The 72089-nt window shown below is 40.1% G+C and overlaps 3 protein-coding genes across 3 annotated transcripts; 1 reads left to right on the forward strand and 2 right to left on the reverse strand.

Annotated features, from left to right (window-relative positions):
* Positions 1–3125: 3125 nt before the first annotated feature.
* Positions 3126–7241, reverse strand: tlr1 (toll-like receptor 1). The gene is made up of 2 exons (XM_007889182.2): positions 7101–7241; positions 3126–6306 (listed from the first exon to the last, which is right to left on the reverse strand). Exons 1-2 carry the CDS (start codon positions 7161–7163, stop codon positions 3814–3816), a joined length of 2556 nt encoding a protein of 851 aa, XP_007887373.1. The 5' UTR covers positions 7164–7241; the 3' UTR covers positions 3126–3813.
* Positions 7242–9740: 2499 nt separating this feature from the next.
* On the forward strand, positions 9741–34417 carry LOC103175852 (protein NOXP20). The gene is made up of 14 exons (XM_042341390.1): positions 9741–9775; positions 12638–13006; positions 16836–16920; positions 18100–18216; positions 18847–18947; positions 19501–19635; positions 20834–20974; positions 24379–24505; positions 25980–26089; positions 28779–28922; positions 29532–29671; positions 30738–30810; positions 31361–31414; positions 32403–34417. Exons 2-14 carry the CDS (start codon positions 12650–12652, stop codon positions 32502–32504), a joined length of 1686 nt encoding a protein of 561 aa, XP_042197324.1. The 5' UTR covers positions 9741–9775; positions 12638–12649; the 3' UTR covers positions 32505–34417.
* Positions 34418–48249: 13832 nt separating this feature from the next.
* LOC103175892 lies at positions 48250–54791 on the reverse strand. Its single transcript, XM_042340163.1, has 7 exons — positions 54749–54791; positions 54300–54374; positions 53622–53708; positions 51962–52126; positions 51351–51422; positions 48951–49076; positions 48250–48443 (listed from the first exon to the last, which is right to left on the reverse strand). Exons 1-7 carry the CDS (start codon positions 54789–54791, stop codon positions 48250–48252), a joined length of 762 nt encoding a protein of 253 aa, XP_042196097.1.
* Positions 54792–72089: the final 17298 nt, after the last annotated feature.

Here is a 72089-nt window from a genome sequence, read left to right on the forward strand (position 1 = left end):
GTTTGGGCACCCTACCTTAGAAAAAGCACAAATGCTTTAACTAAGGTTTACAGTATAATTTGAGTAATTAAGATCTAACCTGTGAAGAGAAACTCACAGAAGTGAGCTTGCTTTAAAAGGAAGAAATTGATTAGGAGAGACATGATCATAGGCCTTAAAATGCTAAATAAAAGTGAGACGATGGAAATGTAATCTGTGATCGTAGAACTCAAAGATAAAAGTTTAAAAAAACAGCCTCAAGAGGGGACCCAGTGGAGTCAAAACTAACCAGCTGGGCTTGTGGGGAAATATCCGGTACCCAGAACAGGATTTGGCCATTTATCCTGAAAGGTTATAGGTTTGAACCTCTGGACTGTTTTTGTGTTAGCTGATCTCAAGCACGCCACCATCATGGGGGCTTCTATTGGGCTCAGCGCTTCGGTTTGGGAAGGTGTCATTTTCCTACTCATGTTTCCTATCCAGAGATTCCTCCCAGAAAGTATGTGGTGTCAGGGAGAGGACAGGTTGGAGCTCAGTTGTGGTTCCCCCAGTGGCTTCCCAACACCGATTTTCAAGACTAACATGTGAAGAATACAATACAATATAAATATACATTTACATGGAGCCTTTCATGTTGGGAAGACAGGGAACAGTCTATTTGAGGGAGTGTTTTTCAATCATAGAACCCGTCCACAGTAAGAGGAAAAGGAAGTCAAAATATATTTGGGAATTGGTGGTGTGGGGAGAGGGGCAGAGAAAATTGATTGTGGTGGAGAGTTATGAAAGAATATAGTGTAAACATAATGAATTCCCATCAAATGTAGTTCATTCTATTCGGGTTAAGAGCTGCTTGAGCACCTAGGTGTGAATTGGACTGAAAGCATGATGGGCCAGTTGGCAAAGCCCTTGTTTAAAGTGAAACTATAATAATAATAATCCTTGCATTTGATATAGCGCTTTTCACATCTTCTAGACATCTCAAAGCACTTCACAGAATATGCTGTAAAGTGAATTGACCATATATTTGTGGGCGAAACGTGGCAGCCAATTGTGCACAGCAGTGTCCCACAAACAGTCGTGGATTGAAATGACCAATTTATTATTGGTTTTTTTGGGGGGATTATTATTAGGCGTGTGGAGTAAGGAAACTTGCCCAAGGTTTCGCTCTGCCTGGAATTGAACCCAGGTGTCTCGCTTGCAAGCCGAGTGCTCTAACCACTGAGGTTAGGACTGAGGTTCACTTTCTGAGCTGTGTTAGTTGATCTCAGTCAATGTCATATTAAGGAAATATAATTGTCTTCAGCACCGTGAACTAGGCAGGAAAAAAGATTACGGGCTCCCACACCCAACATTGTCCAGTGACTCTACTGAAAGGTGATGTGACAATTTTACCTTGGTTACATTGGTCTAGTGTAGTTAGATCACCCTCTAGTGGCTTGTAACAAGTATAATGGATTGAAGTGTTTAAAATACTGTACAGTGCATCTATGAATACTGAAAAAAGTATTTTTGACAATGGCGTTGTATTTCCGATCAGATATATGAAGCCTTAAAATTTCTCATGGTCTTAGCCTTGAATTTAAGATGGTGCAGAATTTTGAAAACTTCTTCAATGTAGTCTTCATTTTTATCTAGTTTTACCACCCACCAGTTCTCTGGAAGTTCGATTTAAATACACAATACAATACCATTTCCATTTATATAGTAAACATATAGTTGATTAATTGAAATAAAAATCTCATGATTGCAGGATGTCTCAAAGCGCTTGACAATGCTGGATGAGCACCTGTGTTGGGATGTGGGAGCCTAGGGTGGTGAAGAGGTGAAAAATGGCCAAAAGTGCAGTCGCAGAGGTACAATTTGAGATATGCCCTGAATGAGGGGAGGGTGGGAGTGAGTTGGAGAGACTGTGTGATGCAGTTCCAGAGAGCAGGGGAGAATAAGTAACAGACAGCTCGTGTTATACAACATGAAACACAAATGGATTGACTATTAACAGTATGAAGACTCTTTGAATAATCGTACAAAAGTCTAAAACTTGATCTCAGGGTCCAGATTTTTTTAAAAAACATTATAATAGAGTATCTCTCTTGTTTCAAAATATCCCAACCTATCTCAGATCGTAAAGTTAGATCAAAGCTTAAACTTTAAGTTTCTTCAAGAAAGTGAAATCCCAAGCTCCTGAGAAATAGGTGTGCTTTTATGAATGATGAAAAAAATTTTGTCTGCAAAAAAAAAGCACGCTGTGTCCATGGACTGCTTTTGGAATGGTCCATTTCACACCAAGCACTGGTTTAGGACATCAAATGAAAATGATGCACACTCAACGTATAATGTCATCAAAGAAAAACAGAACCCAAACTGGCAAATTGCTTGTCCATAAAACCAAGAACTTAAACTTGTATCAGAAGGCCATTGAGACATGAATTTTATGCATGATTCAAGAGACAACAGTTTCTGTAGAAAGCTGCAAATTTCAGGAAAGTTGAGGTTAACACCTAAAAAAGACAGATTTATTGAACTGCATGGTTGCTTTCTGTTCTCCAAAGCTATAATAATATTCCTTACATTTGATACAGCGTCTTATCACGTTGTCCAGATCTCTCAAAGCGCTTCACAGATTGCAAAGCGTAGTGATTGTACATTTACTTTCATGTCGGGAGAACATCCCAAGGATTTGTAAGCAAATCCAGCAGACAATTTTCAAACAACGTCCGCACACAGCCATGAAGTAAATGACCAATTTTATCTGGAGGATTTTAGCCCAGATTGTTGGAACACCAAGAGAAACTGGCTTCTCTTTTTGGACAGTGTAATGGATTTTTAACATCCACCTCTGAACAGAGGGGACCTCAGTTTTGCATGTCATCCAAAGGACGATACGTTCAACGATGCAGGGATCCCCCAGCACTGTAGCGGAACGTCAGCTTAGGACTATGAGTTCAAAGAACCAATGTGGAGTTTGAACCCACAACTTTCTGACTCGGAGGCAAGAAAGTCACTAACTGAGCTAAAACTTACTGTAAAGTGTAGTGGACCATACATTTTTAAGCAACCGCATCAACCAATTTGCACATAGCAATCAATATTCCACAAATAGCCAGTAAGTGAATGAATAATTTAATTGATATACATTGATTGTCACAGCACAGAAATAAGCCATTCGGCCTAACAGACAGAGGAGACCGCAGTTTTGCATCTCATCCAAAGGACGATATCTCGAGCAATGCAGTGCTAACAAAGGTAATGTTCATGCTGGTGTTTATACTCCACACCAGCCTCTGCCCCTAATTTTGTTCCCTGTACTCCTCTATACCCTTACAGTTTCAAACCTGCACATATCAAAAAGATGCAAACAGTAAAGAAATTAAAAGTTTTTGTACAGAATGATGTTACTTGAAATTACATAGAATGTTACAGCACACATTTATTTGACCAACTAATCCATGCCAGTATTTATACTCCACATGAGCCTTTACTCCTCCTAATCCCTTTTCGCATAACCCTCGATTGACTTCTCCCGCATACATGCATCAAGTTTCTTCTCAAATACATTGATGCCTCTTGCTTCAATCACAGCTTCAAACAGTGAATTCCACATTTTCACCACCTTCTGCGTAAAGAAGTTCCCTCTAATACTCCTTTTAAATCTGCTACAGGCTATTTCTTATTTATGTCCCGCATTTAAGACTGATCAATAAGTGGAACATCTTAGTGACACCCACCTTATCAAATGCTTATTACAATTTTAAACACAATTTAGTAAATAAGTGTTAAAAAAATGGATAAATCCAAAGAGTGTATATTTGACATTTCTGGGACAATCTCTGCTTGTTATACCATTGTTGTTTCCTCAGATGATAATTCCAAGTTTATTTTTAATGTTGCTCGTAGATTAGCCCAGAATAGTCCATGTTTGTTTCTGTCTTTTGGCCATTCAATGTATGTTTTTCTTCCCATAAGTGATTTCAGTTTATGATATTTTGATGGAATTAGATACTGAGGGATTGGTTCCAACAGAATTAATATCAACTTGTCAGACTTTTCACTTAATACTTGATGCTGTGCAAAGTACAGCTCATAATGACACCACTCACTCTGAATGAAATGGGGGGATACAACAAATATAGATTTGTAACTCTTCTCTATGCATCTGATTATGTTTTCAATAATACTCCTGCCTGGAATGAAATGCCTTTCATGAAGACAGATGCGCAATGGACATCCTCCTTCTTCCAGGTTGGGAATCAACTCCTCCTTCACCCAGCAGGAATCATGTTGACTGTAGGAAACAAATGCATGAAAGACCAATCCTTCAGTTGGCTGACGGCCATCCTTCTTCATGGCTCTCTGTTTGGTCTGTGTCCATTGCCAGACCATCCTCAAATACCAAGGGAGGTCCAGGAAGTGACACATCACTCCAGTTACAACTGTTAGCACAGTTACGCTGCACAGCACAATTACCAATAACAGAGCTGTATTACAGTTTACCTCAGATAAATGGAAATTCTTTAATAAAGTTCCTTTAAGATTTACTGGGGAGGCACATTGATAGGACTCTGGCCACCCGATCAACTGGAGAGTGGTGAGCTCCTGCTGAATCCTGCTGAACTCTCGCAGACCACAAGTGCATGTAAATGGATTGTGGGCAACATTTAGCACGTTCAGCTTTGAACAGCTTTTAACCAAACTGCTGGAAACTTCATGAAGTAAATTTACATCAACAAACAGAATCTCCAGATTTACAAAGCTGCTACACTCAGGCAGAGTTACCAATTTGTTGCCTCCAAGGTACAATTCCTTCAAAGCTTCAAGTTTATTCAGATTGTTGGGAACACTAGATATCCGGTTATTATTCATATCGAGGATTTCTATACTACTGGGTAAGCAGCTGAAGACTGAATTTGTAAGTTTGTTTAAGGATAGGTTAAGTTTTACCAAACTCTCGGTCCATTGGCAGTTTGGATTCTCACCCAATGTAAGTTGGTTTTGACTAACATCCAGGTACTTAAGTATTGTCATAGTAACAGTCATGCTACTAATTTTCAGGAAGCTATCCAATTTACATTCACTTAAAATAAGAGTTTCCAGGAAATTCCAGTCTTGACAGTCTTGGAAAAAGAAATCTCGAGAAAATACGTTTCCAGAAAGGTCCATAAATTTATATTTGTTTCCGCTATTTGGGCAAGTCATGAATATGAGGTTTGCTTGAGAAATTGTTATGTTTTCAACAGTTAGGCTAGCAAAAACATCATACAGATCATTTTGATCGAAATAATGGTCCATGATTATTACATGTTTTAGAGAAAATGCTTGTAAAAATGATTCACAATAAGTGTTCACCTTGATCGGATTAACTTCCAATATAGTCAAATAAAATATACTGATATCTTTCATTGTAGAACACCAAATGATATTTACTATTTCTATTAAACTTTTCCAATTTAGTTTCATTTCTTGAAAGACCAATTTACTCACTTTTGAAGTAATAATAGCCTCAGTAAAAGCATTTAAATAATGGCTGCAATCTTTTTCACATGCAATGTTTGATAGCTTTAAAGTCTCAGGGAAACTGAATGCATCGGTCAGCATACTTTTCAGCAAATTTGTATCATTGGTTGTCGGTAAACTAATGTCAAGTTTTGTTGTTTTCAAAAGTTGTAAGGTACCACGTTCATACTTTGACAACCTTTCCAATCCTATGGAAACATTGTACAACTGTTTGTTGGAGATTTCTTTCAGATCAGTTTTCCACAACTTGATTTCTTTATTACTGCCCAAAAGTAAATATTTCAGAGAGTTCAGAGAGCCAAATGCTTTCCCAAGTGTCAAGGTAAGAAAACTATTAGAAGAAATATCTAAATATTTGAGCGACCCAAGTCCTTGTAAAAAGTAACCTGAGGTGTTGGAGAGTTCATTCCTGGAAAGATCTAAACACTCCAATTCTTTATTGATGCTGAAAACATCCTCCATCAAATCCTTGATCAGATTGGACGACAAATTCAAACTCTTTAGCAAGGGAAGAGAGGCAAAGTCTGTGATCTGAATCTCAGTGATCTTGTTTTGTGATAAATCCAGCAGCTTTACATGACTTGCTAAACGTTCTGGGACAGTGGTCAAAGACCTGAAGGAATTGTTTATAATAGTACCTTTTTCAGCAGTAAAACACAAACTGCAGCAGGTTTTACAAGTTACAATCCAGATGACAAAGAAGAGAATATTAGCCATGGCAGTTTGTTTTCTTGTAGTTATTGTCTCCTGCCCTTCTCCAGCTGACGTATATTTCACTTGTTTCCTCAGGCTATTTTGTTCAAATAATTGAAAAAACTGAAACAAAAGAAAAATATAAATCATTATTATTGTATCTTTAGAACAATATACAGATTATCCTAATTATTTAATATATTTCATGAAATAACGTTTGTGAAAACTCACAATGACAACAATAGAATGAAAGATGTAGTGTAAAAGTAGACATTGATTGTCTAAATTTATTATTCAAAACTTAAATGACAAGTTGATTAAATGTTGAAATTGCTGAAAGTGAATATTTTTTAAAAAGTCACTACAAATCCTACAATAGTTCACTTATTAATCAACACTTACTGTCCCAACATTTTCCTGTTCAGGAGGTCCTATGCCACTATTTGAAAAGACAAGGGAGTTTCTCCTGGTGTCCTGGCCAACACTCTCCCAAATAAAAAAAAAGCTCATTCAGGTTTTAAGCTGTTTATCGGACATTGCTCGGCGCAAATTGACTGTTGCGTTCACCTATAAAATGCATAGTCCCCACACCTTACAATGAATCCTGTGAAATCCTTTGAGATGTTCTCCCAACTTGAAAGGTGATATATAAAATTGAAGGATTATTATTATTAATAAATCACTGTGCACTATTCAGGGCTACTGTGCGGAGCTATTGGTAATCTGGTGATGCAATAAGCAATATAAAGTCATCATAGCCTTTTAGAATTGCCCAGATTCTAATTTAATGTATGTTCCTTGGGGCAGCAATTACACTGTACTCCAGCATTGAGTAGCTCCATCCCCTTGCATGCTCACAAAATGCCACAAGCTTGTTGATAAGAGTAGCTAGGCTGTGAAAGGGACCCTTTCATTACCAGCCTTGGATCTGCTCCACTTCTCCTGACTTGCTGGCATTTCCTATTGTAGGTTATTGCCATCCTCCACCCCCTTTGATATAAAGAGACAGTAACTTCATATTAGAATTTATAATGTTCATTCAGTATTGGAAACAAAACATTTCTGAGGTATTGTATATTGAAGTGTAGAGTATTTACATGTTTTTAAATCAGATCTGATTGGTTCTTTAATATCAGACCAAACATTTTTAATACAACTTTTTCAATAAACGCATGATTATACTGTATATTTTTTCAATGTAATAGTGATTATCTAGCAGCTGTAAATATAAACATAATCAGATTTTTTTCACGCACAGCTCTCCGGACTAGGCTCCATGATCCTATCACCCTGTCCTCACTCGGCTCCATTGGCTCCTGATCCCCCAACCCATCGAGTTCAAGATCCTCACCCTCACCTTTAAAACCCTTCTCACTCAACCTTACCTCTGCAACCTCCTTCAACCCTACCAGACCCAGCCACTTCCTCTGCTAGCACTAGCCTGTTTCATATCCCCTCAACCCTATCCTCCGCTACATCATCGGAGCGGGCTTTTGGTTTTCTACCCCTGCTCTCTGGAACTCCAACCGGGAGTTCCTCCGACTCTCTCCCTCCCACTCTCTTGCCAACCTGCGCCTAATACTTTCCAGAATTAGGTAAGCAGGATGTGTCCCTCCAGGGAGAGAGTGCGCATTCCATTCCAACAACCTATCTCTGGGATTTCCATGTGTAGGTGGGATGCATGGAAATCTCAGTTTGGTTTCGATACTCTTAAGCACGGTGACGGGTTTCTGCAAGTGTCAGACACCCGGCTGGCCCGTAAAAGATCTGAAGGACAGCACCTCAGACAATGCAGCGGTTCCACAGCACTGCATCGGAATGTCAGGCAAGGAGATTATGAGCTGAATGTCTTGGGGCTTAAACCTACAAAAACAATAATACAACAACTTGCATTTATACAGCGGCCTTCACACAGGGTAGCTTCTCAGAGTGCTACAGCCTTTTAATAGCCTTCTAACTCATAAGTGAAAGTGCCACCAACTGAGACAAACGGAAAAGAAAATCGATCAAGTCTTTGAACTGACACTAAATACTGAAAAAAATGTTTTAAGGGATTTGCTTCACCATTCTAAAACCATTACATTTTGTTTAAACGGGAATAAGTTTTATTAGAAATAATGATGCAATACTTTACCAGAAAAGTTGTATATTCAGGAACAGCTTGGCAGGAATTCAGAATTTACCAGTATATCCTTCCAAAGAAATAGCATGAGGTACACCAAATTTGCTCAGATAGTTTACAGATATCTTATAGATTACAAACTCATTCACGAACACTTTCCATTTTGCTTCACACACTAAAGGAAGAGGTGCAAACAATGGCGACTGTAAAAGAACTATAAATACTTACTTCCCCTTTTTGTCATCTGCAGCTTGAACATAGAATTGACATCGACTCTATCATACTTCCTCTCTTCAAGCCCGGAAAAGGGAAACGGGTATAAAACAGCAAAGTATTTGTCCACCTCAGATTGCCAGACCTATTAGGGCTTTTGACCAAGCAGTTAATCACATATCTACACATCCAACTCTGCCCCATCTGAGAGACAGTTTAGTCCTGGGAATACCTTGCTTCCTTACCGCACAAGATTTCTTCGACACGGTTCTCATAATTTGTATATATCCAGGGCTGATTGACTAATAAACCAACTCACCCATATTTTACAATGCACAGTACAAACAACCCTCAAAAGAGATTGAGTTTAGGGACCCCGGATCCCTTAACTTGGCCCTGGGTACATCAACCACATTAGGTCACATCAAGGCTCAACTACAGGAACTCCCTCTTCATCGGCCTTCCCAACTCGTCCCTTCACAAGCTGCAGATCATCCACAACTCTGCAGCTCGTGTACTCTTGCGCACCAGGCTCCACGGCCCCCATCACTCCCACCCTCGCCCGACTCCACTGGCTCCATTCAGCGGCCTCCAGTCTGCTCCATGTCTCCCGCCCGATCATCGGTGGCCGGGCTTTCAACCTCTCTGCCCCCACACTCTGGAACTCCATCCCACGGTCCCTTCGCCTCGCTTCCTCCCTCGCCTCCTTTGGTCTCCCTCCCACCTCTCCGCCTTCCCCCAACCCTCCCCCACGCTCGAGTCCTGACCCCTGACCGTCCAGCGCTTTGGGACGTCCTCCCGACCTGAAAGGCGCTCTGTAAAAATGTCACTTTATAACCCTTGCATTTGAAAGAGCGCTTTTCACGTCGGGAGGACGTCCCAAAGCGCTTCGCAGAACACACTGTGAAGTGACTGTATATTTGTGGGCGAACGCGCGGCCAACAGCAACTTTGTGTTGTTGTTGCTGTTGGAGGTGAAAGAGATGAAGTTGAGACATCGCGCCCTCTGTTCAAATCTCCCGCCCCGTCCGCGGGGCGCGGCGCTGATTGGTGGACGTCGCGGAGGAGGCGGAGGGAGGAGGGGGAGGAGTCCGCCTATTTCCGGTGGGGCAGCGCTTGTCCCTGTGCGCGCGCGCGCGCGCGTGGGGTGGGTGGGGGGGATGGGTCTGGTCTGTCGACGTGGCGGAGTGGAAGTGCGGGGGGCGGGGCCTGGGGGGGAGCGCGAGGACAGCACAGCACAGCACAGTGGGGCTGACAGGTGAGTCTCGAGAGTCGGGTTTAAAACCTAACGGCCTTGGCCTGGGCTCGAGCTCACAGCCCCCCCCCCCCCCCCGCGGCCACAGCCACAGCCCCCCCCCCCCCCCCCGCGGCCACAGCCACAGCCCCCCCCCCCCCCCCCCCCCCGGCCACAGCCCGCCCCCCAGCCCTGCCCCTGCCCTGCCCTGCCCCCCCCCCAGCCCTGCCCTGCCTCCCCTGCCCCGCCCTGTCCTGCCCCCCCCAGCCCTGCCCTGCCCCCCCGCCCTGCCTCCCCTGCCCTGTCCTGTCCCCCCTGCCCTGTCCTGTCCTGCCCCCCCTGTCCTGCCCCCCTGTCCTGCCCCCCCTGCCCTGTCCTGCCCCCCTGCCCTGTCCTGCCCTGCCCTGTCCTGCCCCCCCTGCCCTGTCCTGCCCCCCTGCCCTGTCCTGCCCCCCTGCCCTGTCCTGCCTGCCCTGTCCTGCCCCCCTGCCCTGTCCTGCCCCCCCTGCCCTGTCCTGCCCCCCCTGCCCTGTCCTGCCCCCCTGCCCTGTCCTGCCCCCCCTGCCCTGTCCTGCCCCCCCTGCCCTGTCCTGCCCCCCCTGCCCTGTCCTGCCCCCCGCCCCCCCCCCTGCCCTGTCCTGCCCCCCCTGCCCTGTCCTGCCCGTCCTGCCCTGTCCTGCCCCCCCTGCCCTGTCCTGCCTGCCCTGTCCTGCCCCCCTGCCCTGTCCTGCCCTGTCCTGCCCCCCTGTCCTGCCCCCCCTGTCCTTTCCTGCCCCCCTGCCCTGCCCTGTCCTGCCCCCCCTGCCCTGTCCTGCCCCCCCTGCCCTGTCCTGCCCCCCTGCCCTGTCCTGCCCCCCCGCCCTGTCCTGCCTGCCCTGCCCTGCCCTGTCCTGCCACCCCCTGCCCTGCCCCCCCTGCCCTGTCCTGCCCTGTCCTGCCCCCCCTGCCCTGTCCTGCCTGCCCTGTCCTGCCCCCCTGCCCTGCCCTGTCCTGCCCCCCTGCCCTGTCCTGCCTGCCCTGTCCTGCCCCCCTGCCCTGCCCTGCCCCCCTGCCCTGTCCTGCCCCCCCTGCCCTGCTCCGGCACCAGCTTCTCGCCGACTTCGCGTGATTTATTCGAAGGTTTTTGCGGCTGTTTTGTGGCTCTCACCCCCCACCCCCCTTCCCCCCCAAAAAATATAACCCCTCACCAATTGCTCTCTTGTTTCGTCCTTCCCGTCAAAAGTTTCACGACTGCCGTTATATTATTATTACGAGTTCACAGCCGAGGTCGCTGCCCCGAGCGAGTGTCTGGACCCCGATGATGGTGATAAGGACAACAACAATGGCGACAACAATAATAATAATAATAAGAATAATAATCCTTGTATTCGGTACAGAGCCTCATCACCGGGTCCAGACGTCTCAAAAGCGCTTCGCGGGTTAGTTACGTTGTAAAGTGCAGTGACCTCCGTGTGTTTTGCGGGTGAAATCTATTCCGAGCCTCAGCCTCCGTTTATATAGCGGCTTTATATCGGCCTTTCTTTCAAGAGAGGGCGTCTCAAGGGACTTCCGCGGGGATTGATTCACCCCTTATTATTACTTTATCGCTTGATCTTTGAGGCTTTTGAAATAATAATAATAATTAATGATAATAATAATCCTCGCCTTTGATATTGCGCTTTTTCACGTCCTCTCGACGTCTCAAAGCGCTTCACGGAATAGACTGTAAAGTGAATTGGCCGTATATTTTCTGGGCGAGTACTGTCGTTCAAGATACCACGGAGAATGATCAGTGCTCTCGGCCGCTATCCTGCGTGGAGGGGTTTGGCTGTATTGAGTGTTGGGATCATTCAGCGGCAACTGAAGAATTGGCACACGGCCGAGAAGATACTATCAAATCAAATCCTGTGCACGCATCAAATGCACAGAACCGTTAAACCAGTGGATAGTGAGGTGGGAACCGATTGATGGGGACAGATCTGGAAATGAGTGCTAATGTTTAAATGGACTGATACTGGTCAGTTGCCTGAGAACTGAACAGAGGTAGAAATACACAAAAACAGCCCATACATTTCCAACCAACTTGTGCCTGTGTTTGTACTCCACACGAGCCTCCCTCCCTCTCTGTACTGCTCAATTCGCTTTGCTCTCGTAATTCCAATCCTCTAACCCCTCCGTTCCCTTTTTTGGGCAAAGTACCAGCGGGCAGGCAGCTTGTGTCATCTAAATGTACCACAGTTTGAGAAAATAATTCAATACACCTTCAAGGACAGACCAGACGGGGAGGGAAAAAATTGATTGGTGAAAAGGTCATTTTTAAAGCATCACAATGGCATCCAAAAATTGCTCCACCACTGCAAAGGCAGAAGTATCCGTGACATAAATGTTCTTTCTCCAGAGAATATCCTGTACATCAAGCAGGGTTGCAAGAACTCAGACCTGAGATCTTGCCAGAGCCAACCAAATAGCATACACGAGATTCGCGGAGATGATGTTTATATCTCTGGAGTTTTTATCAGTTGCCACGTAGGGGTTATAACATTCAGCCTTTTTTTAACCACTACTGCGGTTAGCACTTGGCAATGTTTTGACATGACGCGGTGCTGTACCAACTACAAATTATTGTACATTATTGTGATTTCCTTTGCCAAATGGTTAATCAAAAGCTAGTTTGCATATGTGAGCATGATAAATGGAGGACTTTGATGCACTCTATTTTTTAAATGTACATTTATATTTAAGAAATGTCAAATGCCACGACTTGAACAGACTTGAAGAGCTGAATGGCCTCCTCTGGTTTTCCTCTAATTGTTCAGACCAAAAGCAAGATAAAATAAAGATGCGTTTTGATTAAAAATAATGGGTATAAGTTATGAAGCATTCTGTGACTAAACATTTGTTTGATAGGTATGATTGGCAATGTCTGGGGCAGAGGATGACACAAGTGGAGTTTCAGTTGGACTCGAGAGTTTAACTGTAGAAGGTGCGTCTGAAGTTGGGGCCAAAGCTCTGCCACGTGAAAACTCTTCTCAAACAAGTGAGCCTTCAGAGTACAGTCCCAATCAAGTACCATCTGATAATTTGAATAGAATCCATCAGGACAATATACACCAGGCTGGAGCTCTGAATGAACGAGATGAGGCTGCAATAAAAGTTCTTCTGCCCACACAAGACTCAACGGAAAACATATCTGATGAGACATTACATCTCGAATCAGAACCAGAGAGAGATCCAGGATTGGATGGACAGACATCAGCTGAGGAGAACGTTGATGAGGTTTGTGATGTAGTTTTAATGTGAAAATCTTAAATATCAATTAAGAGATAATTGGAATAAAGTCAGTTCTATTGCTACAATCTGTATGGGTTACCGCACATTTGCAGTGGATTGTACTGTAACTGGTTCTTGCTCCATTTCTTTGAGTACACAGTTATTTGACAGAGAGAATTGAAAAAAAAATTGCCAACTGCATATTTATGTATACTGTGGCTATACTAAGTGATTTTTTTTAGCAGTTTTCTAGTATTAACTTCTACAAATTATATTTTAAAAAATATTTTTTAATGTATTTAAGTATTACTAACAGTAGAATTAAAATATATTTCATAACCACTTAATACATGCTTTGCATCCACATTTATACTGTTTGCTCCTTTCCCCCCACACTGATCTAGCAATAATTTATTTGTTAGTTTGGGTAGCAAAGGGAAATAGTTACTGGCAAAATGACTTTTGCCTTCTGTACTGTTAATCTTGATTGTACCCAGGAGTTAATTACTGTTAATTTAGATTGAAGCGTACAACTTCACACAAAAAACATTTCTCATATGGTTTTGTGAAATCTTTTTGATTCTGGAATATTTCTACATTTGCTTAAGCTGGAGTTAAAAATTGGGCTGCATATTGCGTCTGTTTAGTTTTCTTATGTTTTCTTTTCTTACAAATCAAAGTTACTTCACTTAAGAAATGTACTCTTATTGCATTAAATCCCTCTTTTGGAGGAGGTATGTTAATCTAATCCTACTTTATTTCCTCCTACATCCCTGTGGGATTTGAACTTTATGCTTCAATCACTTATATACTGCTATCAATTTATTGCATTTTGTGAGTAAAAGTTTGCTTATATGATAAACTGCGATCCTGTTAGAGTTGGTCCGAAGTTTGAATTGATAGTTGTAAACTCCAATTGTTAAGAGTAATTAATTGTACCTCAATTTTGCATGAAAACAAGCAGTGTACTTCCAGGTTATCATCTAATGTATGTTCTATGTTTCAGGCAAATTCTTCCTTCTAGCTAGTTTCTTATGATGTGAATATGCTATTATGGTTACAAAATGTAATTGTGTTCTAATAAAATCAAGGTCTGTAGTCTCATAGAGAATAGGTACATAGTTTGGTTGAATATATATTATATATTATCTCAAAGTATTCACTCTCTACGCTCAGCGGGCTCCGGCCTACTTCATGTCCCCGCCTCGCTCGCCGCCACTCTGCCCCACCCTCTGGAACTCCATCCTGCAGTCCCTCCAATTCACCCCCTCCCTCGCCACCTCCAAGACCCATCTCAAGACCCTCCTCTTCAACCTTGCTTTCGATCTCCCTGCTTCCCCCACTGCCCTCCACCCTCCCCACCCCGACCCCCAGCTCGGGTCCATAACTCTGTCTGTCCAGCGCCTTGGGACATGAAAGGCGCTTTACAAATGTAATTTTGTTGTTGTGGAAACTCTTTCAACGAAAGCCACTATTGTTGTCTTACTTGAAGAATATTGTCACAAATCCTCCAAAACACTAATGCAGACGATTTCCAGCACTGTTCTCCTGATCTGAACTGTGCTACTGTGGAACGTCACGGAGTGGAGATAATGGATGGGGAAGAAGGAAGGCTAATAGAGGTGGTCAGAGACACGCACTTGCACTTCCTTATGGCCAACTATGTAGGATCATTGTTAGAGGCTTAGGAGCAGGTTTCTAACCCATCAGTTTAGAATGAGAAGATGGTATAAGAAAACCGAAAAGGAAAGTACTTTCTTTGGGAAGGAAGTGAATTTGGCTCATCGTAGTTGGCAGAATTGAGTGGCAGAATTGAGTAACTGAAGACCCTCTAATAAAGGTGCCCAATTCTATTCCGATGAGATCCACTCACTTCATTCAGTGATACTACTACGGTTCAGCTCGTATAGGGCTGGTACAACATTTGTTGTTTGCTTCCATTCCATTGTGTAGTCTATCAATTATTCAGCTCAACTTTATTGATTTGCTGCACAATTGCACTCACCAATTTGTTTATTCACTCTTTCACTGCAACCTTTTGTCACTGTTGTTCTACATTTCCCAATCCAACTTGCTGAACCCTCTTTTTCTCCCCCTTGTGCACACCCTATACTCGCTTGTTTTTTGTTTTTCCCCCAGATCACTCTTGCCCTTGTTTTTACTTTAGCTAATCTAATACCCTTCACCTATTTTGCTAGTCAATCTTGTCCTATCTCCATTTTACTTATTCACAACCTCTCTAGCCTTTATCTGGTTCATTCTCCTCCCTTCCTTGGATATGGCTCTTATTGCTGCTACAGCCTCTGCTCTGTGGCTTATTGTTGCATATACTGGAAGCCTTTTTTTTCTTGGTAGCCTACTCTTCTAATCGTATCTTCTCCCTGGACAGCAGCCTGCCCACCATCACAATGTGTGTAACCCACACTGTACCCTTCAATGCATCGGGAGTGGAGCAAATGAGCGTGAATTTATCAAACTCGTTGTCAAACACTATTGGTTCCCTGTCACAGAGGGGATTGATTTCAAGATCCTCACTCTTGTGTTTAAATCCCTAGATGCCTGGCAATCCCCTATCTCTCTAACCTGTTCTCTCCCGACACGACTACCCCCTGCCTCCGCTTGACTGGCTCTGTCCTCCTCCTTGTCCCCTGGACTCTAACCCCCACCATCGGCGGCTGTGCTTTCAGTCACCACACCTCGAAACTGTGGAACTCTCTCCCTCAATCCCTTTGCCTTCTCCCCTCTTTCCCCATTTTCAGGTTGCGCTTGAAAACCGTCCTCTTTGACCATGCCTATGGTCACCTTCCCCCTCCCCCTGGCTCAGCATCGGGCACCGCCATTGTGAAGCCCTCTGAGACACCGTCCAGTGTGAAGGGTGCTATATAAATACAAGTTGTTGTTGTTGAATTTAATTGCCATCTCACCCCAAGAGTGAAAATTACATGGGAAGAATGAATTGAAACTACAAGCCCTCTGTGTTCTGCCTTAAGGGGCTCACATATCCAGAGAGCTTTCTGCCTCTAGGGAACTTCTGTCCTATAGTCCTAATAGAGCCCATTCACTTATACTGTGGCTACAGTTAATAGACTTCCTTTGCTTTTAGAGAGAAGGTGAAAGATTCCTGCTGAATTCTGATCCCAGCAACATTTCACAGGCAGGCTAATTGTGAATGGAGGCAAACACATGTTTGATGCAGTATTATGGTTGAAGATCACATCAAAGGCTCTTCCATTGGGTTTCTGGTTGCATTCTAAATTATGTAAAGAAAATCACCGCAGACGGCATAGGCAGAGCTGTGAACACACTTTGAACACATCTCACAGTTTTGACAGTTACTTGACAACCAAGCACGATGAGTGGTTTGACAAGTTTGTTTTGACTCCAGGGAATTCAAAGATGAAAAACGTATTGTTGACTATATTGGGTCAAATTCCTCTAGCATGTAGAGAATGCTGAGTAAGAAAGAAAGATTTGCCACATCAAAATATCTACTTTGTTCTTTAAAGAACAAATACAGCAAATACCAAGGGCCATCCTTTCTTGGATTTTGTGCGTTTTGTTTAGGGATGTAGTATGGTGCTGCATTGTTGCACTACCAAGTCTCTAAAAGGGATCATTATACATTTGTATTCTCAGTGGCAACCTCCTTTGTTTAGGTAGACTCTACAAGGTTGATAATCTTACTGTTTAAGTATGTGAACATTGTGTTAGTTACTTAAATTGCCTATTACAGTATATTTTATGAAAGTAGATTTATTTTTAAATCAAGGATTTCAAAGGACTAATTGTATAAAAGTTAACTTTTTTTCCTAAAATTTGAGCGTCTATTTTACAGCATTTGGCTTCTGATAAAACTAGAGCTTGGGGATCCTGGGGAACTTGGGGAAAGTCACTGTTGTCCTCAGCAACAGCAACTGTTGGTGAGTCTTATAGCTGAATTATAGTACTGCCTTTGAGTAAAACAATTCTCCATTAACTTCCTGATGGACAGGTCCTACAAACAGACTGCAGTAAAACTCGCATAAGTCTTATCTTTATAAATTGTATAATTGGTTAACTCATACATGCGCCTGAGTCCCATTTAGTTTCCTATCAAAACCATTTAGATTTCTTTGCATTAGTCGAATTATCATCTCCTAACTCGTAACACTGCCCCTCTGTCCTCCATTACTCCACAATTACCAGCTGCATTGAATCGCGGGCAATAACGTCCCACCCGTCACCACATGCGCCCTAACTGGCTGCATTGAATTACACATGTGCAGTGTAGATTATTGATAAAATCGGATTTTGTACGACTTATATTAGTCTGCCTGCATCTCGGACTTCGTGTATGTCATATTAAATGTTATGACTTAAGTGAGTATCACGTATGTCGTATTAAATGTTACGACTGATACGACTTATGTGAGTGTTTATTGTATTTCTTTTGCTCCCTTTTTTATCCTGATTGATTCAAACTGTTTTTACTCTTGTCTGCCTTGGCAGAATTCTGTGATGGGAAAGTTGACATTTGCTTGTTGTAATTTTATTATTAGATCTGTATGTCTTCTTGCTCAGCCAGCAGAGAAGTCAAGGACAGTTCAGGTTTTCAGACTGAGACAACTGCAGCTTTTATTTTAAAAAGAACTGCAGTGAGAAACAATTATAGGCAGAATACTGTAGAGCATATTATTTACACTTGAATAGAAAACGATCTACCTTCTCTTAAGGGTTTATTTTGTGCTTTAGTAGATCAGATACTTTCACTCAAAGTACTGTCCAATTGAGTTTTAAAAAGTCCACTCGTGCAAGCTTTGCATTTTGTACCTCCTCCTCAGACTCTGATGATTTTACCAATTCTCGTTAAAAAAAATGCTACTTTGCAAAAAACACCTCACAACCATTTGGAAGCATGTTACAAATGGGATGCAGATTTTTCATAGGATATATTATATTTAAAAGAAACCTTTAGGATAGATAAGGTTGTAAAATTTTAGGTTTTATATATAGGAACACTAAATACCATTTATATAATTGTACATATATTCCTTTATGTGGAAAGTGTCTGAAAGCAGTGTATATTTCTTGAAAGATTTAATATTCATTCTGAATTGCAGGTCATGGACTAAGCACAGTAATGGAAAAAGCAGAAGCCTCCCTCAAAGTACACAGTAGTGCGCCAGTATCTGAAGAGAAGAAATCAACCAAGTATGAAGAAAATCCTTTTGCAGCAGGTAGCTTAAAAGATGATAATATTGAAGGAAACTACTAATTTCACTAAAACCAGTTTGGCTCAGTCAGTATATTGAACTTGCTGTGCAGTTACACTGTCCTTTCCAGTTCTTATAATTCCAGTTCTGTTCCGTTGGTATTTCCGTTTATGCCATTTTATCCAGATTTGTCGTTATCTTCAAATGAAGCACACCACTAGAAAAAAGTCCCATTAAATCGTGAAACATTACAGTGTTTTAGGCGTTTGCCATTTGATATTTAAGATCCTGAAATTTACTGGTAAATTTCAGGATCTTAATTTTTTTTTATCCTGATCAGGTTTTGTGATTTTGGGAGTCTGGCAAGATTTAGCCTTTTTTCAGAAGCACAAAGAGGATGTTGTGTGTAGTTTGCAGTGTTTTTTTTCTCATCTCTCCAAAATACAAATAGAAAATATTGTGAAGATTCCCCAGGTTGTTCATTTACTAAGTGCCTCAGCAACAACTTGCACTTATATCACATCTTACACATAGAATGAATATTTTGAAGATAATGACAAGATTATACACGTTTATAATAGTTGTCATGCATGTTACTTTTGTGTCCTTCGACAAGCGAGGAAACTGAAGTATTATTCTTTAATGGAAAAACAGATAATCCAGAGGAATCGTTTCCTGGAGATGTTCCACCCGCCTCCCCCACTGCTTCATCTCGTGGTATGCTGTCAACCTTATCTAATGTTGTTCAAAACACGGTACGTCAACTGAAACATTTGAATGATATTGGAGGTTTTGACTTTTTAAAATTGGATCCTTTGATAAAAATTCCTGTACGTTCCATTATTTGTTTCCTTCTCCTCCCACCCCCGCTTTACCAGGGCTACAGTGCTCTACATCATCCTCTGTTAAACAGGGCAGCATGGTGTGGGTTGTGGACATGTTTGTGGCAGCCATCAATGCCATTCTAAGACTAATTGGCAGATGGTGCGATTCCTCTCAGTGCACAGTTATGTCACCTCTCCACTGAGTGGAAATTACTTGCTTTCACTTAGCATGATATGAACACAACTGAGTATGAGCGATGAAATACCCCGGATGTGAACTAGAAATCTGGTTATGTAGAGCATACTTCAGCTCTTCGGCTACCCAATCATTCCATTATAAATCGGTTTTGTTTTGGGATAGATTTGTGTATTGACATTAGCCTAATACATTTGTTTGAGATGGGCAGACCAAGACCAGGTACTTATTTATCAGTGTTTCATGAACTTGGGATGTTGTGTGTTATTCGCTATGTTTTTCGTGCAGGGTAAATCTGTTCTCAGCGGTGGCTTGGATGCTTTAGAATTCATTGGTAGGAAGACAATGAATGTCCTTGCGGAAAATGACCCTGGATTCAAGAAGACAAAGATACTACTGCATAAAACTGCCACGTTGTCCCAGGTGTAGACTCCAAGAATATTTTTCTAATAATAGGGACAAAGTCATATTTTTAAAAATCCTTTTTTTAAATAAATAAAATAGGACACTGATACCTGTGTTAAAAAGAATCCTTGCTCTATTACCTCTGAATGGTCAAATTGCTTGTGTGTGTCAAATTGCTAAAGGAAACTGAGAGGGTAAGCTAGTACTTCTGCCATCCATCAGAGGCAGAAGCATACAATGCAACCTAAAATGAAGACACAAATTATGCATTTCTAATGTTAAAATCTTTTGTAGTATTTTATTTTATGTCCGTTTTTCTTTTTTGCTTGGGACATTTCAGTAAACATGATATTTTGGAGTTTGACAAAATCTACACTTTGTGGTTACTTTGAAGTGGTGGATTTAAAGTTAGCTTCCATCCTTCATCTAATCTAGCCTTCTTTGGTATTCATTCTGTTGATGCAGTCAATGGATGTCGGTAGCCATCAAAATTGATAATTATTCAATCAATCAATCACTGTTCTCCAGTGAAACTATAATCAATTTCAGGAGCATGGGCATTGTACAAAATCTCCACTATCATTGAAGGCACATCGCTTCAAGAAACAAACTGTTGCAAGTTTTGCTTTCAAATTCATACAAATTTGAATTTTATCAGAATATACAAAGCAGATTTAAAATAAAAAGGTTTAGAGATAAAATGCTACAAGATGATTTAGAAATGTTGGTTAGTAACTTTACAATAGGTTAGAAACCTTTACCTACTTCACTGTTTCACTGCAGCATGTCGCACTGGTATGATATCAACAACAACAACAGAATTACATTTATAGAGCGCCTTTCACGTCAGAAGGACGTCCCAAGGCGCTGATCATAGGGAATTTTTATATATTTTTTAAAAATGTGTTACTTCCAAGGAAATGTGCCTGGCAAAAGCCAGGTGAGTCCACAGTACAAAAAGGCACTGTTAATGGATAGTCAGCCTTGTCTTGGCTTGGACAGAGACTTAGAGATGTGGTTGATGGAAAAAAAAATCAAAATATTTAAAAGAGAATATCCAAGGAAGAACAGAATAGTGTAGCTGAAGGGATTGAAGACTGCTGGGGCTCGTGTAGAGTACGGACACTAGCACAGACTAGCTGGGCAGAATCACTGAATACTGGACTCAACATTTTAGCCATGATCTAATTTCATTTCATTACATCTTCCCAAATAGATGTTGAGAGAAGCAAAAGAAAAAGAAAAACGACAGGTCACTGTGGAGAAGGCTGCTCACTATGGAATGCTTTTTGACGAGTTTCAGGGTCTTTCTCATTTAGAAGCTTTGGAAATTCTATCCAATGAAAGTGAAATAAAGGTGAGTTATCAAGGTTTAAAAAGAATGAGCAGAAGCATGAAATAAATTTGAAACAGATGGGGAATGGCAAGCTTAGATTTTAAAAGCTTTGACTTATTAAAGGCAAACTAGAGATTTAGTTTCAATAGTAGGGAAAAGGAAGAATTTATAAGACAATATTTGGAGTTTGCAACAAACCATTTCAGAAAAGCATTGGGGATATATGACAATGATATGCAGTCAGACTTCAATAAATGTCAAAGGCGTATGAGAATTTTTATATTTGATTTAACTTATGAGTGTCGCCTTTGTGAAATTTAATTTTATAATTAAGAATGAATGAAGTAAGATGATCCTAAATAAGGGTGCTGTATTAAGTTTTATTAAAAAAGTAAATTTTATTGAATAATACATAGTAACTTCCTCAATTAGGATCTAGTTTTGAAAGGAAGAATCAGTTGTTTAAAATGTTTATGATAACCTGCTTCTGAAGAGCTGCCGAAAATGAACGTCCATTTTTAGTAAGGTGTAGCAAATTTAATACAGTTGGTTATTACTACTGTAAATGATCTGACATGCCCCACCAATGCCTTCAATCACATAATTATCTTGCAGTATTATGAGAGAATAGTAAAATGTTCAAGAAAACAAATGTTCCATGTTATTCTTGAAATGTTGGACTTATCAAAAAGAATGTCAGTGCTGGAACATGATATAAAAACCATAGAGATTTATGGCACAGAAGATGATTTTTCAGCGTATTGCTCTCCCAGCTCCCTCAAGAGCAATCTGTTCAGTCCCGTTTACCTGCCCTTCCTCCTCTGTAGTTGACTCTTTTTAAGTTATTTAACTAGTTCCCTCCTGAAGGCCAATACGGATTCTGTTTCAATCATTCCCAGCAGAGCATTCCATACCCCACCTACTCTGTGTGTGAACACACTTCTAACCTCCCCATTTGCTCATTTACTAATTGACATTCTGTGCTTTAACTGACTGTATGGTTTTCCTCTGTCCTTGAAAGAACAAGTGTTCATCCAACTGCTTTTTAAAATAATCAGCATAGCCAAGTTTATTACTGTAGCTATTTTCTGACCCATTAAGGTTGAAGAGAATATATATGTTGGATTCTAATAATAAAGTGTACTTAAAATGCATAAATATAATTGTTCAAAATTGCATTTAATGAAATTGAAAATGAAATGTAAACAAAAGTCCTCAAAACGCTGGACAGTTTAATACAACAAAAGAGATTGAAGAGTACATACAGTATGAACAGTGGAGTAATGTGAAATGACCTTAATAAGCTTCAGTGTACATGACTTTTTTGTGGGTATTCTTTATACCTTGCCTATACCTATAAATTATAGAGATGGCAAAGAACAAAGTAGACTGTTTGTTGCTTCACCTCTCTGGAGGCTTTGTGGGATTTTATTTCTTCATTTCCTATATGGAGTCCTGTAGCTCAGTGGTTAGAGCACTCTCCCACAAGCGAGAGACCTGGGTTTGATTCCCGGGAGGGTGAAATGTTGGGCAAGTTTCCTTACTCCACACGCCACTGTTTACCTAGCAGCAAGTGGGAACCCGGTTGTTAGTCGATTGGCTAATCGCTTCTCCAGGGGTAATAATTCCTTCAAAAAAAAATAATTATTTGGTCACTAAATCCACAACTGTTTGTGGGACATTGCTGTGAGCAATTGGCTGCTGCATTTCGCCAACAAATGATACAGTCAATTCACTTTACAGTATATACTGGGATGCACTTTGAGACGTCTCGAAGACATGATAAAGCGCTATATCAAATGCAAGGATATTATTATGTATAGTTATCCTTTATTTCATAAATTATTTCTTTCATTTAATTTGTTCATAAATTTTTCTTTCCTCTTTTTCCTTTTGTTTCTTTCATTTATTTGTTTTCCTCCAATTGATATCTTGCTACAACTCTTGCTATGATTTTTTTTCTTCTTTCCTATTCTTCACTTCTACCTGTGCTTCACACTGAGGGCAGCTTGTCAGATGGATTTGACCCAGACCAGTCTATGCAGAAAAATTGAGACCACTGAAGAGGGGAGGTAGGTGGAAGGTAGATAATATAAATGATAGTGCCTGTTTATTGCAGAAATCTCTTGAGATTCTCGGACCAGCAATTTCGTAGTTATAATGACAACAAGCTGGTGGCTTTAGGCAGGAGGAATGATGAAGATGAAACTCATTATGAAATTAACCTGAAGAGTCCCTGTTATTTTTCATATGTTTGCCAGATGAAATTGCAATAGAAGTTATATGGAACAGCTCTTTGTGATAACAATGTCGTTGTTATTTAATCAGTTTGCTCCAAACATCGACTGCATCCTAATAGCACTGCCTCTAACATTTTACTCAGTAACCAGATCATTGGGATTCCAACCTTTATGTTCCTGACACATTGTCTCCCCACCTCCCCCCCACCCCCAACACCAGTATCTCCTTAACCCTCGTGCTCTCACAAGGTCAGATACAGGTTTGCATTTCAATAACACTCTTGCTTCCGAGTTAAAAGGTTATGGATTCAAGCTGCACCTTGGGACTTGTATTCACATAGTCTAAGCTGACACTCTGATGCAGTGCTGGGGGGTGTTGCATTGTCGGAAGTGCCATCCTTCGATTGAGATGTTAAATCGAGGTCCCGTCTGCCTATTCAGGTTGACGTTAAAGATTCCATCTACTCAAAAGAGAAGGGGAGTTTCTCCTGGTGTCCTGGCCAATCACTCCCCCAAATAAAATTGCTCCTTTAGTTCATGGTTGTTTGTGGGACATTGCTGTGCACAATTGGGTTTCCCTGTTTGCCTACACGTACACAGTTACGGATAATCCAATGAAGCACTTTGGGATGTCCTCCTGATATGAAAGGCGCTATACCAAATGCGAGGAAAGATCGTGCAACAGATAAAGTGTCCATACTTGTAGTGCCTCAACATATGTCACAGTACTATGGCTGGTTATATTTAACTGTCACTGTCAGGATGTATAATATGGTGTCCCAAATGCATAACATAATCCTGCATGTATAGTATTGTGGAGTCCTGTAGCTCAGTGGTTAGAGCACTCGCTTTGCAAGTGAGAGACCTGAGTTCAATTCCAGGCAGGGCGAAACCTTGGGCAAGTTTCCTTACTCCACACAGAGCCTAATAATAATCCCTCCAAAAAACCCAAAACAATAATTAAATTGGTCATTTTCAATCTACGACTGTTTGTGGGACATTGCTGTGCGCAATTGGCTGCCGCGTTCGCCCACAAATATACAGTCAATTCACTTTACAGTGTGTACTGTGAAGCGCTTTGGGACGTCCTCCCGACGTGAAAAGCGCTATATCAAATGCAAGGATTATTATTATTATACAGTGCATGGCTATGTTACCCTGTATCACTGGTGCATGTTTTTCTAGGTTCAGTCAGTTTTGATGTCCCTCTCTGGAGAAGAATTAGAGATCCTGAAACAGAACTTGATCAGCATTCGTGATGTCTTCATACAAAATGAATTAAATCCTGATGAAGAACAAGAGGAGGAAAATGGTAAGATAAGACACTTTAATCTGCTGGTATCAACAGGAAATTCTCAGCTCCCTGGGCCAGGCAGGTTTATTTCAGGTCACTGAAAAATCCCCAAATATTACACTCATGGTTCTCCGATGTCGTAAGTAATAATAATACTTGCATTTGATATAGCGCCTTATCACATCTTCGAGATGTCTCAAGGCGCTTTTGTAAAGTGAATTGACTATATTTTGTGAGTGAAACGTGGCAGCCAATTGCACACGGCAGTGTCCCACAAGCAGTCAAAACTTCCCCCCCAAACAAAAATACAAAACTCCCTTTCAGCTCTTCTAGTGGCTTTCTTCTGTTTATTCGCCCTTGCTTTGGATAAGTGTAAATAACCTATTTATGTCCACCTTATTGAATCCTTTCATAATTTAAACACCTCAGTCAGGTCCGATCTCGATCATCTTGAGAGAGAGAAAAGCTCAAATCTGTCCTTTTTTTCTCGATGGCTATATCCACTCAGCCTAATAAATCTATATTGTATTCTTTCCATTGCTACAATATTCTAAACTAAACATGTTAAAGTATTAAACCCATTTTTTAAAAACTTTTTTTTGCCGTTGTCTCTTATTTTTCCATTCATTCTACCTTCTCCAGTCTTGGTTTCTTACATTACTTTATGTTTAAGAATTATTTTTAATTAATTATTAATCTTTTTCCTATGCATTCCTGAGACTTAAGCTTTTCCAGTTGTGGGATCCACGTTGGTAAAATTAGATCTGTGATTGACTGAGACGGTTCAAGAGGCTATGATTTAACCTGATGAACCTCAGAATATTGAAACAACCAGATCAAACACATGCCAGTTTTTAGTGTGTCGCCATAAAATGATCAAGATCTTCGGGAGCGGGTTCTTGTGAAATTAGTTCTCCATTTGGTCAAATTAAGAACATAAAGCATGGAACGAGAAAAACTCCCATTAAGTCTGCTGCTTCTATTGTGAAACCTATTTTGTTGTGGAGTTAACCTCACACAATCCTTGGAGAAAGTTGTAGATTGTTACTTCTTGATCCCCAGTGATAGTCAAACAATTCCAGAATATTTTCCATACCGACATCTCTACCATTCAAATGCTTCTTATCACTTTGAAGACTTTAACACGCTCTCGGCATCTTTTTTTCTAATGAGAACAAGTTTCTGTCAGTAACTAGATAGGGTGTGGTGGTACCCACATTAGGGTATGCTTTGTCCTATCCACGGTAATGATACTCCTGTTCCCTCAAAGTCCATTGCATGAATACAAACGTAAGATAGACATGCTTGTATACAATATAATTTGATATGAAAAAAATTCCCAACTATTCCAGTGAGACAAAAAATAATTCAAAAGCATGAAATGGTCCATCTTGCATGAAATGGTGATATACTGACACATTGTCATGTGTTTTGGATCAAACCACTTACAATCTCTATGTTCTGTTCTGTAACCCTGAATATATTGAAAAAGAAATACAGCAAGTGGCTGAAATTCCAGCAGATGATGAACAGTTTGTGAGCATGTTGACAGAGCTCCTGTTTGAATTGCATATTGCTGCGACACCAGACAAGCTGAACAAGGCAAGTATATTTGGGTGTAGCTATAAGTAGTTACAATGTATTTCGTATGATTGTATATATTTGGTATGAACAGCAATCTGTTGATCAAAAAGGTAACAGGTGCTTTTTAGGGTGAAGTACTTAGCTTTTTCTGTTCTAGATACTTCTGTCTTCAAGTCATAATTGTTTGTTCAAAGTCTTTTTAAAGGATTGCTCACTCCAGAACTGGCAACTAGAAATTCAGCTTCCGTGAGTTCTCAGCAGCTGTAACTCTTAAACACTACAAATGGATTTCTCACATGCCAGATTCTGACTGACAACATAATTATATAAGTTATTTATTGTATTACACAAAATATCCTGGAGCTCCTCGTTTGGACTTGGAACCCTTATAGGAACATAGGAACAGGAGTAGGCCAGTCGGTCCATCGAGCCTGCCCACCATTTGTTCAGATTGTGGCCAATCTGCAACTCAATTCCACCTCCTTCCCCCTCTCCATATTCCTTGATAACGTGTCTATCAAGCATATGCCTGTTTGCCTTTTAAATTCTTCAATTGACTCTGCCTGCACTACCATCTGGGGGAGTGAATTCCACAGTCCACCATCCACTGCATTGAAAACATGCTTTCTTATTTAAATGGTTTAGCCTTAAGTTTAAGACTATGTCTAAGACTAGTCCTCGATTCTCAGCTGCTTGACCGTGTTTAATTGAGTTAAAGACCGACAGAGAGTGGATGAGACTGATGGGTAGAAGGAGTGTGTTCCAGAGGTCTGGGTGTAATTGCTGAATCCTGAACCAATAGTGGGATGGGAAATCTGCAGAGGGCCCAAATTTGCCAAATGGAGAGAGGGATGAGCAGAAGAACGGGATAGGAAATCACAGTGATGGGAAGATGCAAGGCCGTAAGGGCATTCACAGTTGTGAATGAGGACTGATATCTATCAAATGGGGAGTCAGTGCAGCTAGGGTATAAAAGAGAATGCAGGCGGCACTCGTTGCAGTGAGTTGGTCTCAATTTTGACATCCTAAATATCAATGGAAAGCAGTGGAAGTAATGAACCAGGAGGAGTCAATTTCCAACAGTGTAAAACAGGATATTTTTTCCCAGGTTCTCTGAATTAATTTTGCAGATGCTTGTTGCAGTATTTTATTGTCTTGAGTAGCTCCAGGACGCTACCGCACATGAAGGGTGCTATATAAATGCAAGTTGTTGTTGTTATTGCGCAATTTCTTTTTTTGGAAACCTATTCATTTTGCAACTTTCTACAGAGACAATGCCTTTGTAAAGTGTTTAATTTATTCCACATTACAAAACTTTAAACTTATTTGATCAGAATCTGACAAGTAGGATGCAAAAATACTGTTTATTCTTTGGTGTTTTTGTAATTTGAATTTCCTGGATGAGTAGTTCTATACAGTTGATCTTGGGGCCTCTGATAGAGCTACATTTAACCTAACCCTTGCAGTAGCTGTTTTGGATTTCAAATAAAATTGATGGTACAATTAGATTTTTGTGTGTGGATATCAGTTTATATCTGACTGGGTAAAAGTGCATACAGAAGAAGAGCAACACTAACTGCTTTAAGTGTTTGTCAAATAATTATTTTTTAATGGAAGCTTTTGGATGTTGCTTCTTTCCCCCTCTAAACACTCAAAAGGATGTGATGACCTTGAATTCAATCCTTGGTGTTAGTTCCTAAAATACAATGTTTACTTTTTGAGCTGTGATTATTGAAGTGTGCACTATATCTTATTAAAACTGTAGGACATGAATTCAAATACTGTACTTGTAATTAAATCTTATTTACTGCAGATTAGTGTTGACTTGAATACTAGATTACATTGATATGTATTCTAAATAGATTCATTTAAGTATTAATTTGGAATAACAGTGTTGGCAATTTGAAACTGTTTCATTGGAAAACTTTTTATAGTACATTTCATATAAATGTCAAACGTTGTTTTTAATTAATGTCATGGTCTGAGTTATTTCCAGTAGCTTCTGGCTATTCTGATTGGGTTTGGATCTATACAGCCATAAAGCCCATTTTCCATTTGAATGGTTTAATAGTGTGTAAAATTCACATAGCAATGAATAATCCCTTTAATGCCCTGGGTGCTATTCCAAGGAGAACTGAATGATCGCCCCACCAGTACAATAATTGTATTCTTGATCCTCTAGCTACGATTACAGAGACTATTATGGGTCTCTTTCCTTTATTGTACAACTGTTTAGAAATGGCACATTGGCTTTATTCAGTTTTGAAAAAAAAGACTAAATGTATCCATCACATAGAAGGTGATTTCACACAACCTGTTTGCCTTCTGCAAAGAATAACACTTGAATGGCTTTCAGGAGGAATGTTTCCCTATGAGGGCAAACTTCCATTGTAGACTTAAATTGAGAGATTTCAAATTGAGAAAAGGAGTTTAAAGTACTTCAACATTGCTTACCAATTTCGCTATATTCCATATGCTGCATTTAAACCAATTGTAGAATGATGTATGTTCATTGTACATAAAAAGTTATATATAATTGCAAGCTGTCATTTCTTGAATGATATATTAGTGACAGTAATTGCCAAATAGTAGATGTGCCAATAAGATGTTTATTCAAGAAATTCCCTCCCATGTTTAGAGAACACGTCTAGAGAAACCAGAATTTAATCAGACAGGGTGTTAATTAAAAAGTCATTTACTTTTCCAGGCAAGAAAAAAGGCCTATGATTGGGTAAAAGAGACCAAATCATTCTTGGCAGCAGAAACTGAAGAGATTACGGCCCCAGAGTCGAAAAAGGAAGAAGACATCAATCAAACCAAAGAAACTCAAAGAGGCAAAGCAGCCATGGAGGTGAAGTAGTGCCAGGATATGAAACATTATTTTAAACTAAAATAAATAAATTGAATATGAGAAAAAAAATAATAATAATAATTCTTGCATTTGATACAGCATCTTATCACGTCTTTGAGACGTCTTAAAGTGCTTCACAGGATATACTGTAAAGTGAATTAACTGTATATTTTGTGGGCAAAATGTGGCAGCCAATTCAAAAAAGGATACTATCCCTATTACTCACTCTTCACTAGTGTAACTTCCATAAATGTTTCTTGACTATTTTCTGTTCTAGTTTACATGCCATACTTATTTAAACATTATTTGCTATTTCAATTATTATATTAATGAACATCTAGGACGCACATTTCCCCTGGTCCACAAACTTGGCAGACAACCCATTAAACCCGCAAGATGGCAAGTTTGGTAATGTTGCACACCACCAGAATTTTGCTGCTTAGATCTTGCAGTAAATCCACTACATTCAAATTTAGTTTCATTGCTTAATACCAATTGTATCATGTTAAGAGTGGAGTGAAAATGGGCTTTAGGTGGAATCTGTGAATCTAATTCGATCATTTACGTATAGCTCCTAGGTTTCATGTAGTAAACTGTCTTTCAATACAGGATGTTTTTCTGTCATCTATTGAGAGTCTGGCTGAGGTAACGGCACGCTGTATTGAACAGCTTCATAAATTGGCTGAGTTGATTCTTCATGGGCAGGAAGTGGAGAAGCCAGCACTGGACCAGGCTAAAATCCTTGCCAAGTAAGAAATAAAGATTATTTTTGTTGATTTAACTTTTTAAAAAGTGTTAAATTCTGTGTCAGGAAGCATGGCAGGAATCAAGAGCTTTTTGGGGAAGATTTAAGAAGAAAATAAATTATTCAATTCCCCATGCAAATGGTATAATGTAAGAAACACTATCCTTTGTCTCCTTCTGTAGGAAACTCAGAACATGCTCATGCAGAGCTCCACTAATCACTGCCCCCAGATGGAGCTGTTTTAATTTATAATTTTCTAGCAAAGGCAGAATGTTGTGTTTTTAATGGCAAAGGAGTGGGGTGGGGGAGAGAATAAAAGATTCATCACAAAATTTCACATTTTTAAATAGATTTGCCCCATTTCAAAATGTTCCCTGTTTTAGTCCATTGGTTGCCATACAACCTGTTTCCAAGCCTCTGCTCCAATTCTTCCAAGTGGCTGCTCAGAGCTATCCTAAGTGTGTCAATAAACAAAAATATGTTCACTATTCACAGTAAAACAAGTCCATACTGTTCAGGCCACTTGTTGGGAGAAAGCAATTTTTTTTCTCAACTTGTATTGGGCTTGTGATTACAAAACATGTCTTGAATTGCACTTCATTCAAACTGATGAGTGAAGTCCTTCCAAGTGATAATATCGCATATATGTACTGGAAAAAATATATCATGCCATAATTTTTTATTTTGTTTTTTCTGCTATTATAGTTGGACATAAAATCCTATCCTCAGGAAAACCTATCCAAATGCTTGTGACATTTATCCTTATATTTATGGGGTCTTGCATTAGATATTTATCTTGTTATCCTTTACATATCCTCTTTGAAAATGAATATTATTGTTCACATGACTTCATATCCTAATGTGACTTCCTTTTATTGTTTTAGTGATTAGCTTGTAGTAAATCTCTACATCACCTCACTAATTTCCATTGGTATGTTACTTCTGCGAGTTAGGTAATCTGGATTGCATGTTAACATTTGTATCACTTTCCAGCAAAGCATTTGTTTATAATTTCATTATCATTACAAGTTTTCTGAACAAAACCCATTTTCTGATCATTTTAATTCTAGGTTAACTGTTGCCATGTGTAAGGAAGTGACCTCACTCTCAAAGAAATTTGTTTCCTGTTTGACTGCCGTAGGGGTATGTTAATATAATTCCTCTTGTGTACATATTGAAGGAAGGATGTTTGCAGTGTGTTTGAGCACCTCTGTGTGTGTGTGTGTGTGTGTGGGGTGGGGGGGGTGGGTGGATAGCAAAGAATACTTGGCTTCTAGGCCATATGGGTGGCATAACGTATGGGGGTGGTCACTATGCATTCTGAAGAAGTTCATTTAATTTGGAAAATCAACCTGCTATCATTGAGTGTACTATATGTCTCACAAATACTTAAGACATAAAGGTTGTGAAGTAGGGAAAGAGACAATGAATCTTACTTTAAAAAGGCTTGCGTGTGTTGGGACGTCCTCCTGACGTGAAAGGCTCCATACAAATGTAATTTTGTGGTTGTTATTTTAACCTATCTGGGGTACATCTACTTTTAAGGACATTCTAGTCGTGGTAAATAATAGTAGAATTGTGTTCTTTTTACAATTAAATCATAACAAAGAATTTTAACATGACAAATTTAATGTTCCATTTTTTAAAAACTTTCATTACAATTGTAAGTTTTGTGTTCATCTTTCTTTGGCAGGCGAAACAGAAAGCAGAAGTTTTAATGCCACAGATTAATACCATCACACTCCAGGTGAGATCAACTGACTGTTTTAATATAAGCCCTGTACAGAACTGTTTGGGATAGTTCTTAAATCTGTTTAAACCGTGCAGGATAATAGAGTAGAACAGCTTTTATCTGATCACCAACTAAAAAATCACTGTTCAACCATAATTTTATCATAATTTTAAGGAATCCAAATGGGGATCTCATCCTGTAACCAGAAGCGTTGACTTGCACAATCTCAGCTCCAATAGTACTTTGCACTGGAGAAGGAGGATAATAATAATAATCCTTGTGTTTGATATAGCACCTTACCATGTCTTTGAAATGTCACAAAGTGCTTCAAAGAATTTTACTGTAAAGTGGAGTGACTGCATATTTGCAAACAAATTTGGTGGCAGCCAAATTGTGCATAGCACTGTGCCACTGCATCTGCTGGGTAAATGCAAAACCGGAAGTGACATTGGCAGTGACGAGTATCTAAAATGGCTGACTTCCAGGTTATTAGATTTCCACTAACATCATTTAATAATATATATAACAATAATAATCCTTGCAGTTGCTATAGCGCTTTTCATGTCTTCTCGACGTCTCAAAGCCTTCACAGAATAGGCTGTAAAGTGAATTGACCATATATTTGTGGGCGAAACACGGCAGCCAGTTGCGCACAGCAGTGTCCCACAAACAGTCGTGGATTGAAAATGACCAATTTATTATTGTTTTTGGTTTTGGAGTGATTATTATTAGGCGTGTGGAATAAGGAAACTTGGCCAAGGTTTCACCCTGACCTGCCGGGAATTGAACTCAGGTCTCTCGCTTGCAAGGCGAGTGCTCTAACCACTGAGCTACAGGACTTCTACAGCATATGGGAGGAAGAGTGAATGAGGTCCTCACTGCACCCGCTTTATAACCACCAAAATTCATGTTGTAAAGCAGCACGTCCAAATGGCACTGCATTGCTTTATGTAGTATATTGTGAAGAACTGTAACTAATTTACTTTGTGGATCTATTTTACAGGGTGCTAACAGTAGCACATACATCGAGGGTGGATTTCAGCTACTGCTTCCAATTCTTCAGGTCTCACACATCCAGATTACCAACAGCAAAGCAGACAAATGAACTCTGGGGAATATGGGGACCATTTTTGTATTCCAAACACTAGAATTTGAATTTCAGATGGCCTTAGTTGAATAGACAGCAGCCTGATTCTTCACAGGATTGCCACAAAATTATAGAAAAGTCACTACAAGTATTTTGGGGATTGAAATGCCAGTCATCTTCACTATAAAAATAGCCTTTTCATAAAAACTGGTGTATTTGTTGTACCCCATAACATTTACATTGACACTAAAAGTATGATAGTGATTTACAGTATATAAAATATTTTGGTTCTAAATATACTGTCTGAAGCTGAGAACTTGGAACAATTTGTAGCTATTTAAATCATTACTGAATATTAGTTTCCAATTGCATGGCACAAAAACTGCACTTTGTAATCTTTCAGTTTGCTTTATTTCTAACTATTTAATCAAAATGGAAGTGAAAAGCATTAGTTAAGCTTGATCCCTAACACTGTATTGGTTACTTCACCAATTATTGCTTTTGTTTTTACTTTGTAAGGTAACATTTGACCCTGTTTGATTACCGAGTGTCATTTATTACTACAGTGGAAGCCGGACACATCGGGGCCGACTATTTTGTCCGGCTTAAGTTACATCTGAGAGAAACCAAACTTCCATTAACTCTTCCTGCCCAGTAGAGGAGCAGCAGCACCTCCTCCCTCCCATCACCATTTCCACTGGATAGAAAATTAATTGGATCAATTAGCAGTGGCTCCGATGTGATTGACAGCCATGGAGCCACATGTGAATGGATGGGCTCCAGCCATTCACAAGCGGCTCCAACGGTCAGTCAACCACGATTTGACTCCTCACATTCTCTCTTTTTCCCCAGTTCCTCTGCCCCCTCCCTGATTGACAGCCCAACTCTAGCTGCTCATGAATAGCTGGAGTCCACTGTCAATCAATTGCAATTTGATTCCTCCCATCTCCCTCCTGGAGCCACTCGTGACACCGAAGGCCCGAATGAGTACATTCAGTAGTGATCAGCGCAGCATTTTGACCGGAATAACTGGATTGTTTATGCCGAATTAACCAGCATATTTAAAACGGGTAAGAGTACAAATGAATCAGGTCCGGGCATTTTGTCGAATTTGTACGACGTCTGAGGTTAACCGGCGCCCAGCTTAAGCAGCTTCCACTGTATAAAGTTGAAAGTAACTCAGCCCCATGCTTTATAGTAGGGGATTGTGAAAGTTATCTGTAGTGAAGTATTTATAATTTTATCACAATTGGAAATGGGCTTTAAAATGTACAGAATTGGTAAAATTTACACAGAACCGAGGTGGACCAACACTGAAGTATGGATTCCTTTGGTGGATCCCTTTGATCTGATTGGTTAGGTGTAGTTTTTCTATGCGATATACACCTATTTATTTTTAACTAATGTGTGCAAAATTAATGGTTACTATTACATGTTTAAACTGCTTTAAGCCTTGCTAACATTTTTTGCATTCCAAAAGTAGAATGTGTGTCAGTCAGGCTCAGTTGGTAGTTGTCTCTCCGCTAATTCAGAAGGCTGTGGGTTCAAGACCCATATTGGGACTTTGAACTGGTATAGTCTAGGCTGACACTCCAATGAAATGCTGGGAGTGCACTGCATTGTTAGAGTTGCTGTCCTTCGGATGAGGCATTAAATGAAGGTCCAGAATGCCTTTTCAGGTTAAAGATTTGTGGCATTATTCGAAGAGAAAGGAATTTCTACCAGTGCCTTGGCCAAAAATCCTCCAAATAAATCATTCGATGCATGACTGCGTTTTACAAAAACTCCTGAAAAGCACTTTGAGACGTCTTCCTGACATGAAAGGTGCTATATCAAATAAGTGTTGGACTTTAACATGGCATTCAAAAAATATTCTCTGCAATTTGTACTTAAAAAATTAAGAACACATTAAAAGACGAATTAATTACTGATACTTATTAAATTGCTATTTAATATAGTATTGATAAAAAGCAAAAACTGCTTGGAAATTATTCATCAAATAAAAATACGTGTATTTTTCAGCGCCTCCAATTTTTCCACAAAGGAAGTTCAAGGTTAAGGTGTGAGGTTTATCACTCCAGTAGCTTTACGTCCATATTTTGACCCAAAATGCAACACAAGAAACTAAATTGTGTGAAGCCTTCAAATTTTCACATAGGAAATCTTTCACATGGGAATATCTGTGCAAGCATCTTCCTTAGCATTGAAGCTGGATAAGTATCATAGAATCATACAGAATTATACAGCACGGAAGGAGGCAATTCGGCCCATCATGTCTGTGCCGGCTCTTTAAAAAGTGCTATCCAAATCAATCCCACTACCCCACTCTCCCCATAGCCCTGCAAACTTGTCCTCCCCCAAATAATTACTCTCTTAAAAGTTGTTACCGAATCGACTTCCATCACCTTGTCAGGTAATGCATTCCAGATCCGAACAACTCGCTGCGTGAAAAAATTTCTCCTCACCTCCCCTCTGTTTCTTTTAACAGCTATTTTAAATTGGTGTCCTCTGGTTACCGACCCAACCGCCAGTGAAAATAGTTTCTCCTTGTTCACCCTATCACTCATAATTTTGAAAACTTCTATTAAGTCTCCTCTTAACCTCCTCTTCTCCAAGGAGAATAATCCCAGCTTCTCTAGCCTCTCCTGATAACTGAAGTCCTTTATTCCTGGTACCATCCTGGCAAATCTCCTTTGCACCCTCTCCAATGCCTTGACATCCTTCCTAAAGTGTGGGGCCCAGAACTGAACACAGTCTTGAACTGAGTCTAACCGGTGTTTAATAAAGCTTCATCGTAACTTCCTGACCTTTGTATTCTATGCCCCTATTTATAAAGCCTTGTATCCCATATGCTTTTTTAACAGCTTTATCTGCCTGTCCTGCCACCTTCAAAGATTTACTTATATGAACCCCCAGGTCTCTCTGTTCCTTCACCCCCTTTAAGATTGTACCATCAGCTTATATTGCCTCTCCTCATTCTTCCTCCCAAAATGCATCACATCATATTTCTCCACATTAACAACAACAACAAGATTACATTTATAGAGCGCCTTTCACGTCGGGAGGACGTCCCAAGGCACTGGACAGTTGGGTTAGGACTCGAGCCTTGGGGGGAAAATGGTCAGGGTGAAGGGAGGGAACAAGGAGGGGATAGAGAGTCGAGAGGGGAGCTGAAGGCACGGTCAAAGAGAACTTCATCAGCCACCTGTCCGCCCATTTTAACACTCTGTATGTCCTCTTGCAGTTTGCTACTATCCTCCTCGCTGTTAATTACTTTAGTAATGAACTTACTAGCTTAGTATCATCTGCATCTACAGGAAAAGTGTACTCCCTATACTCAAGTCCAGGTCATTTATACGGATCAAAAACAGCAGTGGTGCCAATACCGACACTGAGGGATACCACTGCACACTTCCCTCCAGTCAGAAAAACAACCATTCACCACCACTCCCTGCTTTCGGTCTTCCAGACAGTTCTGTATCCATACTGCCACTGTCGCTTTAATACAGTGGACTTCTATTTTGCTTACAAGTCATATGTGGCACTTTATCAAACGCCTTTTGAAAATCTATATAAACTACATCAACTTCACTACCTTCATCCACCCTCTCTGTTACTTCATCAAAAAACTCTTATTAGGTTTGTTTGACATGATTTGCCTTTAACAAATCCATGTTGGTTGTCCTTTATTAACCCATATTTTTCTAAGTGAAAATTTATTTTGTCCTGGATTATAGCCCTAAAAACAGCTGTCATCACCCCATCCTGAAAAAACCTTCCCGGACCCATCCCTACTTTCCAGCTACTGCCCGATCTCTAATCTCCCATTCCTCTCCAAGGTTCTGGATCGAGTCATCGCTTCCCAGCTCCGCTCCTTTCTCGCCATTCCCTCTTTGAACCCCTCCAATCCAGCTTCTGCACTGCCCACAGCACGGAAACAGCGCTGGTCAAAGTGACTAATAACATTCTGAACATCTGTGATCAGGGCTCCATCTGCCTCCTTGTCCTCCTCGACCTCTCTGTCACCTTTGACACTGTTGACCACTCCATCCTCATATACCACCTCTCCTCCTTACTTAATCTTCACGGACCTGCCCTTGCCTGTTTCGATTCCTATCTCTCTCACCATCTCCACTTTGTTGCCTCTAATGGTTTCTCCTACAGCCCCCGCACTGTCACGTCTGGCATCCCCCAGGGCTCTGTCCTTGGCCCTCTCCTCTTTAATATCTACATGCTCCCCCTTGGTGACATCATCCGCAAACATGGGGTCAACTTCCATATGTATGCAGATGACACCCAACTCTATCTTTCTGCCTCCACCCTCAACTCCAGGACCACTGCTGTCCTGACAGAATGTCTGTCGGACATCAAGTCCTGGATGAGGGAAAATTTCCTACAGTTGAATGTGAACAAGACTGAGGCCCTCCTGATCGGCTCACGCCAGCGCCTCAGCACCTCAGACTCTGGCAACATCAACCTCCATGGTTGCACACTTCAACTCACCAGCCAGTCAGGGACCTGGTGTCTTGTTCGATCCTCAACTGTCTTTTCTTCCCCACATTCAAGCCATGACCCACTCTGCCTTCCCTCACCTCCGCAACATCGCCCGACTCCGCCATTGCCTCACCTCTCAGGCCGCTGAAACTCTTGTTCATGCCTTCATCACCTCCAGGCTCGACTGCAAACTCCCTTCTTGTCAGCCTTCCCAACTCCTCCCTCCACAGGCTGCAGATAATCCAGAACTGTGCAGCCCGTGTCCTCTTCCGCACCAAACTCCGTGACCCAATTTCCCCCATTCTTTCCCGACTCCATTGGCTCCCTATCCTTCAAAATCCTGGTCCTCACCTACAAAGCCCTCCGTGGCCTCACCCCACCCTACCTTTGTGACCCCCTAACCCCCTACCAACCTGTCCGCTTCCTCTGCTCAGCCGGCTCTGGCCTGCTCCACGTCCCCCGACCCACCCGCCCCACCATTGGCAGGAGAGCCTTCAGCCACTCTGCCCCCAACCTCTGGAACTCCATCCCCCAATCACCCCGCCTCACCCCTTCCTTAGCCTCCTTCAAGTCCCACCTCAAGACCCTCCTCTTCGACCATGCCATCGGCCACCCCCCTTCCCCTCCCCTCTTCCCCCTGACTCCAGCTTGGGTCTGAAATGCTGTACACTGTCCAGCACCTTGGGACGTCCTCCCAACATGAAAGGCACGATACAAATGTAATCTTGTTGTCGTTGTTGGAGTCTCTAGAAGTTTCCTGACTACCGATAGGCTGACTGGCCTGTCGTTCCTGAGTTTATCCTTCTGTCCCTTTTTGTACAGGGGAGTAACATTTGCAATCTTCCAGTCTGGCACTACCCCGGTGTCCAAGGAGGATTGAAAGATTGTGGCCAGAGCCTCTGTTATTTCCACACTTACTTCCCTCACTAATAGGATAAATCCTGTCCGGACCGGGTGACTCATCCAACTTGAGCCCAACAACCTTTTTAGTACCTCCTCTCGGTTTATTCGTATCTTATCCAATTATTTTCTCTATCCTCTCCTCCAATACTGTGGCATTGGCTGCATCCTCTTCTTTTGTGAAGACAGATGCAAAGTGCTCATTCAGTATGTCAGCCATGCCCTCTGTTTGCTCAGGAAGATTTCCTTTTTGGTAGCTCTTAAAAGAAAACCAAAAGAATTAAGGCCGTATTTTAATTTTGCAAGTTTTAAAATGCAATGTTAATGGAGTAAATCTAGGCCTAGTTGGAATTTTGCCTCTAATTGTTGAATACAAATATTTTTAAAGATGAAACAAATTAAGGCATGGAAATGTCACGGTTAGGTATGGTGAAAATATTAAGCATCATCAAAATTATTAAAAATGACAGATATGATTTGTTGGTAACTAAGTTACGTTTATGCAGTATTTCTAGGCAAACAAAAATATGGTAACACAAAATAATTTTTCTTTTTCCCCGTATTTCTTTTATGGTCCTGACATCCTAAAGTCAGATGCCAAAACTGGATATAATACTGTAACTACGGTCTAACTATGTTATACAAGCTTCACCCGTTCGTTTTATATTTTATGTTTGTACTTATAAAACCCAGGATTCCTTTGGGTTTCTTCACAGCTTTGTCCAACTTGTTTTCCCATCTTTAACTCCTAGGTCTCTGCTCCTCAATTCTATTCAGCACATACTCAGCCTCATTATTCTTCCTTCTAAAATATTTAACCTTTTTCTGCATTAAATTTTATCTGCAATCTCCGTGCCCAATCTATTAGTGATTCCGTATCCTGAAGTTGCTTATGTAAGATCCCTTTAGTTATTACAAATGTATTTTTCAAATTTTATTTGAAGAGCATGTATTAACATAAATCAATAACATACAAAAAAATCTGAATTCATAGTGCATAGAAGAATATCATTCACCATTAAACCCAATTTGTATTTTCCACTTCATCTAATTTAGCTTAAAATCAGATGTGTTGTAAACGGGTCATAATGGAATTTATATCCCTTTCATGGTGGTCACGATAACTCATTTGTGATTTTTGGTGCTTTATGAGTCAACACATCAGGCCACTTAGAATATAAATTGTATCTCACGGGCTTGATGTATCCAGTATTTATCTGATCTTGGGGTTTTTTCGGAGCACGTTGACCTTTGCATATCTAAAAAAAATTTAGAGGAACTATTCAAAAAGCTTATAAATATAGGAGCAATGATTTTATGACTTTGCCTCTTTAGGATTTTATGCTGAGTGTGCACTGAAAACTATTTGTGGTTGCTCCCAGCATTGAACAGATTAGGAATAGGAAGATTAATTTGTAATGTTGAGGATAGTTGTGTGCTGCATACTATTTGGATTTTAAAGTTATTACCGTAGTCAGCTATTGCAACTAACCCTTTAATAACATTGAAAATGGTCCCTTAAAAGCTCTTGATTTTTTTAAAGAACCTTTTTTGATGTGACTCCCCTATTAGTTCTCATACCTCCAACTTTCACACTCACAACTGTTTCCTTGCCTCTCTTACCATTTTTCTCTCAGTGATGTTCCCACCATCTTTCACTTTCCTCTCATACTGTTTTATTAGTTCCTCCCACTGTTTTCCATTCCTTATACTCCCTCATTCATATTATAATTCACTATCTTGTCCCACTCTCCCTTTTTTTGACTGAGAGTTTGAGCTTTTCGCAGGGACTGCTTTTGAACAGTAAACAGTTGTGGTACCAGAAGAACAGGTTGAACACCTCTTTTCCTCCCTGCCCTCTTTCTCGCACCCCCCACGCACCCATAAATTTTATTCTCAATCTGGTTGAAGCATTTCCCAATTGATTATTTTGAAGAAAAAGAGCTGTTTATGATGTTAAACAACCAATTAGTAATCGGGGTCTCCTCAAGAGCCTCCTTGAACTGGCTCAAAGGTGACATGTTTGGCAACAAACTCAGAATCGAGCCAATCCTCTGTGGCAGTGGCGGTAGTCCGGTTCCTGAGCCAGGCGAGTCTGCAGTATTCCAGGGCACTGCCAGCCAAAGCCCTAATGGATAGGGTGGTCATAGCTGGACAAGCAGGTCCCCAAGTCTTGGCTCTTGCCAACCTGCGCCTAATACCTTCTGGAATTAGGTGAACAGAATCCTTCCCTCCGGGGAGCTAGTGCGCATTTCATTCCAACAATTTATCTCTGGAATTTTCATGTGTAGTTGGGATGCAATGAATTCTCAGTTTGGATACTGAGATAAGCATGGTGGTGGGTTTCCACATGTGACAGACACCTGGCTGACAAAAAAATGAAGTTAAATTGTTGCTCATTTGGTTGAAGCTTGATGCTGTATATTTGGCCTTCCTTTAATGATCATAATCCTTGCATTTGATATAGTGCCTTAACATGTCGTTGAGATATCTCAAAGTGCTGTACAGAATATATTGTACTGTGCATTTTGTGGGCAAAAAGCAGCAGCCAATTACGCACAACAGTATCCCACAAACAGTTGTTGATTGATTTTTTTTGAGGGATTATTACCCCTGGAAAACGATCCACCAATCGATTTTGTAATGGTTAAAATGCAGAATGTAAAAATAAGCAGCCTTTACAATTCAGGCCCAAGTGACGACTAGGCAGAAGGACATTGGAACATTTTTGATTGATATTCTTTTCAGGTTTCTCTTGAAATTTTCAGAATAACATTTTTTCTTATGAGTCTATGTCCTTAAAAAGTAAGTTCTCTTTTGTACATTAAACATTTTGTTCCTACTTTTGTTGATGTTAAAGGGAGAAATGTGGGCGAGGACTCCAATAAAATTATATATAGAGTAATCACATTAACAATTGCTCTTCAAAGGGACAGTGAGCAGAGTTTTCCTTCATTTTTATTATTTAATAAGTTTGTTTTATCTTCAATAAACACTTTGTTAAGAAAAATTGTCTAGTAGGCCTTCAATTTTTGTGTTTGTTGTTCAAACTGGTATCCTAAAAGGGCTAAAAATGTGTGCTCTGGCAATGATTGTAAGAGTTAAATTTGCTATTGATGTAAGTGCAGAAGTGAAAACTAACAAACTGAAAGTGTACGACTTTCAGCGCAAAACTTAGCTGTACAAGATGGGTTAAGTGGAATGTATGCAGAACTAGCCAATATTAAATGAGATCCATAATGTTACAAAACCACAGACTTAAAAAAGGCCCTGAGCTCTTCAAACGACGATACAATTTATTGTATTATGAACTGCACTTGATTTATTTAACTTCCCGAGGTTACGTGTGTCAGAACTTTCTCCCTGAGCTCCAAAGGCAATTGAATGAATTTCCAGATTTATCTAGTCCTCAATTATTCAAACCCAACCATTTGGTTTTCACAGATAACATTTCCCCAATACATAGCAATGCAAGTCTCATCATATTCCAGGAAATATGTGAATACCTCTGTCTCTACACACTGTAGCCATGTAATCTTAAATCATGTGCCCAAATTGATATCTTCCAGCTCCTTTTTAAAGTAATTAATTGACCTAGCCTGAAGTGATTTTGCTGGGAATTTTTTTCCACACAGTCACTCGTCTGAAGGGAGGAAACACAGTTTATTTCTTGCCCATCTTAAAGTTTGTTAACTCTTTCCTCATTCTTTCAATTTTATTACATTGGTACACAATATTCAAGTTCCTCCGCATTTTAAACAATCAGCTCTCAATCATTTCGCTAAGGAAAGAAAATCAATCTGTCTTCTAAACATTTGTCATTGTTATCATTACCCTCTAATATGTCCACCTGAATGTAAGATAATCAAATACGTACATATTTGAATTGAAGTAATATAAATCAGTTATACAAATACTAGAATAGATGTCAGGAAATACTAAAGCAAATGTCAGGAATTCAGATTAACTGCCACAATCATTAAACTTCAAAGATCTATGCACCAATTGAGTGATTACAAACGACCAATAGATTTTACTGTAAAACAACCCATTGGGTGAATTACTTTATTTTACAGTAAAATCTATTTGCCATGCGTAATCACTCAATTACTGCATAGATCTTTGAATCCTGTGGATAAATACATTCGCAGGAAGGGACAATGTGCAGGAAGTAACAACTGCTGGGAACTGTCAACCCAGAAGTTGGCCATTTTTGAGTACTGCTGCCTGGTAATCAGTGCCAAACACTGCGCAAACGATTTAAATAAACCCACACTCAACTGAGGAATTTTATAACAGGGTCACCCTTTATATGGAAAATTGTTACAATCTTCAGTATTCTGATCCCAAATCAGTTAGTAATCCAGCTTTGTGATTTGTCATGATTTCCAGGGATACAATAATGATTTGCATAGTAATTTTAGAATAACTGTTTAGAACTATCAAGTGTGTTTTGCACAAAAAAGGTAACCAGACACCTACAAATGTAATACTGATGTATACGTCAGGTAATACACAGAAACATACAAATTTTCAACACAGGAGACCATTTTTCCAAACATTTCTGTACCAGTGCAAATTTCATTTTATTTAACATTTTCAAATTTATACAAATAGAATATATATCTTTGTATCAATATGATAAAACTAAAATGCATATGCTACAGCCTCGTCTGTTCATGTCATAGCTTTTAGACATGACCACAGCATATCTCATTTGAAAACAACAATAAAATTACATTTCTAGTGCGCCTTTCACATCAGAAGGATATCCCAAACTGCTGGACAGTTAAGGGTTGCATCCAAACCTGGAGTTGGAATCAAGAGGGTTGGAGGGCAAGGGGCATGGGGGTGGGAGGATGACCAAAGGCACAGTCAAAGAGGAACATCTTGAGACGGATCTTGAAGGAGGCAAAGGAGGGGGCATTTTGTCAATAGCAGCTTGATGCAGGGATGTAATGGTTAGATGTGTGTTCTGGAGAGCTGAGATCAGATGGGATGAAGGACCTTCTTCATCCAAACCAATTTGTGAATATGGTAAATAGACACAAAAGGCAGTTAAAATGTGTTAAATACCCACAAACTGCTATGATAGCATAGTGATCACTGTAACCTTGTAATGAATGATTATTCTCACTGTAGAATGTGTAATTAAATTAATTTGCTCACAAGATAGAGTCAATCCACTTTACAGTACATCCCGTGAAGCTCTTTGAGACATCTCAATGACGTGATAAGGCCTTATTTCAAATACAAGGATTATTATTATCTAGTAATTATTTTGTTTTAAGACAGTAAAAAGATTGACCAAATACATAACTAAATCACAATATGAAACCTATGCGTTTCAAGGGATCTTAAAGTTTCCAATTCTTGAAAACAACCCTTGATTGCTACATTCTTGAAAGTTTGGGGGTTGATCTCCTTAGCAAGACTTCATGTTACTTCCAAAATATAAACAGAGTTCTATTCATCGACATGCTTTATACCACAAGTCATTGCAAATTACCATCAGGGAAGAAATAACCTACTTTTGGCCATGTGGATTGTCTGAGTGGAGCATTACCAGGAGTGAGAGAAAGGTTTCATCATCACTGCTGAATTCCAATCCTAGCTGAGCTAAATAAAGCCAGGTGCCTCTTTACGGAAGAAAGATATAAAAAAGGAAGTGTTTGGCTTTTCCTCCGGCCCCCGCACTGTCTCATGTGGTGTCCCTCAGGGCTCTGACCTCGGTCCCCTCCTCTTCACCCTCTATATGCTCCCCCTTGTTGACATCATCCGCAGACATGGAGTTAACTTCCTCATGTATACGGATGACACCCAACTCTACCTTTCCTCCTCTACCCTCAACTCCATGACCACCGATGTCCTGACAGCTGCCTGTCCGACATCGAGTCCTGGACGAGAGATAACTTTCTTCAGCTCAACGTGCAAAAAACTGAGGCCCTCCTGATTGGCTCACGTCAGCGCCTCCGCACCTCAGGCGCTGACAGCATCAGCATCCAAGGCTGCACTCTCCACCTCTCAAAGCCGCTCAGGAACCTCGGTGTTCTGTTCGACCCTGAGCTGTTCTTTCTCCCCCATATCCGCGCCACAACTGGCACCGCCTTCCATCACCTCCGGAATGTCGCCAGACTATGGCATTACCTCACCCCTCACGCTGCTGAAACTCTGGTCCACACCTTCATCACCTCAAGGCTGGACTACGGGAACTCTCTCCTCGCCGGCCTTCCCGCCACCTCCCTCCACACGCTGCAGGTCATTCAGAACTCTGCAGCTCGTGTACTGTCCCGCACCAGGCTTCGGGAACACATCACTCCCACCCTCGCTCGCCTCCACTGGCTCCCCATCCCCCAGAGGATCGAATTCAAGATCCTCACCCTCACCTACAAGGCCATTCACGGCCTCGCTCCCTCCTACCTCTCCGACCTACTATCCCCCTACCTACCTGCCCGTACCCTCCATTCCTCTGGCTCCGGTCTGCTCCACATCCCCCGCCCCAACCGCCCTACCATCGGTGGTCGGGCCTTCAGCCTCTCAGCCCCGAGGCTCTGGAACTCCATCCCCCAGTGCCTTCGCCGCCTCCTCCCTTTCCTCCTTCAAGGCCGGTCTCAAGACCTTTCTCTTTGACCGAGCCTTCAGCTCCCCTCTCGACTCTCTACCCCCTCCTCGCTCCCTCCCTTCCCTCCCCTCACCCTGACCAAGTCCCCCCTGCTCGGGTCCTGACCAACTGTACAGCGCCTTGGGACATCCTCCCGACGTGAAAGGAGCTCTATAAATGGAATCTTGTTGTTGTTGTTGTTGACAGGTGCCTTTCCTACTAGATAACCAAGGTCTTCATCGGGATTCTGGTCTGGCAGAAATCCCACTCAACCCTCCCAGCTACAGGGCCAGGATTAACAAAGGAGAAACATTGGAATAAAAAAGGTAGTATTATCAGTACAAAAAAAGAATTAAACTACCTGCTCCATTGCTCAGATTGAATATATATTGGCACATTATACAGTTCCTTTTTATATCCTCTGTATTTCTAATTAATGTTTTAGAACGAAACGTAATGATCTGCAAATCCATAAATTAATCCCGATATTTACAAGTTGAAAGTGAAAGCTGTATGAAATTCTTCACCGTCTGACAGTTTATGTATTATTATAAATGAATGTTTCAGAATATATTGATCCATAAGCTCCACCAAATATTGGATAGCATTTACATTTTAAATATCAATCATTCTAATTTTAATTATAATCCAGACCATTTGAAAAAAGTTTAATACTTTAAGTCTAATAGATATAGTTTTATGTCATTGCTTCTTGTACCAGGGTATGGTCCTGGAGACACTGGTTGTCCTCTGGTAATAATAATAATCCTTGAACTTGGACGTGCTCCCGACGTGAAAGGCTCTATACAAATGAACCTTGCTATTGTTGTTGAATTTGGTATGGCACCTTTCACCTTGGGAGGACGTCTCAAAGTGCTTCACAGGTTATACGGTAAGGTGTATTTTGTGGGCAAACACAGCAGTGTCCCATAAACAGCCATGAAGTGAATGACCAATTTTATTTGGGGGGATTGTTGACTAAGACACTGGGAGAAGCATCCTTCTCTTTTCGAGTATTGCCATGGGATCTTTAATATCCAGAACAGAGAGACAGGGCTTCAATTGACATCTCATCTGAAGGATGGCACCTCTAACAAAATAGCACATACCCCAGCACTGCATTGGAGCATTAGCTTAGACTATATGAACTCGAAGTCATGAAATGAGGTTTGAACCCACAATCTGACTCTGAGGCTAATGGGCTACCAATTAAGCCAGACTGACTGACAGGCATAGCAACACCACCAACAAATTTCACTTGAATAATGACTTTCATGTCGAATAACATCTCAAAACACTTTACAAAGATTAGAAAGAATGTACAGCACAGAAACGGGCCCAGCCAGTCCGCTCTGGCGTACTCCACACGAGTCTCCATCCATTTCTTTACTCCCTCCCATAACCTTCTATTCTCCTCTCCCTCATGTCCAGCTTCCTCTTGAATGCATCTACACTATCTGATTCAACCACCGCTTCATGCAGCGAGTTCCACAATCTCACTGCCCTCTGTGTGAAGTAGTTTCTCCTAAATTCTCTTTTTCATCCACTTGTCGCTATTTTATAATTGTGTCCCCGGTTATGCAGTCCCCAACCAGTGGGGACAGCCTATTTATGTTAACCTTAACAAACCCTTTAATGAATTCAAACATTTCTGTTAATGCCCCCTTAAACAAAATAAGACCTAACCTATCCAGTCTATCCGAATAGCAGTAGCCTGGCATGCCTTGATGTCATCCTATTTATTATATATTACAATAAATATATGATAAATACATAATATATAACATTCCACTTTATTATATATTCTGTGAAGTGCTTTGAGACATCTCAACGACATGATAAAAACACTATCAAATACAAGGATTATTATTATTATATTATCCTAGTAAGACAATGCTATACTCTTTCCATCACTGCTATATCCCTCCTATAGTGTGGAGACCAGAATTGTGGTCTAACCATGGTTTTGTATAAATTCAACTTCACATCCTCTAATATAAAGCTCAAGATCCCATCGGCCTTTTTTTCATAGCCTTATATTGTTACTTTGAGTGATTTCTGGTCTTAAACCCCAGATTTCTTTGCTCCTATACTCCTCTTAGGTTCCTGTCTAGACTCTAGACAGTTTCTTTACTTTTCCTGCCAAAGTGAATTACTTCACATTTTCCTACATTAATCATAATTTGTCATTTAAATACCCATTCTGCCAGAATGTTTATGTCTTCCTGCATTCTTCTGCAATCCCCTTCACTCTTTGCCCCACCTCTCCCCCTCCCAGTTTGGTGTTATCTGCAAATTTTGATACCACACTTCTTATACCTGAATCCAAATAATTTATGTATATGATGTACAGTAGCAATACTAACACAGATCCCTGAAGAACACAACTCCCACCCTCGCTCGCCTCCACTGGCTCCCCATCCCCAGAGGATCGATTTCAAGATCCTCATCCTCACCTACAAGGCCATTCATGGCCTCGCTCCCTCCTACCTCTCTGACCTACTATCCCCCTACCTACCTGCCCGTACCCTCCATTCCTCTGGCTCCGGTCTGCTCCACATCCCCCGCCCCAACCGCCCTACCATCGGTGGCCGGGCCTTCAGCCTCTCAGCCCCGAGGCTCTGGAACTCTATCCCCCAGTGCCTTCGCCGCCTCCTCCCTTTACTCCTTCAAGGCCGGTCTCAAGACCTTTCTCTTTGACCGAGCCTTCGGCTCCCCTCTCGACTCTCTACCCTCTTCTCGCTCCCTCCCTTCCGTCCCCTCACCCTGACCATTTCCCCCCTGCTCGGGTCCTGACCCAACTGTACAGCGCCTTGGGACGTCCTCCCGACGTGAAATGCGCTCTATAAATGGAATCTTGTTGTTGTTGTTGTTGTATTACTTCTTTCCAGCCTGAGAAGATACCCTTAACTCCTACCCTTTGCTTTTGGTCTCCTAAGCATTCTTTAATCCATTCTGCTACCTCTCCCACAATTCCACATGCCCTTATTTTAGTCATGAGCGTCTTATGTGACACTTTATCAAAAGCTTTCCAGAAATCCAGATACACTACATCCACTTCATTTTCCTCATCCAGTAAGGTTGGTCAAGCATGACCTTCCTTTTGCTGTTCTTATTTATATCACAGAGACAACATAGAAACCCCAAACAAGGCAGGAGATGGAGGCGAGTGAAGGTGCAGTGAAAGGGGGGGGGGGAATTAAAAAGTCTTCTGAAGGCAGGGAACAGATGGTGCGATATGACAAAATTCTGGGAGACAATTTCAGAGAGTAGAGATAAAGGGCCAAAAGTTCACCCAGCATCGGAAAGGAAGAGAAGGGCATCGAACATGGAGTTGGAAGAGCAGAGGCAGGGGAGTGGGACTTCAGGAGATCCCAGAGGTAGGATTGGGCAAGAGAGGCACAAGTGGTCACATCTGAGTGTGAATGGTGGGTGTTGATAGGCTATTTAACTGCAAGGGGAATTGCAGCCAAACCCAATGCTCTTTTCATCTAAAGAACTTGCATATATCTTCAGACAGAGGAGATGGATACTGGCTCCCTAATTGATTTTGCCCTCACTAATATAGAGATCTGAAGCCACATTTAGCACCTCAGGTACAACCCCAGCATGATCCACCAACTCAAAACACACTCAGTATAGAAATGTGGGATCTTCCCATAAACTTGCCCAGTTTTGGCAATCACTTTTAAGTTTGCTTTTTTTTTTTCCCTTTACCAAAAATGGATGTTAGACCTCAAGAACCACTTCAGTTGTTTTATACATAGTTCAGCCTGGAAAGTTAGACTCAGTTCGCTGAGGGTTTATCCAAACAACAGAACTAGACGGACCTCCCAAAACGGGGCTAATGAGCACAGAACTGGCAGCTCTTACAAGTATAGACTTTTTTTTCTTCTTGCGTGCAGCATTATTGTGTGTCTCACTGTCCGAACACGCTTGAGATATCTGTCGGAGTGGTATGGCTGAGGAGAAAGAAAATAATATTAGTCCAGGTAACCAGATAAGTTTGTAGACATAACTGACATATTGGGGGTTGTTTTGTGATTTCATTTCCAAATGTATTGTTGTGGATTATGTGATATTCATTGGTTAGTTATATGAAATTGTACATATAAATTACTATGTAATGCAATAGAATTATGTAATTTAATGTTATATTTATAAATTCACCGTAATCTCAAAGAGACCTAACAGTTCAGATCAGGTGGAAGAACTAAGTTGCATTGAACTAAGTCTCTGGATATTGATCCAAAGTGACTGACCTTTAAAATAATCTGTACCAACTGAATGCACAAGCGTAACAAAGGGATCACACAGTTTTGAGCCTTTGCTCTCGCTTATCATGCCACAGTTCTTTCTCATTATACTTTTGGTTAATGTGGCAAAGGATTATGTTTTTCAGTCAGTGTGAATTGTTTGATAATTCCTTTCAAAAAGAACCACAGAAATAAGTTTAGTAATTAAATTACCTGAAGGATGATTATTCGTCAGAAAGTTTTCTTGGACGGTAAGCACGTTAGCATATTCAGCTGCTTCAATATCATCACTGGCTGGTCGCTGTAAACTTTTCCATGGCAATGTGGAGTCGCTCATTTCTTCACATTTAAAAAAGTGATACAATTTAGGTTAGGTTTATTATTTTGACTACTATCATATTCAGAAATGATTAAGCAAACAGGTACACTCTTGTTGACCCATGAGTCACCTAAATTGACTTTCACAAGCCTGAAACTTTTTTGGGGGAGGGAGGAATTATTACCCCAGGAAAGCATCTGCCAATCGAATAGCAACCAGATTCCTACTTACTGCCAGGTAAGTGGAGTAAGGAAACTTGCCTAAGGTTTTTTCCTGTTTTTTCCTGATTCTCAATCTGTGTCAAGTTAGTTAATCTCCCCTCGGGCAACATTTGAAGCACTTTATTTGGCTTCAAATTTCTCCACGTTATGAGTAAAATAAATTAACCACTTAGTTTCATTCTCCCAATTGCTATCCACTGTTGTACTGTGGGTGCGTGTGGTTGTTGGGTGAGAACAGAATCAGGCTCAGTTGTGATTCCTTCCACAGTTGAAAGTTGTGATTCCTTGACAATCATTGTCTGGACTCACACGTGAAGAATAATCGCTTGGACAAGGTCTTAGGAGAGTTGTTGGTGCCCTTGGAGCTGAACTTGGCAAGGTTCAGTATTTTAATAGAAAAAGTGGAAGAGAAAATTGCCGGGAAGTAGAAAATTCTCATTAAATAATTCATTCAAAACTTCAATCAAAATTTAGCAAAAAGCATTCATAGCCAAGGATCCTTTGATTATAAAATGTGGTTCACTGTGCTTATCAGCATTTCGCATACCCAAAGTCCCAGTGGCAAAGTGAGGCATCCCACAAACACATCATGTACAATATAGTTGCCTCCACTCTGCCTAACAATAAGCAATATTGCCATCCTCAGAACAGCACTGTCTTCTGCAACAAACATTATTTAAAAAGCTTGAATGGTCTCACCAGATAAAAAGCTCTAAATGAGATGAGATAAAGTATATGTTATCATGTTAGCAGGGTTACAGAAACTAGAATCAGGAATTACATGAATTAGAATAATCAGGAGCTGCAGACATATCTGATTGATGTAACCCATTATTTTTTTAGTGATGGTATCAGTTGGGTAATTTTGCAGAAACCTACACCAGACTTAAAAATATCCAAACTAGACAAGAAATCCACTCAAATATGCTATCTATGAATGGAAATGTTCATGCGTCTGGAATGTGCACTCTCCCCCTGGAGAGATGCAACCTACATACCTAATTCCAGAAAATATTTGGTGCAGGTTAGTGAGAGCCAAGGCTTGGAACCTGAATGTATGCCTAGGATAAACACATTTTAATAAGCTAAAATTACACAGCTTGCTATTGAGAGTACCAGCTGGAAAGCTTCCTGTTGCTTGTCCAGCTGGGATAACCTTATCTGTAAGGGCATTGGTATGCTGGGTATAAGAGCCTAGTGGAAAAAAATGACTGCCTTAGTGATCAGTCTGCCCCTCCAAGTCTGCTGATAAGGCAGGCTGACTGGTCTGTCATCAGCAACACCTTGGAGACCTGCTTGTCTGCCTGACTGAGGAATTGGACTGCTGAAACGCCACAGAAGATTGGCTGTGAGGTGTGTCACCTTGGAGGTAGCTCAGCCCCAAGGAGACCTTGTTTACTGAGCAATACAGCTTAGCATGAAATGTGTAACAGAAATGTCACCATCCTCCTGCCCACAGCTTAGATACATATCCCTACCTATTGAGCAAAGGTTCGACCTGTTGGAAGTGCAGTGCTTGACCAGCAAGTTCAGGATCCGCATTCTCACCTTCAATTCCCTCCACAGTCTTGCCCCACCCTACCTCTGTAACCTCCTTCAACCCTAAAGACCTGTCTGCTCCCCTCACTCAGCAAACATCAGCCTGTTTCATGTCCCCCAACCTAATTGCCTCACTATTGGCAAGCAAGCTTTCAGCCATTTCAGCCCTGCTTTCTAGAACTCCATCCCACAGTCCAGCCAACTCACTCCCCACATTCAAAGCTCATCTCAAGACATACCTCTTTGACCATGCTTTCAGTCATCTTTCCCCTCCCCATCCCCTTGAGCTCCCAACCCCAACTCGGCTGCCCAGTCACCATATCAAGTACTTTGAAGGGCCCTCCTGACATGAAAGGCACCTTATAACAATAACAAATTGTATTGTAAAATACTGCAGTGGGTGAATTCCAGAATGAGAGAACTTTTTGTTCGTTCTTGGCCCAAAAGCATCAATACAAAAATTTGCTTCTACTGAAGACAGAACAAAGAACAAAATAATCCGACATTCGGGAAAGTGGTTATTTGTGAAAATACCTTCAACATTTGATGAATGATGTTCATGTTCAAATGTTATAGACAGTTTCCTGTTTTTGTAAGACATCACATCTGCTTGAGAAAACATACAAAAATATTACTTGCCAGTCACCACTGTAGGTATTCTCCATAGTAGTTCTTGCATTAACGCAAAATCTAAGAAAAGTGTAGCATGTGTGTATTTTGTAGACAAAGGCAGCAGCCAATTTGTACACAGCAATGTTCCTTAGACAGCCATGAATTATATGACAAATTTTACTTATATTTAATATCCTGTTTAATTGTGAATGTATATTTAGAATATTAATAATATTATTATAATAATAATTGTGAATATTGTAAACACACCGCAGTACAGAAGTCATTGGCACACCTTACTTGACTTGAAGCTACTAATTACCTGAAAATTCATTCCAATTTTATATACTGTATATATAAATGCAAAGATCGAGTTGTGTCACCACTCTACGAGCCTCAAACAAGATCTTTGCATAAACATACTGGATAATTAGGAGCTAATTAAGTGCAATCATAATATAGGAAAATCCATATGCATAAATAAAATCTGTGCAGGAAACTGTTGATTGCATCTGAAAGCTATGGTGAAGTACCTAAATTCGCATAAGTGGGCACTGTAGTTTCTGTTGATTGAATCTCACTGGAAGTAGTTAAATGATCTGCGGGCCAGGTCTCATTTTCTTCCTGTTGAATATCATTGGCGTATAAACTGGATTCATCATCCAATAATCCAATGCAATTATAATCCAAGTTTTCACCTGCATTGAAAAAAATGATCACTAACATTGACAAAGGAATGGATTTGCCACTGTGGGCATAACAAAACAGAGGGTATATAGGACATCATCTGTATATGGGGTATATAGGCCTCTCCTCTTACCTCAACCTTCAAGGTTCTGTCCTTGAATGGTTCTATCTCTCACACCGGCTCCACTTTGTCTCCACAAATGGCTTCTCCTCCAGCTCCCACACCATCTCATGTGGTGTTCCTCAGGGCTCTGTCCTCGGTCCTCTCCACTTCAAACTCACCTTCAAGGCCCTCCATGGTCTTGCCCCCTCCTACCTCTCCGACCTGCTAACTCCTTATCAACCTGTCCACTCCCTCCACTCAGCAGCCTCCGGCCTGTTCCTTGTCCCTCCGGTTGGCCCGCTCCACCGACGGCGGTCGGGCATTCAGCCTCTCTGCCCCCACTCTATGGAACTCCATTCCACATTCCCTTTGCTTCACTCCCTCCTTTGCCTCCTTCAAGGCTCGTCTCAAGACCCTCCTCTTTGACCGAGCCTTCGGCCAACCTCCTTCCCCGCTCTCCACTGTCCCTGATCCCAACCCCCCGCTAAGGTCTTAATCCCTGAGAGTTCAGCATCTAGGGACGTCCTCCTGACATGAAAGGTGCCTTTTAAATGTAATTTTGTATTGTGTCATGTTCAGCAAACTTAAGAAAGTACAAAGTTATAATTCATATTTTTTTTAAAAAAAGGATCAGGAACAAATATTCTACATTAATATCTCCTTTTTTTAAGTATAAATCAGTGTGTGGCTTCTACCAAAGCCTTTGAAGTCTTTGGTTGATGCTCTTACTCACATCACTGGGGATAGGAACATTGGATCAGTAACTTTACACAGCAGTTTCAACTATAACAACCCATAGCATCTATATACATAAAAGAACAGCAAAATTACATTTATATAGCGCCTTTCACATCGGGAGGACGTCCCAAGGTACTGAACCATCTTGAATATGATGTTATGATTAATTAACAGAATATGATTAATTAGAAAGGTAGGGTCTAACTAAGTTTTCTAATGTGAATGTTTCTAATGTGAATGTTGTTATGTAGGCAAACACACCAGCTAATTTGCACCTCCATTATCCTAAAAACAACATTGGGATAAGTAGCCAATAAACTACCCCATTGATCCTTGGTAAACCTATTTGCATACCATCATAAAAAAAATCACTGCATTTGATATAAGGCCTTAACACATTATCTAGAAATCTTAAAGGCTTTCACATGATATACTCTAAAGTGATGTGATAGTGTGTATTTTTTATTATTATTATTGATGACAAGATACATCCCAAGTCCCTTGTAAGAGAACATAATTTCCTTAATGGTCAACGAGACTGATATGAATTCAAATTCAGTCCTCAGATTCACATTCCAAGAGAATGCTGCTTTTGACTCTCTGTAGCAAAGTCCTAAATTTACCTGAATGTTTATTCCTAGAATCCATTTATACTGAGGAAATACCTTTGCTAGTCGATGGCTCAATTCCAATATTAGAGAACTTCCTGCTTTTTCTTGGCTCAAAGACATTTGTAGTGAAGCTTTCTTCTGCTGAAAACAGGGAGATTAGAATTATCCAAAATTCTGGGAAATGGTTCAGAAATATGCAAATAAGAAAATATATTTTACTTGTGAAAATACCTTCAACATTTAATGGGCCATAATGCCATTCAGCTGCTGTAGACAGTTTTCTATATTTTTTTCCTTGAGAAAATATAAACATTTAGTTGAGACTCACAACTGTAAGGTTTTCTCCACAGCAGCTTTTGCATTAATATGAAACTGAAGGATGTTTGAGACACAACAGAGTACAACATTATCCAATATTCTAGGGTACAATTCAATAATATTAAAGAAAACATACTATGATTAGATAGAGGACATTATTCTGTCAAAGTCCCGTTGAAAAGACAGGAAGCTCTGGGGAATGTGAGAGCCTGGGGGAAGAGAGTAGACATGGCGAATGTAGGAGCTCAGGGGAATGCCAGAGACCTTGGAAAACCCAGATTATAAACTTAAACCCTAGTCTGGGAATTGAACCCTCAATCTTCTGACCAGAAGGCATAATTCCACGAAAAATAAACTAAAATCACACTGCTCAGAAATATTTAGTGAAGCAATCAGTTTTGCTAATGAAATTACCTTCAACAGCTGGTCGATAGTTTTCATATTCGGATATGGTAACTAGTCTCCTGTTTTTGGAAGCCTTTATGTTTGCTTGAGAAAACACACACAAGTAATTCAATTGAGATTCACACGGAAGATATCATTTTGCACAGTAGCCCGCATCAACACAACACAAAATATATAGGAAAATATATTTTCCTATACCTTTCTATTTAATGATCTGTTTCCATTTTGAAATAACATATTTTGCTTACTTTTTTCCACTAGTTCCACTTTTTCCAAGAAGCATTAGTATGGCCTAATTGTTTTTTTTGTGAGGGGAATTCCCTCCCTCCCACACCCCACCCACTACAAGAATCAATCAAATTTCAAAACACTCATATTTAAAAGTGAAAGTAGCTTGATCTGATTCCCGGTGTCAAAGACTCACACAACACCATTCAAATTCCTGCTCCTCAAACTACCAAAAGGCAGCACAGGTACCAGACCATTCAGTAATGACTTCATGATCAATGATTAATCCAATAAATATAACCAAGAGCAGTTAAATCTGCATTCCTGGTCTTAATAATAATAATCCTTGCATTTAATATAATGTCTTATCAAGTCTTCGAGACGTCTCAAAGTGCTTCACATAGTATATTGTAAAGTGAATTGTCTGCATATTTTGTGGGCAAAACAGGACAGCCAGTTGCATACAGCAATGTCCCACAAACAGTCGTGGATTGAAGTGACCAACTTATTACTATTATTATTTTTTGAAGCGATCCTCCAACTGGGTTCCTACTTACTGCTGGGTAAACAGAGACGCCTGGAGTAAGAAAACTTGCCTAAGGTTTCACCCCCGCCGGGAATCAAACCCAAGTCCTCTCGCTTGCGAGGCGAGTATTGTAACCACTACAGGGCAGATCTTTAGCCAAAAGGCTGAGAAGTGATCCCTGATCGTACTTCTAAAAGATAATTGTATCAAGTTGAATGAAAAACCAAAATGATACACAAATTGCTTTGCTTGCTTCTTGTGCAAACTTATTGTGGTGTATATCATTTGCACATGATACAAGGAATTGTGTTTACCTCTATTTACTGAAAAAGCAGATCCAAGCAATTTCCATCATCCAAAAGAATAGTGCAAAAATTTAAACTTTGGGAGATTAAATTTATTGATCTGTCAGTCACTAACCTCTGAGTAATACACAAATTACAGTTTGCTTATGATTTGATTGAGCAGTTTCTTCATTGCACAAAGGTGGAAAGAAGCAGTAAAACACCTTAATGAAGTTTCATGCCATTCTGGAGAGAATTGAATTAAAATCTTGAAAAATTGTTTTACAGCACTGAAAGGGCAGCCACAAAGGAGCAGGGAGACAAAAGGCTAAAAGTGGAGATCAGAGAGAAAATGTGGTCAGTTACTTGGCTTTCACGTCTAACTCTTGAGCGACAAAAGAAAGTGAATTGGTCTAACCTATAAATATGAAGCTTCATCATTTGCACTTTAATAATATTTTTTAATAATATTCACCAACAAAATATAGTCAATTCACTTTACAGTATATTCTGTGAACCACTTTGAGACGTCTCAATGATGTGATAAGGCGCTATATCAAATTCAGGGATTCTTATTATTATGAGAAGTGATACATTACACAAAAAATTGGTTTAAAAATAATTTACAAAGATAGTCTGTACATTTCAGTTAGTTTTTTTAAAAGAAATAAAGATAGATTATATTTTTAACGTCCTTCCATGCAACACATCATTCATAAGCTGTGCAGGCAAACTGCTCCTAGCTCCTCTTAATGCTGCAATGTAACTGCCCGTGAGATATGCACAAGGGCAGCCTAAGGTGAATTATATTGTGATTTTTTCTCTCCCTTTCTGTAATGAAATTCCTTATCTCACCTCTGCTTGGCACCTCAATCTAATGACCCCATTGATGGGAACTCAGCATGCACGGTGCGAGCGGCTTTTGCTCACCCTGAGGCCACGCTGTTGTCATTGTTTGTGTGTGTCTCTCTCTCCTCTGTAGGTATTTGTGAGTGTTTCTATGAGAGTGTGTCTGAGTGTGTGTGTGAGTGTGTATCTCTCTGTGTCTGTGAGTGTTTGTGTGTGTCTATAAGTGTTTATCTCTGCGTGTGTCTCTCTCTCCTTGTCTATGAGAGTGTGTCCCACTCTGTGTCTGTGAGTGTGTGCCTCTCTATCTATGAGTTTGTGTGCCCGGCTTCATTCATCAGAGAATCGAGCACAAAACACTCATTCTCACTTTCAAAGCCCTGTCTACCTCTTCCACTGTGCCTTTGGACATCCTCCCACCTCCACCCACTGCCCTTCACCTCTCCTGACCCCAACTCCAGCTTGAGTCCAAAAACCCCTGACTGTCTAGCGCCCTGGGACATCTTTCCGACATGAAGGACGCTATAAAAGTGTAATTTGTTGTTGTTGTTGTGTGTGTCTCTCTCTTTCTGTTAGTGTGTGTGTTTGTGAGTGTGTCTCGGTGTGTGTTACTTTCTTTGGGTTGTTTGGTGGATCTCTAGGCCTTGAAGTGTAGTGTGAGATGGAAACAGAGCATTCGGCATTCTGGCCTGCTCTGGTTTTTGCCCACACACCCCAAGCCCCAAATAGGTCACGACTTTTTGTTAAAGAAACCTTTTAAAAAAATTTGCAACAAACTAATGTGTGTTATTTCATCATGTTCAGTTTTACCAATAAAGTGAAAACGTGTAGGTTGGCAATAAAAAGTACCTTTCAATAGCACCAATCAACTTCCTGAAAATATCCACAAAATTTGTCAAATTCCCCCCCACAATTTTTGACAAATATTTCCATAATTTTCTACTGGCCCTGACCATACTTTCATTAAATTCATTAATTACCCAAGTCTGCAGTCAGTGAAAATAAAATTCTATTCGAATGTTGATTCCTCCCATATCTTACATTCTTCCTTCCTAGAAAAAGAGAACAAATTCAATTTTTTATAGAAATAAATTCTGCCGTAACACAAAATTGAACACTAAATTTTTTACAAATTTCAACAACGTCTTTCTACGTAGCAAAGTTTGAAAATGAATTCATTGTCAATCAGCAACATTCATTTCCACTGATTCAAATAAAATTAATCAGTGTAAGATACTGACCTTTTACTTAATGGCTATGATCTAGTACTGTTGCTTGAGAACCTAAATTACCTTGAGAGTGAGCTGTAGTTTCTGCAGATTGAATTGCTCTGGAAGTGGTTAAATGATCTAATCGCCATGTCTCATTTTCTTCCTGCTGAGGTTGATTAGTTTGCCTCATGAATGCTTGACCAAGTGCAAGCTGAGTTCTTGAGATTTCCACTACATTTAAAAGAAAGTGTTGTTTAGTTTTAATGTTGTCTTTTATCACCTACTCAATACAACTGCTCATCAGTGTAAAACTTAAATGTATTAAGATTATAAGTAAACCACACAGCATGTGTAAAATAGATCTAATTAACCAAATGATTTTTATTCTTAGTAGCATAATTAATAGACTTCACATTTCACATATTTTAAGATATAATGAATAGTTTAGGTTATATATTTGAATTTATAATAATATTTGCATACAGTGCCTTTAACATTGGGAGGACATCTCAAAGTGTTTCACAGGATTTACTGTAAAGTATAATGTGTGTATTTTGTAGGCAGATGTGGCAGCCAATTTGCGCACAGCAATGTCCCAAAAAGCTAAAAGCTGAATGACCCAATTTTATCTGTGAGAAAACTCCCACTCCTTTTCTAATAGTGTCACAGAATCTGTAACATCCACCAGAACAGAAGGACGGGACCTCAGTTTAATGTCTGATCTGAGAAAGGCACCTCTAACATCACTCCCTCAGCACTGTTTGGAGTGGTTAGCCTGGAGTTCAAAGTCCCAACGTAGGTCCAAACCCACAACTTGCTGATTCAGAAGTGAGACTGTTACCAGCTGAACCAGGATAAACAAGTATTATGTCATATATTCAAATTTGTCCTTAAAGCTAACACTTGTATTTTTTCCATTAAAGGCATTTGGTCTATTTTGTAAGTAACCTCTACTAGATGAATTTAACTTTCGTTCTTCTAAAACTATATAACAGAAGCTTCACCTTTTCTATTGATTAAGTTGGTACAGATACTAAGTCCGTTACCATTACAACCTATCTCAAATAACATTAATTAGCCCTTATAACAACAAAACAACAAATCACATTTGTATAGACTTTTCATATCAGGAGGACGTCCTAAGGCGCTGAGCTTTATACATTGAGCCTCTGATTTATTTCGTTTTCTGGACCTTTTCTTCATTTCCAATTTTCACTGTACTGTTGTGTTTATACTGCCCAGCAGTATAGAGATTTACACTTTTGGCTCTACTTATAGTTTGAATTTTTTTAAAAAATGTATTTCAGCATCCACACATGTGTATTGCAATATTGGAACAACCATTGATAAAAAAAACTCTTATTTCAGGAAATGTATTTTTATCCAGACTTCTCTGAAAGTTATTTGGAAACTATGGGCTATATCCTCACCACCTGCTCCGATCAGTTTGGGTATGACTTTTCTGGATTATTTCTCAGATGCTATATTTCATAGGAGATGTTCCAGTTTATTCTTCTCCAAATTTTATTGTTCCTTTCTTCTAATTGTTTCTCTAAGAATGTGAGGGAGCAAATGTACTTAAGCTCTCCGAAGTATAGTGTATAGTGAAGGGCACTATATAAATGCAAGTTGTTGATATAATCTGAAACTCTTGCCCGGGATTTAAAGTATATTTCTTTTAGCCAATGTACATTTAGATTTGACCAGTTAAGTAAAAAAAAAATTTGACCAGTTAAGAGTGGTGTACATTGCAGTCTTGAGAATATTCAAATTCCTGCCAAGAACATTTTTAATTTTTAATCAGATTCAATTAACAGCACATTTAGCCTATGTTTGGACCTTGATAAACTGTCTGCTTATAATTCAGGAGTCACAGTGAAAAATGGTGGCTTTCACCCAAAGGTCTATCTATATGTGTGTTAGACTCAACATCAAAGTAGTTTTTAATGTTAGACATTGAGATGTCAATTTTAGACATTTTAGAGATTGATTATTATCCAGACATTTTTCCCACTGAGCCTTAATGTTTCATACCAGAAGTGGCATTTTGCCAACTAGGGAAATTAAAATACTGTACATATTGTGAAAAAAATATTCTTGCCTTCCATCGCATCCCAATCTTGCTACGATACCACAGGAAAATTTGCTGTACTGTTTTTAAATTATACAATTTTTCATTGTAAAAACAAAGTGGCACAAAATCGTTTATTTCCGATAATTATTTTCCTCTTTCCAGCTTTTCCTTACTAAAAGCTGTGCCAGTTTTGAGAAGCACATTTGTGCTGCCACAAGGTGATGCTTTGTAATTAGCTTTGTGGTGCCAAAATAAAAAGGCAAAAACCATTAGCACCTCCAGTGTGTTGAAACTGGTGCCCAGAGTAACAAAGTAACAAACCAAATTAACTTAATTTGGGTACATGGCTAAAAGAAATCTAAAACTAAAACAATATTGAACAAGCATTTTATAATAATAATCCTTCCATTTGATATAGTGCCTTATCACATCGTTGAAACATCTCAAAGCGCTTCACAGAATATAGTGCAAACTGAAGGGAGTGTTTTGGGCAAAACGCGGCAGCCAATTGCACACAGTAGTGGCCCAAAAACAGTCGTGGATTGAGTGTTCAATCCTTTTTTTGGGTGGGGGGAGGGACTATTACTCACAGAAAATGATCGCCAATCGACTAACAACCGTATTCCTACTTACTGCTCGGTAAACAAAGATGTGTGGAGTAAGGAAACTTGCCTAAGGTTTCGCCCTGCCTGGGAATCGAACCCAGGCCTCTCGCTTGCAAGGCAAGCGCACTAACCACGAAACTACGGAATAATTACTTTACCCTGAGTGGCACACATGGCAGAGTGAAGCAATGAACAAGAGTTTACATGAACACAAGCATGCGAGGCAAACCTCATGTTGCGCGTGGTGATCATCACGCATGTAGTCCTGTAGCTCAGTGGTTAGAGCACGCGCTTTGCAAGTGAGAGACCTGAGTTCAATTCCAGGCAGGTCAGGGCGAAACCTTGGGCAAGTTTCCTTACTCCACATGCCTAATAATAATCCCTCCAAAACCAAAAACAATAATAAAATTGGTCATTTTCAATCTACGACTGTTTGTGGGACATTGCTGTGCGCAATTGGCTGCCGCGTTCGCCCACAAATATACAGTCAATTCACTTTACAGTGTGTTCTGTGAAGCGCTTTGGGATGTCCTCCCGATGTGAAAAGCGCTATATCAAATGCAAGGATTATTATTATTATTATGTAAGTATCACGGCACGCAAGTTGAACACTTAAAAGCAGGAGCACCAAGGTCAACAACGTTGCATGTGGAAAGCAGGCGACAGAACACGCAAACTCCAAACTGTCCTGAACCCAACGAGAGATGAATTTTTAAAACGATTCCCCCCACTTTCCCCTCCTCCCCCGGACACCCCACTTCCCTGAAACACATGGACACATCAATCGATCCCATGTGTGTGTTAAAAAAAAGTCACGTAAATTTCAATCTCTGCTTCCAATTACACTAAAATTCACCCCTTTTTGCCCCAAAATACTCCCCCCCTTCCCCCACTTTTCAATGTAATGGTTAAATTTGCCCCTTATTATGTAAAAGGAACCACTCCTCTTACTATGAGGATGCCTACAACCAAATGGTGCTGGCATCCTCATACTCCTGTAGTATTATCAACACGGCCAAAATAATAGCTTCAAGCATTCCACAGTAATAGGAAAACTAAAGACTGTCCTTTATTTCAACAGTATAGCTCTTGTAATTTACCCTTTGCATCAGCACACTTCAGAGAATATAGTATTCATAAAAAACAGGGTTACATTAACAAAATGTGGAATCAATAAACAAATCAAAGATTTTAAACTGGAAAAATATTGAAATGCATTTTATTAGAACATTTTGGTTTGGTATTTCTTCACAATATATTATGAATAATATATGCTTTGTGATCTGTTACATATTCAATGGAAAATTGAGGCCAGATTCTCCATTTTCACTTTTCTGCAAGTCAGAATATTCATAAATGTTGTATTGATAGTAATAACAACCACAACAAAATTACATTTGTATAGCACCTTTCATGTCGGGAGGACGTACCATGTGTGATATAGTAAAGAGATTTATGAATTTTGGTGAACTGATGAAAAGGAAAATTTAGTCTGCCCAAAAATATTTCTAAAGCCTTTACATTTACTTTCAATATATATCACTTTCATGTATCCAATGCTTTTGAATTTATGAACTCACAAATTTCACAACAATTTGGGAAAGATATCCCTTAATGAAATTTACCTGCAGTCAGACCATTTTCATATTGACTTCTTTCAGCAATGTCTTCTCGTAAACAGGCAAAGCATGATCTACAGTTTGAAGCTAAGCAGTAGAATATATTTAATTCAGACATCATTTTGAAACATTTTCTGTCAGAAACCAGTTGAAATAAACATAAGTGTTAGGTGAAGATGAATGAACTCAAACAGAGGTAAAAATTTATGTTTTTATTGATACCTCCTCAAACTATCTAAAGATCAAATCTGATAGCTGGACTCATACATTATATGCATGTGATTGTTCTCCATTGAGGCTGTATTTTTAAGGCTGAATGATTTCCTCAGAGTAAAGATAATATTTGGGAATCTTTTACCATTTGCAGTTTGCACTACTTTCAGCAAGCATTTCAGATTGGTAAAGACAAATTGTAGACCAGGTTTCCATATTGAATGGCGCAACCTTCAGTGGTGTGAAGATACCAAGCTACACTATGAATACAATGGCAATAGAGGAATATTAACAGTGTGGTGGTGTCAGAACCTGTAGTAGCAACCTAAGGAGCTAACGCAACAAGGGATTGCATACTTGATTCCCCTCACTGCTGTTCCTAATATGCCCCATGTTCGAGTGAAGGATTAGTCATGTCTGAGTGCCCTTATACACCACCAGTACCTGGATCAAAGCAACTTCGCTGTAGGCCACAGTTAGTGTGGAGCTTGGGGAGAAAACAGAGGAATTTCATAATCTACCAAAAAGATTGAATTTACCCAAGAATGCTGAAGGAATCATTTCAGAACAGGGACAAAATCAATTTGCACCAAATGATTTTTTTGGTGATGAAAATGCCTTGGGACATTCTTCTGACATGAAAGCCACTATATAAATGCTGTGCCTTCTGCTCCCCTCTCGACTCTCTACCCCCTCCTCGCTCCCTCCCTTCCCTCCCCTCACCCTGACCATTTCCCCCCTGCTCGGGTCCCGACCCAACTGTCCAGCGCCTTGGGACGTCCACCCGACATGAAAGGCGATCTATAAATGCAATCTTCATGTTGTTGTTGTTGTAAATATAATTTGTTGCTGTTATCAGGGTAAGTTATGCAAGAAATGTCTATTCTCAGAATAGGTTATGTGCACAGTGGATTACAACATTGCCCTGTTTGTCTACAATATGGCTTGAATGTCAAAATGAATGGGCTGAAAGTATTTTTTCTGTGCTTGCTGGAAATGTCTATGTGTAATGAGTTGTGACAGTTTTAATTTAATTCTTCGCAACATGTGTGCCTGAATCAGAAAACTGCTTACAATTTAGCATGAGATTGTTGGGCCATGAAACCATGTGTGTAAGAAATTAAAGTGTGCTTGTTCAACAATGGCACCCGTTTATATTGTGCATTTCATGTAAAAGAATGTCTCGAAGTGCTTCACAAAACAAGATTAAGTAGAAATGAATAGTGATGTTATGGAGGCAAACATTCAGTAGGAGGGCTCTTTTGAGTTTGGTGTTAAGATACATTTTCTTTGTCATTGTCTAGCGATAGTAACTTTAAATGCAATCTGTTATTCTTAATCTAAACATCCTCAGTAACGACACCAAGTGTAAAAACATTTTCCATTATTCAGCTCTATCACCCTCACTTTGATGATGAAAAATTCAGTTTTTTAAAAAGAAATCGAATTTTATGTAAAAGGGAATATAAAATAGGTCTATTTTTCTGATGAAAAAGATTGAGTTTATATGGCACTAACCTTTGCAGGATGAATCTTCTTTGAACCATTGGTAAGATATGATGATAAGTGAAATAACACAGATTGTTGGGAATAAAGCTAACCAAATATATTCACGGGTACAATTCGGCTCTGCAGATAAAAATACAAAAAATGAAGATTACAATAAAAGATAATTAACCATTAGTTTTTTTTAGAAGTCTAAACTGCATTTATAGATTTGCTTCCTCTGCAGAAAATATTGCAAAGAAAATAGATTTAGACCTTTACCTTGCCGCTGAACAAATATACGATTGATTACAAATATTATTTTCAAATTATATTCAAAAGTATGTTGTGATCCTAATGAAGTAGTATTGTTTTATCTACTAACAGACCACACACAATCAAGGGTAATTTTCAATATAACTATTTATAACAATCTTACTTAATATTAGTGATAAATAGCAACTATTTGTCCAGATTTATTCTATAAAGGTAATTGACAATTTTGCCACTCAACAACAACAAAATTACATTTGTATAGCGCCTTTCACGTCGGGAGGTTTTGAAACTAAAGAAGGAGGGGGCAGAGGGATTTCAGAAGTGAGGTCCGGAGGGTGTGGTAAATAGCTGATAGCTCGTCCACTGATGGTAATAATAATATAATAATAGTAGGACAGAGTTGTCAGGGAGCACAAAGTAAGACATTTTTCCTGTACATTTAAAATTGTTCAAGGCAAAACCAACCTAAATACGGATCACAAACCTGCCCATAACATCACTCGCATTGCTTGTTATTTAATGTAAGGACATATTTTTCTACCAACCAGCAATAATTACACCTAGGTTGTGCTTTATGCCAGAGACATCAGGATTTAATAAGGGATTTCTAATGGGATTTCTCAATAAGGAAATGTGAAGTACATTTCGCAGACTCATAGGAACTTCACACTGATGCAACCTACTTCCAGAGCAAAGTTCTTGATGATTTTCCAGTTAACTGAAGGTATCCCCACTCGGTTCCTTTATTGAAGAAACTAGTTAGAAGTTGTCGCACATTAGAGCCCAAGTTGTCATACTAACCTTCTTGTTGATCATTGCTGGATTTCTGCCATTGGACTTGTGTGAAGCACTCTGTGGTTTGTGTTCCATTTGGTGAAAGAACACTCCAGGCAACATTAATACTTTTAGGCAAAGGCTCTATAGTGCTTGTGTTGATGTCTGCAATTTAAATGTGGATAATGTATTTAGTTACAGCTGTAAGGAAACGTTCACGCATTAGAATTTTCATAAATGCAGGACAACTTAATAAACCACAATATTGTTAAAGCTAAATAGATAAAACTAAACAGTTGAGCACAATGCTCTTGTGTTCTTAAGATAAGCTACAAATCAATAGCGTTTTGGAATCTTTAAAGATATAAAGCTCACCCAAAAGAAGACCTAGATCCCAAATATAACAGCCTGATACAGCAGGCTAAATATGATCTCCAATATATAAAAATAACCCTGTATTTTTAAAGCAACTTATCACATTATAGTGTCTCTAAACACTTCATGGGTAATTACAATAACAAATGTTATTTCAGGTAAAGGTAACAGCCTGACTGAGTTGGTCGCATTCTTGTCTCTGAGTCAGGACTTGGGGCTCACTTTGGGACTCACATGGTCTAGGCTGACACTCCAACACAGTCCTGAGGGTGAACCGCATTGTTGTTGGTGCCATCCTTCAGATGAGATATTAAACCAAGGTCCCGTCTACCTGTTCCAAGTGGATGTTAAAGATCCCATGGCACTATTCAAAAAGCAAAGGGAATGTCTCCATTATCAACTCATGGCTGTTTGTAGGACAATGCTGTCTGAAATTGGCTGCTGTTTTCACCACCAAAATTCAGTCACAATTGGCTGAAAGGCCTTCTTTTGTGGCGTAAATAAGGCGCTATATCAAATTCCTTGCATTTGATATAGCGCCTTATCATGTCTCGAAGACGTGATAGGACGCTATATCAAATGCAAGTAATATTATTATTATTAGAATTGAGTCAACCCTCTGTGACAGTCTCTGGTTTCTGAGCTAGGTGGTACCTAACCTCAAAGAACATCTTTGGATCCCCAAGCCTTGGCTCTCACAAACCTATGTATAATAATGTCTGGAATTGGGTAAGCAGGGTTTGTCAGGGGAAAGCACACATTCCATTGGACACAGCAAAAATTCCATGTGTGGGTGGCAAGCACGGCAATGGGTTTCCACATGTCAGACACCTGGCTGAAAAATTAGTTGACTTTATCAAACCCTTTCTTAATTTTGTAAACTTCCATTAGATTCCCCTGTATACCACTGTAAAGTAAAATGCATCATTAATACTTGATAGATTTGCAACTTACTTTGAATAGTGATTACTACATGATTAATTATAGTTTTGTAACACGGATCATTGATTACATCCATTGTGACTGTATGATGAATATCTTGGCTGGAGCTTTTCTCATTGGAAGAATTGTTGCTTGGTTGATTTCCTGCAGTAGTGTTCTGAATTTCCATTTCCATGTTACACTTCGTACTTTTCATTCCATTTGCTGAACTGTAGTTCCAGGTAGCATTAAATTTCTTGGGGAAGGGTAAGACACATCTCTTCGAAATAATGTCTCTTCCTGTGATAACATTGCTGTCTCTTACATATATTATCATGGTTGATACTGTGTACAAATTGATAGATGTTATTAATTTGACACACAAAATAAACAAAGACCTGAAATGAGAATTCAGCAATGAATGCAGTTGAAAATGTATTTTTTTTCCAAACCAGAATTCACTGGTCTGAGTGATTTTCAATTTACTTGCATGATTCACAACAAAACTGTATAAAAAAGAAGTCATACCAAAAAGGTCATACAAGAATTTGATCATGAATGCCAGGAAAAGGTATTTTACACCCAATATTTTGCTTTCCTTCTTTCATTGCAATTTTTGCTTTAACGAGTGAAATAATTGATGGTTTTGCTGATTAATAGAATCATAGAATCATAGAATGTTACGGCACAGAAGGAGGCCATTCGGCCCATCGAGTCTGTGCTGGCTCTTTGACAGAGCAACTGACTTTTATTAACCCCACTCAGCTTTCTCCCCATAACCCTGCAAACCTGTCTTCCCCAGATACCTATCCAGTTCTCTCTTAAAAGCTGTTATCGAATCGGACTTCACTGCCCTTTCGGGCAGATCATTCCAAATTCTAACAACTCGCTGAGTGAAAAAATTTCTTCTAACCTCTCCTCTGCTTCTTTTGGTGACCACGAGTCACAGACATACCTACCAGCGAAAATAGCTTTTCCCTATCTAGCCTGTCGAAACCTTTCATGATCTTGAAGACCTCTATCAGGTCCCCGCGTAACCTTCTCTGCTCTAATGGGAAAAGTCCTAACTTTTCCAGCCTGTCCTCATAGCTAAGGTTCCCCATTCCTGGTATCATTCTCGTGAATCTCCTCTGCACCCTTTCCAGTGCCTTAATATCCTTCCTGAGGTAAGGTGCCCAGAACTGGACACAGTACTCCAGCTGAGGCCTAACCAGTGTTTTGTACAGATTAAGCATAACCTCCCTACTCTTATACTCTATGTCCCTACTAATGAAGCTCAGTACACCAAATGCCCTTTTTACTGCCCTATCTACCTGCTCTGCCACCTTCAATGAATCGCTTACTTGAATGCCCAAATCTCTCTGTACGTTCACCCCCCTTAAGATTGAGCTACCAAGCCTATATTGCCTCCTATCATTTTTCCTACCTAAGTGTATCACCTCGCACTTATCTACATTGAAATCCATCTGCCACATGTCAGCCCATTCCACCATTCTGTGTATGTCTGCCTGCAGTCCATCACAATCTTCTTCACTATTTACTACTCTAACTTGGTATCATCTGCAAACTTGGAAATAGTGCTCCCTATGCCCAAGTCCAGATCATTAATATATATTAGAAAGAGCAGTGGCCCCAATACCGATCCCTGGGGGACACCGCTGCACACCTCCTTCCATTTCGAGAAACACCCATTAACCACCACCCTCTGCATTCTGTCACTCAGCCAGTTCCTAATCCAAACGGCTGTGGTCCCCTTAATACCGTGGGCCTCCAGTTTTTTTATTAACCTCTTATGCGGTACTGTGTTAAAAGCCTTTTTAAAATCCACGTAAATAATGTCCACCGCATTTCCCTCATCAACCCTCGCAGTCACCTCTTCAAAAAATTCTATTAGATTTGTTAGGCAAGATTTGCCTTTAACAAATCCATGTTGGCTGTCTCTAATTACCTCGTGTTCCTCTAAGTAGAGATTTATTTTGTCCCGGATTACGGTCTCCAGTAGCTTTCCTATTACCGAAGTTAGGCTGACTGGCCTGTAATTTCCGGGCTTGTCTTTCTGCCCCTTTTTGTAGAGTGGGGTAACATTAGCTACTCTCCAGTCTCTTGGCACCACTCCTGTGTCCAATGACGATTGAAATATAATGGCCAAAGCCTCCGCTATTTGAACCCGTATCTCCCACAGCAACCTTGGGTGAAACCCATCTGGTCCTGGTGACTTATCAATTTTGAGCCCAGTCAATCTTTTCAGAACTTCCTCTCTGTCTATAGTAATCTGATCTATGTCCTCTACCCTGTCATCCAATACTGTGGCATTTGGGGCATCCGTTTCCGTTGTGAAGACAGATGCAAAGTACTCGTTTAGTACATCAGCCTCTGCCTCCACAACAAGATTGCCGTCATTGACTTTGATTGGCCCCACCCTACCTTTAACTAACCTTTTTTCCTTTATGTGCTTATAAAATATTTTAGGATTCCCCTTTATGTTACCCGCTAACCTCTTCTCATGCGCTCTTTTAAGATCACTCCTGCATTCTCTATAATGCGCTTTGCTATCCTCAGTGTCTTGCATCCGCCAATTGTCGTTCGCCATCTTCTTCTTTTTCATCCTAGACAGAATATCCCTGGTCATCCAAGCAGGCTTGGTTCTCGCACATTTCCCTTTTGTGGGAATGTATCTATTTAGACCCTGAGCTATCGTATCTTTGAAGATTTCCCATTGCTCATAAGTCATTTTACCTGTATAATATCCACCTGAACAACTAGACGAGATCTTGGTTTGATGTCTCATCCGAAGAAGCTGCTATAATTAGCACAATTGTAAATATAATTTTTCGATCCCAATGTCTGCTAAGCTGTAAAAAGCTTCACTCATTTTACTGAGTGAAAGGCAAGAGGGTAAATTACGTACCATAAGCATTCAAGAGTTAAATCCACAAAGGGAGTTCCTTAACTACTGGAATGTTGAGTTCTGTAATCGAACATTACCACAAGCAGTTTGTTTTCCTGCACGGAAATTATACTCACTGCATTCTGGTAAATTAAGATTAAAATTCTGATTTCCTTAGATAAGACTTTGAAAAGTTTAAACCATGTATGAGATAAATATACAATTGCTTACTCAACATTAATTTACAGATCTAATGATGTTCTTTATATTGAACTCAACTAAATGGAAAAAAACATAATATCACAAGATAAGATATAACATCCATTTTTATAAATGTCCTGTTTCTATTGAGTGAATTAAATAACACAATTTCACCAAGTAATTATAACTATTTTGGTAATAATGTAATTATTAAAAGCAATACTGTTAGTTTTTACATAAAAGCACAGACACCATAAGTATTCAGAATGGGTTTAGAAGCAATAAGTCACACAACAACAAACAACAAATTGTATTTATACACTGCCTTTTACATTGGGAGAATGTCCTAAAGGCTTTGGACAGTTGAGAGTTTGCACCTGAGCTGGGGGGTGGATTCCCAAGGGTTGGGGCCAATGGTGGCAAGGGTAGGAAGATAACCGAAGGCACAGGACCTTGAAGGAGGCGAGGGAAGACACAAAGCAAATGGACCCCGGAACGGAGTTCCAGAGTGTAGGGAAAGAAAGGCTGAAAGTCTGATTGTGGACCAGGCAGGGCAGGGACGGGAAGCAAGACAGTGTCTGCCAAGCCGAGGGAGGGAGCGGATTGGTAGGCTTTTGGAATGTCACAGAGGTAGACCGTGGAGGGATTTAAAAGTAAGAGCAAATGATCTTGAACTCAATCCTCTGGGGGATGCGGAGCCAGTGTAGCCAAGCAAGTAAGGGGCAGTGAAAGGCTTGCTCTGAAGATGGAGCTGAGAGGAAAGGAAGAATAAAATGGCCGACACATCATAAATCTAATGAATTTCTTAAGGAAATAACTAAATCAGTAGACAAAGGCTATGAAAATGAAATATTTTAAAGAATATTTATTTAATTAATTGTAATTTAGCATGTTGGATTGAAAATTATTTTGTGGTAGAAAGGGGAAGGTGATAATGTGAAGGGCGCTGCTTGGAACCGGGAGTAAAAGAACCGGGGGAAGGCCCAGATGAACATATTTTAGGGCACTCCATGAACAGAGAACCTGTCCCTATGGATCCATTGCACGACCAGAAACAATATTCAAATAGACAGTCACAACACTTTACAGTAAAATCTAATGAGGAGCTTTGAGACATCTCAACGACATGATAAGGCACAATCTCAGACATAAAACCGTCAAATGCGCCTGTATCAAAGGATTATCATATGGCTGACAGTACTCTAAAAACACAGCACAAATGTATAACCTTACCTTGTGAAGACAATTTCTGCCTCATTGTATGATTTTCTCTTGTGTCAGTTTTACATATAAACCAGCCTATGGCTACGAACTGCAGACTAATGTTCTGACAGACATCCTTTCTTTGAGTCTTTTCAATATTGGAATGATTGAAAGAGATCGTTATCTCAGCCATACTTCTTCGACTGCCATTTTGTGAACAGTTTGTGTTTGTGGTAATGTTCATCAATTCAAGTGGAGACAGATTAGCTGCTTTGTCTGAAAAGTTCAGGTCAATGCAAGCCACCATGAGGATGTTAAAGTTACCTGTATACAGAAGAAAACTCAAGTCAATTTTGGAGATGAGCATCACAGGCATGAAAAAATAATTGACAGCACCATTGCTGCTAAAGTAACATAATGGACAGCAGTTCACATTCTACGTCCCTCATGAAGCAAAGATTGTGGCCTGCACGGGGATCGAATAGACCATGATTAGTACCATGCTCAAATCAACTGAGCTAACCGCCCTCAAACTTGGTCAAGATGCATCTTATAACAGGTTATTTAATGAATCAGGAACCAAGGTCAATTGGCTCACCTTATGTGTGCTAGTGCTTGCTCACCCTCCACCCCCCTCCTACAGCGTCTATCTATTCTAATCCCCGTTTTTCTCAATTCCCTTCAATATTATTTTTCTTGAAGTACTATATTTATCGAGGTCTCTTATAAATATTATTATGAATTTAACATCAACAGTCACTTGTGATAAGTTATTTAATATTCTAACAACCAATCCTGAGTTAAACCTAAATCGATTGTAAAGAAGGCATGTTTATTTCCTGCGTGCTGCACTCTAGTTGTCCAGGAACATTATGCAGGAACCAATAATTTCTATTTACTTTTTTTTTAAAATTTCAATTAGAAACTGCTGTACTTTCAATATTTTTTTTAATGAGGGAACTTCTGTTGGGTTCTTTTGTAAATATTGCGAAATTGGCCAAGAACGAAAAGTCCCTCCAAAAATATTCCATCCGAAGATTAAACCAGTAAATAGATGATTCATAAATGTGAAGTTAGTGAATGGTGTTATAAATGGGTTTTTTATAATTCAAAACAGTTTACTCTATAACCTATCCTCTTCGGGGGGAGGTAAGAGGCGTCTCCTTGGAGCTGAACTGGCTCCAAGGTTATACGTTGGGCAACGGTATAATAATAATAATAATCCTTGCATTTGATATAGCGCTTTTCACGTCGGGAGGACGTCCCAAAGCGCTTCACAGAATACACTGTAAAGTGAATTGACTGTATATTTGTGGGCGAACGCGGCAGCCAATTGCGCACAGCAATGTCCCACAAGCAGTCGTAGATTGAAAATGACCAATTTATTATTATTTTTGGTTTTGGAGGGATTATTATTAGGCGTGTGGAGTAAGGAAACTTGCCCAAGGTTTCGCTCTGCCTGGAATTGAACTCAGGTCTCTCACTTGCAAAGCGAGTGCTCTAACCACTGAGCCACAGGACTCCACAGGTATGTTGGAATTGAGCCAGCCTTCTATAACGGTCTCGGTTGTCTGGTTCCTGAGCGGCATCACAGTACTCCAGGGGCACTACTGATGACAGCAGAGCCAACTTGGCTCATTGGCAGAACTTGGAAAGACAGACCAGTCACTGGGGGCAGGGAATCATTCCACTCAGCTCCTGTTAACCCTGCAAGCCAAGGCCCTAACTTGTAGGGTGGTCCTTGCTGGACAAGCAGCGGGAAAGTTTGCCAGACAGCAATATCAATGGCAAACTATGGGGTTTTTGTTGGTCAGACTCCAGCAGTACCCCAATGCACACTCTGGGGTTCCCCAGCCTTGGGAGTCCCTCCAGGGAGAGAGTGCGCATTCCATTCCAACAATCTATCTCTGGGATGCATGGAATTCTGGTTTGGATACTCTTAAACATGATGATGAGTTTCCGTACGTGTCAGATACTCGGCTGACCAAAAAAAATGTTTTCCTGTGTCCACTTTTAATCTTAAAAACAGAGCTGTCATTTAGATAGCAGTAATGACAGTCAGACGTCATGT

The sequence above is a fragment of the Callorhinchus milii genome, unplaced genomic scaffold (assembly GCF_018977255.1).
Source record: "Callorhinchus milii isolate IMCB2004 unplaced genomic scaffold, IMCB_Cmil_1.0 Scaffold1, whole genome shotgun sequence".
In the NCBI taxonomy this organism is placed as follows: Eukaryota; Metazoa; Chordata; class Chondrichthyes; order Chimaeriformes; family Callorhinchidae; genus Callorhinchus; species Callorhinchus milii.

Coding starts and splice junctions, on each gene's coding strand:
- LOC103175892 (XM_042340163.1), bottom strand. CDS start 54,791: ATGAAGTCATTACTGAATGGTCTGGTACCTGTGCTGCCTTTTG. Junction 54,375..54,748: donor GGTACCTGTGCTGCCTTTTG/GTAGTTTGAGGA, acceptor TGTTTTCTCAAG/CAAACATAAAGGCTTCCAAA. Junction 51,423..51,961: donor GCCCACTTATGCGAATTTAG/GTACTTCACCAT, acceptor TTTCTCAAGCAG/ATGTGATGTCTTACAAAAAC.
- tlr1 (XM_007889182.2), bottom strand. CDS start 7,163: ATGGCAATAACCTACAATAGGAAATGCCAGCAAGTCAGGAGAAGTGGA. Junction 6,307..7,100: donor GTGGAGCAGATCCAAGGCTG/GTAATGAAAGGG, acceptor CTTTTGTTTCAG/TTTTTTCAATTATTTGAACA.
- LOC103175852 (XM_042341390.1), top strand. CDS start 12,650: ATGTCTGGGGCAGAGGATGACACAAGTGGAGTTTCAGTTGGACTCGAG. Junction 16,921..18,099: donor CTCAGCAACAGCAACTGTTG/GTGAGTCTTATA, acceptor TCTGAATTGCAG/GTCATGGACTAAGCACAGTA. Junction 26,090..28,778: donor CACCAGACAAGCTGAACAAG/GCAAGTATATTT, acceptor TTACTTTTCCAG/GCAAGAAAAAAGGCCTATGA.